The 72,089-nt window shown below is 39.4% G+C and overlaps 2 protein-coding genes across 2 annotated transcripts in view; both read right to left on the reverse strand.

The window, feature by feature from the left end:
* Nucleotides 1-11,277: 11,277 nt before the first annotated feature.
* LOC145998444 (facilitated trehalose transporter Tret1-like) lies at nt 11,278-40,788 on the reverse strand. The gene is made up of 4 exons (XM_083134856.1): nt 40,636-40,788; nt 34,065-34,198; nt 14,717-14,852; nt 11,278-13,870 (listed from the first exon to the last, which is right to left on the reverse strand). Exons 2-4 carry the CDS (start codon nt 34,122-34,124, stop codon nt 12,591-12,593), a joined length of 1,476 nt encoding a protein of 491 aa, XP_082990982.1. The 5' UTR covers nt 34,125-34,198; nt 40,636-40,788; the 3' UTR covers nt 11,278-12,590.
* A 31,168-nt stretch (nt 40,789-71,956) lies between these two features.
* LOC145998446 (uncharacterized) overlaps nt 71,957-72,089 on the reverse strand; it is a 1,711-nt gene continuing 1,578 nt past the window's right edge. Inside the window, exon 2 of the mRNA XM_083134857.1 lies at nt 71,957-72,089. This exon is cut by the window's right edge and continues 353 nt beyond it. Coding sequence (XP_082990983.1) covers nt 71,975-72,089 — 115 coding nt within the window. The 3' untranslated portion in view covers nt 71,957-71,974.

Raw genomic sequence — 72,089 nt, forward strand, 5'->3', positions numbered from 1 at the left:
TAAGGGGGCAGTCACTTTTCTACGGGGAATTTGTACCCCCTCCTAATATAAGCAGGATATAAGGGGGCAGTCACTTTTCTACGGGGAAATTGTACCCCCTTCTCATATTAGCAGGATTTAATAGGGCAGTCACTTTTCTACGGGGAAATTATACCCCCTCCTAATATAAGCAGGATTTAAGGGGGCAGTCACTTTTCTACGGGGAAATTGTACCCCCTCCAAATATAAGCAGAGTTTAAGGGGGCAGTCACTTTTCTACGGGGAATTTGTACCCCCTCCTAATATAAGCAGCATATAAGGGGGCAGTCACTTTTCTACGGGGAAATTAAACCCCCTTCTCATATTAGCAGGATTTAATAGGGCAATCACTTTTCTACGGGGAAATTGTACCCCCTTCTCATATTAGCAGCATTTAATAGGGCAGTCACTTTTCTACGGGGAAATTATACCCCCTCCTAATATAAGCAGGATTTAAGGGGGCAGTCACTTTTCTACGGGGAAATTGTACCCCCTCCTAATATAAACAGAGTTTAAGGGGGCAGTCACTTTTCTACGGGGAATTTGTACCCCCTCCTAATATAAGCAGGATATAAGGGGGCAGTCACTTTTCTACGGGGAAATTGTACCCCCTTCTCATATTAGCAGGATTTAATAGGGCAGTCATTTTTCTACGGGAAAATTATACCCCCTCCTAATATAAGCAGGATTTAAGGGGGCAGTCACTTTTCTACGGGGAAATTGTACCCCCTCCAAATATAAGCAGAGTTTAAGGGGGCAGTCACTTTTCTACGGGGAATTTGTACCCCCTCCTAATATAAGCAGGATATAAGGGGGCAGTCACTTTTCTACGGGGAAATTGTACCCCCTTCTCATATTAGCAGGATTTAATAGGGCAGTCACTTTTCTACGGGGAAATTATACCCCCTCCTAATATAAGCAGGATTTTAACAGGCAGTCACTTTTCTACGGGGAAATTATACCCCCTCCTAATATGAGCAGGATTTAAGGGGGCAGTCACTTTTCTACGGGGAATTTGTACCCCCTCCTAATATAAGCAGGATTTAAGGGGGCAGTCACTTTTCTACGGGGAAATTGTACCCCCTCCTAATATAAGCAGAGTTTAAGGGGGCAGTCACTTTTCTACGGGGAATTTGTACCCCCTCCTAATATAAGCAGGATATAAGGGGGCAGTCACTTTTCTACGGGGAAATTATACCCCCTCCTAATATAAGCAGGATTTAAGGGGGCAGTCACTTTTCTAAGGGGAAATTGTACCCCCTACAAATATGAGCAGAGTTTAAGGGGGCAGTCACTTTTCTACGGGGAATTTGTACCCCCTCCTAATATAAGCAGGATATAAGGGGGCAGTCAATTTTCTACGGGGAAATTGTACCCCCTTCTCATATTAGCAGGATTTAATAGGGCAGTCACTTTTCTACGGGGAAATTATACCCCCTCCTAATATAAGCAGGATTTTAACAGGCAGTCACTTTTCTACGGGGAAATTATACCCCCTCCTAATATGAGCAGGATTTAAGGGGGCAGTCACTTTTCTACGGGGAAATTGTACCCCCTCCTAATATAAGCAGGATATAAGGGGGCAGTCAGTTTTCTACGGGGTAATTGTACCCCTTTCTCATATTAGCAGGATTTAATAGGGCAGTCACTTTTCTACGGGGAAATTGTACCCCCTTCTCATATTAGCAAGATTTAATAGGGCAGTCATTTTTCTACGGGGAAATATACCCCCTCCTAATATAAGCAGGATTTAAGGGGGCAGTCACTTTTCTACGGGGAATTTGTACCCCCTCCTAATATAAGCAGGATATAAGGGGGCAGTCACTTTTCTACGGGGAAATTGTACCCCCTTCTCATATTAGCAGGATTTAATAGGGCAGTCACTTTTCTACGGGGAAATTATACCCCCTCCTAATATAAGCAGGATTTTAACAGGCAGTCACTTTTCTACGGGGAAATTATACCCCCTCCTAATATAAGCAGGATTTAAGGGGGCAGTCACTTTTCTACGGGGAATTTGTACCCCCTCCTAATATAAGCAGGATATAAGGGGGCAGTCAGTTTTCTACGGGGAAATTGTACCCCCTTCTCATATTAGCAGGATTTAATAGGGCAGTCACTTTTCTACGGGGAAATTGTACCCCCTTCTCATATTAGCAGGATTTAATATTGCAGTCATTTTTGTACGGGGAAATTTTACCCCCTCCTAATATAAGCAGGATTTAAGGGGGCAGTCACTTTTCTACGGGGAAATTGTACCCCCTCCAAATATAAGCAGAGTTTAAGGGGGCAGTCACTTTTCTACGGGGAATTTGTACCCCCTCCTAATATAAGCAGGATATAAGGGGGCAGTCACTTTTCTACGGGGAAATTGTACCCCCTTCTCATATTAGCAGGATTTAATAGGGCAGTCACTTTTCTACGGGGAAATTATACCCCCTCCTAATATAAGCAGGATTTTAACAGGCAGTCACTTTTCTACGGGGAAATTATACCCCCTCCTAATATAAGCAGGATTTAAGGGGGCAGTCACTTTTCTACGGGGAATTTGTACCCCCTCCTAATATAAGCAGGATATAAGGGGGCAGTCAGTTTTCTACGGGGAAATTGTACCCCCTTCTCATATTAGCAGGATTTAATAGGGCAGTCACTTTTCTACGGGGAAATTGTACCCTTTTCTCATATTAGCAGGATTTAATAGGGCAGTCACTTTTCTACGGGGAAATTATACCCCCCCTAATATAAGCAGGATTTAAAGGGGCAGTCACTTTTCTACGGGGAAATTATACCCCCTCCTAATATAAGCAGGAATAAAGGGGGCAGTCACTTTTCTACGGGGAATTTGTACCCCCTCCTAATATAAGCAGGATATAAGGGGGCAGTCACTTTTCTACGGGGAAATTGTACCCCCTTCTAATATTAGCAGGATTTAATAGGGCAGTCACTTTTCTACGGGGAAATTATACCCCCTCCTAATGTAAGCAGGATTTAAGAGGGCAGTCACTTTTCTACGGGGAAATTATACCCCCTCCTAATATAAGCAGGATTTAAGGGGGCAGTCACTTTTCTACGGGGAATTTGTACCCCCTCCTAATATAAGCAGGATATAAGGGGGCAGTCACTTTTCTACGGGGAAATTGTACCCCCTTCTAATATTAGCAGGATTTAATAGGGCAGTCACTTTTCTACGGGGAAATTGTACCCCCTCCTAATATAAGCAGGATATAAGGGGGCAGTCACTTTTCTACGGGGAAATTGTACCGCCTCCTAATATAAGCAGTATTTAAGCGGGCAGTCACTTTTCTACGGGGAATTTGTACCCCCTCCTAATATAAGCAGGATATAAGGGGGCAGTCACTTTTCTACGGGGAAATTGTACCCCCTCCTAATATAAGCAGGATTTAAAGGGGCAGTCATTTTTCTACGGGGATATTTTACCCCCTGCTTAATTGACGGGAACTGAAAAGGGCAGTCATTTTTCTCTGTAGAAAATTGACTGTACAGTCATTTTTCTACGGAGTCCAAATTCCCCGTCACGGTAACGGGGAATTTGGACTCCGTAGAAAATTGACTGTACAGTCACTTTTCTACGGAGTCCAAATTCCCCGTTACACCGGCTCACAGGCAAACGAGTGCACGAAAGAGTCAGATCTGGCTCCAAGGAAGCTAAGTTGGCAACACCGACTCGGAGGGAAAAGCCGAGTGGAGATTCTCCCGCATGTCCTTAAAGACAATTTTGGGGTACTTCAGGATTAGTTAGTGAAAATGATTCTACGTTAACATGGAATCTTAATTGGACATAATCCATTGATTAGTGCTTTAAAGTTATTCTAAAACTACGTTTCGAGAGAGCACTTCTTCCCTCGTTTCAGATAAACCTGCGGTAGACCTGTGAGTTTACTGCAAATCCCGTGCTCTAAACAACAGTAGCGTGCCCAGAATTTTCGAAAGGGCGAATTACATATACTTTTATTAGTAGTTAACCCTCATTTTGTCATCTTTTCCTACCTTTGATTTTTTTTATTTATTTGCTTTAGAAATACTGGGTCGCCAAAGGAGGGCGTTAGTTTCCAATTTTGTTGCCTGTCGTTCCTCGCTATTGTTTGGACATTTTGTACGGACCACTGCCCGTCTCTTGGTTCTGCCTTGGTGGTTCCAACGGACCCCGTCCGTTCCCTCTCAGTAGTCTGGGCGACTGCCACGGCGTCCTTGAATCCTTAGCCAGTTGCGTTACCACGGGCCACTACCTGTCCCTTTCCATTGCTTAGGAGTCTCGTGCAGGTTGCCGTCCGTCCCTTGCTTCTGCCTGGGCGATCCACACGGAGACCTTGTCCGTTCTCTCGCAGTTGCACGGATGTCCATAACGGACACTGCCCCCAATAGATACGAGGGTCACAATTTATATTTTGAGCCTAACAATGAAAAACAGGAATTTGGCATTGAAAAATGCTTTATTGTTTTTCGAAGTATTCTCCTTTATGGTCAATACACTTTTGCATTCGTTCGAACCATTTGTCAAAGCAGTTTTCCAAATTTCTTGAGACACCTCCATAATATGGTTTTTAAACGCATCAACGGCGTCTTCCGCCGACGAAAATCGTTGTCCACGCAATTTATTCTTGACATTCGATAACAAGAAGAAGTCATTGGGTGCCAAATCAGGACTGTACGGCGGATGACCCATCAATTCGATTTTTTGACTGTTCATAAAGTCGTTGTTAGACGATATGTGTGACAGCTGGCATTGTCTTGATGAAGAATGATCCGACGGCGTTTGTTTGTTTTCCGTATTTGACCGAAGACCTCTGGCAAACAAATTGTTGGGTACCATTCAGAGTTGACCGTTCTACGTTCCTCTAAAGGCACAGTTGCCACATGACCAGTTTTCCCGAAAAAAAAAGGCGACCATTTGTTTCGATGTGCTTCGAGCGCGAACAACTTTTGTTGGATTGGGTTCATCTTGAAACACCCATACAGTCGACTGCTGTTTACGTTCCGGCTCATATGCATATATCCATGATTCGTGACCTGTTACAATCTTATATACGTCTTTTGAAGCACCACGATTGTATTTATTGAGCATTTGTTTTCACCAATTGACGCGAGCGTCTTTTTGAGTTTTTGTCAAATTGTGTGGGATCCAACGAGAACATACCTTTCTCACAGCTAAATGATCATGTAATGTTTTATATATGCTGGTGGAACTAATGCCTATGGTTGCCTCAATCTCACAGTATGTCACATGACGATCTTGCAGTATTAGGTTTTGCACAGCATCAATGTTTTCTTGAACAACAACTGATTTTGGACGACCTTCGCGAATCTCGTCGGTGAGCGAATGGCGGCCACGATTAAATTCGTTATACCAGAGTTTCACAGTGGCAAAGGATGGGGCTTCATCGCCAAATGTGGAAGTAAGTTGATCGATGCACTCTTGTCTTGATAATCCACGTCGAAAATCGTAAAAAATCATCGCACGAAAATGTTCACGAGTTAATTCCATTTTATTGTTGTCGCGCAATCTCCAAGGCAACGTAAACAACACAAATCAAGCTATTGACAAAACATTTGAAGTACGTTATGGTCAATAATGCCAGACGATTCCGTGCAAACGTCAAATCGCCCTTAACTTCAATCAGTGTTGCCAAGGCTCAAAATAAATAGTGGCCCTCGTAGACACACATTCCTTCCTAACTTACAGGAGCCATTCGTAACCTTCCCCGTCACTCATTGGCACAGCACGTGACCTCTACCAAAGACTGCTATTGGTTAAATGGATAAATTGATGCATATAAAGGATATTTCCGACCGAAGCGAGCCTCTATAGCAGCAACGTTTCACACCGTATCGGCATGATAGGCCGTACAAGCCTGCGTTCGATTGGTGAAATCCTCATGCTTGTCGCTTCAGTGTGAATTCTCCCTAAAATAAACTAGGCCCCGAAACTCTCTTAGGCACCTAAGGCTGTGTCCAAAAGGTACAAAGTACAGACTTGAAGTACAGTCTTGACGGAAGTGACGACACTTATAGTGTGTGTCAACCTTAAAAGTCAGTATGGAAGTAAATGGAGTACTTCCCTCTCTCTCTAATTCATGAGATTTCCCAATAGCTCTGTCCTTCTCTACGACCGATGCGTTGCCAGATGTTACAAAATTTACAAAATGTAAAAGACTTAAATTTCAAACGGTGAAATCATTATTCTGTAGAGTTTTTTTATGCTCTATTTACTGACAGCATTATATAACCTGTCATAAATTCATGTGATCTGAAATTTCCATAATTATGCAATTTTGCAAAACGCTTCATTTTTTTCTAGTAAATACTTCAAAAGCCATAAATATCAAACCTCTTGAATAACTTTGCCAGCTTTTTTTCTATGGGATCTATGTTCTTTCTTCGCCTGAATGAATTAATTTACTTACGAAGAGAGTTATATATACAGTGTATATATATATACATTGGATATTTTGTATAAATCATCAGACCGTAACACGAAAAAGTTGGTTAGCGAGAAACTTTTCGGTTTGTCGCGATACACGTGCAGACCAAGCGAGAAAAGTGTTGACCAATGTTTGAAGTTATTTTTAGAATGCATTGTTATTCCACAGCACCTTTATTTTTTGTAAAATCGTACATTGTTTACGCGGGCTGTCTCGCGTATGAAATTCATTGCGCGCCACAGACGTTACAATTCAGTTGGAGGCAGGTGTCCCGGTTCGTAGGAAGTGCAGTGTGCTATGTGTGATAATTGTGGATTGCATGTAAATTACATATTTCGTTTAATAATGGATAGAGAAGCTGGGAAAAGACGCAGTATTGGTAAACTTCGAGGTAAAGAACGCATAATAGTTATGTGCGTGTTAAATCACTTTTCAAAGTCAATGAATATCAGCAAGGCGGTTAAGACAGCGGTTGATGTTACCGAGGGTTCTGAACGTCTTGTAATCAGAATACGAAAGGAAGAAACCGAAGGTTCTCTCAAAACGCCGGCAAAAAAGCAGTCTAAAAGAATGGGAAAACAGAATAATGCCAGAACGAGAAAATACGATGGGATAGTGCAAAGTGGAGTGCGTCGCATAGTTCATTCCTTGCTTTTCGAGAACATTCCCCTCACTTTGAATTCAATATTGAGGAGGGTAAATTATGACAGTTCGTTACCAAATATATCTTAATTTGTTTTTTTGCATTTATTTAATTCTGGTTATGTAAAGGATATAACATTCGACGAAAGAAGTAACAATAGTTTCGTGTATTACACATATAATGAAAATAGTAAATAGTTGCGTCAAAATATAAACTTTTACATGCTAATCTTGAGGTAACTATAGTTTTCTTCCAAAATGCATCAAATACATAGATTTTGAAGATTTCTTATACGATATTAAGGAAGTAAATTTGTCGCAATCATTAGCGATTAACAGCGACTCGATGCGCCTGCGCTTGTTGATCTGGCAATGCTGCGCTCCATTTAACCCATACTGACTTTTAAGGTTGAGACGCTCTGTAGGGTAGTTCGAAAGCGCCAAATAAACGAGCCTACAAGACCAGAGCACGCAGTACACAAGCGGTGCACACTTGCGATCTGTGCTTGCTTTTCACTTGTTAAAAAAATGGACGTCAGAAGTGTCCATTGTGTGAAATGTATGTATAACAAGTTTTTAAAAACTATGTAATTTTTTTTATTGATTTTATTCATATATGCATGGTTTCTTTCTTCTGTAGTGGGAAAACAATTTTTTTTCCGCAATCGTAAATCACGTTGCGGAATATGTGAAAATTAATTTGGAAGAGCAAAGTTCTTTCATATTTCTACAATTAATAACGTGCTGTGTTATATAAACTTCACGCCGAGCCATGTGTGTTGTTCACGGAAAACAAGTGGTGGTGGGTGTCTCATCTCGTGCAAGTTGGTGTCGTTTTTTTTCACATCATCGCACGCAAAACATTTAATAGCTAATGTTGAAATATCCGGGAACAAGCTCATTTATGTCACGTGATGATAAATTGAAACATTTGTGCATAAACAATGATATTTGGTGATCTTTATGCAACGAAAGCACATCAAGTCGATGTTTGATAATTTTAGTTTCGAAGCAACTTGTGTTAAGCGCTGCAGTCGAAGTGCAGTTCGAAAGCCTTCCGTTTCCAGGCTTCAAGACCGCACTGCGAGTATGCTCTCGAAGTATAGGCTACTCGCTTCAAGTAAGGTCTTGCAGCTTTCGGACACAGCCTGAGTGGAGGAATAAATGGATGGTTCCTGACCTCTCTGACATCGTCGGAGGAGTGACGTCATCCTTGTTAACCCACATAAGAGTAAGCGGTGTAACTCAACAGGTAGTTTAAATGTTTACGTATCAAGTTGATGCAAAAATTATGGCCGAATTGTTTCGTTTTGTGTTTTGCAAATAATTTTTCCTAGTATATATAATTGATAATAAAAAAAGGTAAAAAAAAGGTAAAGTGCTCCCCTGTGCATAGCACCACGCCATGAAGGCGTATAGGGGGTGTGGGGGTAACGCCCCACACTTTCTTGATCCGGTCGTGAGTGGGGATGATGTGATCAGCATCACGCCCCTGACCGCCTTTACCCCCCAGGGTTTCCCCCAGGTACCCATGTTATTTTTTTTTATTTGAAACTATTACATATTATTGTGCATGTTATACATTTTAAGTCATTACAAAGTTAACATTACATTTAGGAAATTTGCATATAACATATCTCTTTTACATCGAGGGATCATTTGGTATTCCTGGTGCAGGTGATTGATAAATTGGGTGTGAATATCTTGTTGCCTATATATGGTTACAAAAAGGGCATATTGGCCTAAGAGCCATTGTACACTGTGGCGTTTTGTTCTTGGATAATATGCAAAGGAAGGATACAAAAGAATATCTACTGAAATGTTACGTTCTGATGTACGACAAATTGTACTCACAAGTTTTTTGATATATAACCATGATTTTTGGATTATTTGACATTCACTAAGCTTATGCACTAAATTATCTTGTACATTACATGTAGCACATATTGGAGTATTTACTAATTTTATATCATAAAGTTTAACTCCAGTAATGAATATTTGGTGTACAATTATATACCACGCTGATCTGACTCTTAACGTAAGGTGGCGGGCCTGTATATTATTCCATACTTCCTGCCAATTGACTCTTGGATTCCGATCTACAATTTTACACTGGTTTTGTGATAGTGAACACAGTCTTCTATATATTTTTGACGTCTCTTGCGTTGGAAGGATAGGAGATTGTATTAACGCGTAACTGATATCCACTATTGTATTCTTAAAATACCATAATCTGTCTGGAAGTCTTGTAACATCAATGGGGGCCTCCAATTTAATGTTGTCCAAAGCGTGTCTCAGAACTTTACTAGTGAGGCTGTTTGGGTGTTGGATCAGTGTCGTTACATCAGCTTGAATACGTAGAGCCTGACTTTTATATTCCACGTTTACAAGGTTCATTCCCCCTTTGCATAGGGTAAACAAAGCGTTGCGTGATTTACACGCAAGATTTGACCGTTCCAGACAAACCAGTTCACAGCACTCTTGAGCTTAAAAATATCCAGTTGCCGCAACGGGAGGATTTTTGCTACATACCACACCTTGGAGAGAGCGTACACCTGTACGAACGTCACTCTTGACTGTATACTAAGTATTCGAAATTTATTCATTTGTAGAACTGCTTTAACACCATTTATCACTCTGTCATAGTTTAACTGGATCATTCGTTGAAGGGAGCGCGCGAAAATTATTCCAAGTATTTTTATCGATGGAACAACATGAAATTCTCCGCTCTGAGGGTAAGTTATATCCGGGTTTAAATGCATAAGAGTTGATCTTTTTCTGATTTACTGTGAGCCCTGAAAGGGGACCAAATTCCTGTAATACTTTAGACGTCGCAGCAATATCAGTCTGCGTATTTATTAATATATTGACATCATCAGCATAGGCCAACACCTTTGTGTTGATAGATTGTATGGTGATGCCTTGTACTTGCTTTTCTAATGCAGAAAGGAGGGGTCTCAATGAGATACAGAAAGCTATCATCGATAATGGGTCACCTTGTCTTACTCCCTTGTGAATAGGAAGTTCTCTTGTCATAAATCCATTTATTTGTAGTTTGGATATTGCGTTACTATAAAGGCTTTTAAATGCTGACAAAAAATGTCCACGTATACCGTACTTTTGAATTCGACGCTGGGTGGGCGCCGGGGCCGCTTCCATCGTTAGAAAAGTTCCCGGATTTGAACCGGCCGGGGATCGAACCCGGGACCTTTAGCATGGTAGTCAGACGCGTTACCGACTGAGCCACCGCGGCCACAGATAATTGATAATAATGCATGTTATATTTAAAGCTTAATCAATCTATCTTAAAATAATTTCCCTAACGCTTGATTTACCTCGATTCTAGGCTAGTTACCATGACACTGTCAAAGCCAGAAATACGCATCGTTTTGCTTCATGAGTTAAACTTGGTCGCAGACCTGCGGAAGCAACTCGAAACGCCACTAAAGTGTGAGGGTGGGGGAAGCGTTTTTTATCATACAGTGCGTAGGTGGTTCGAAAAATTCCGTACCGGCCATATGCGTCTCGAAGATGAGGAGGGTCGTGACGTCCATCGCACGTTCAAAACAAACAAATGAAGGCGATAATCGAAGCTGACCCGCTCAAATCAACAGGAGAGGTTGCAGAAGACCTCGATGTTAACCAATCCTCCATTGTTCGCCATTTGAAGCAAATTAGAAGGGTGAAAAAACTCGATTAGTGGCACGAGGTCGTTAGGCAGGTTTTGAATTAGAATAAAAAAGTTGCCATTTTAAAGTATGCTCTGTGCTCCTTTTTCTCAACAATAACGTCCAATTTCTCGAACGCATTGTGAAGTGCGACAAAATGTGTATCCTATTAGACAATCGACGACGTTCAGCACAATGGTTGGATCACGACGAAACTCCTAAACACTTCCCAAAGCCATAGAAGGTCATGGTGACTGTTTGGTGCTCTGCCGCCGGTGCCATCCACTACAACTATCTGAATCTCGGCGAAACCATCACAGCAGAGAAGTATTGTCAAGAAATCGATTAAATGCACCGGGAGATTCAATGTCCTAGGAAAACGCTTCAACAACCAGGATGCTGCGGAAAACCCATTACGTGAGTTCGTCGACTGCAGAATCCAGGAATTTTATGCTATCAGAATAAACGGACTTATTTCTCATTTACAAAAGTATAGTGATTATAATGGTTTTTATTTTGATTCATTACAGTAACTTTGAGCCCTGAGATACTTTGAAGTTTAATGTCTTGACTGATTATAGAATTACCACATCACCGGCTGAATATTGTATTGTCATATGTCCATCTGCACTATCTTTGGAGGAGAGCTTATTAAAGTTAGACCTATGTGGATTTTGAACACACTACAAGATTACGCAAACATTTTATTCATGTTGATAATTCACACCACTTGACAGTTAGCTTCGTCGCTTCGTAACGTAACGCATTAACCTGTAGGAAACACAATAACGTCGTCAACTCATCTCTGCCGAAAACCGGAGATACGACAAGACAGCTTTCGGCCGGCGATATATGGCTTCTTTCTTTACTACCAGATGTAATGTGGAGCGTGCAGTGTAGTGCGCGGCAGCGGAGAACGTTCCACATTTTGTAAATAACGTTATTAGACACAATCTCTACGAAACATATTGTATCACAATAATTTTCTTCTTTCAATACTGTTAATGCTATGCACATGATATCACAACACTGCTGTATAAAATACTATAACTTAAATAACTTTCAAGTTCATGGTTACTGCCTTACGTTGGCACACTGAAGTTACTTGGGAGGATTGTTGGCGGAGCATTGATTATACCCCATTCACGACATGACGGAACTCATGTAGAAGGAAAATTAAATGAGTGGCGTTGCATAATGGCATTGCACCAGCAACTGAATTTTCCTGTTCAGTTGACCTCAAAAGATTACGATTTTAAACTTGGTTCATGTCACTGTCGTTGAGCGAACACCGACTCAACTGTCTTATATCGTTACAGCGCTTCTATTGGTGTAGTTTACGGTAAAAACACAAGTTCTACTCATATCCACCTGAGTACCAGTACCATGATATTAGCCCAGTCTAGTTGGTTGCACTTTTTGACTCTCTCTGCACTCACGCGTTCTAGTTCGTTACACGGTGCAACATTGACTCGACTACTTCGTTGATTTGATGTTTGCACTACGTTCCGGAGCTGTGTAATGTGTGGTGTATGGTCACGTGGTGCGTGCTAACTAATCAAATGAACCTTTAAAGCAGTAGACATATATTTGTTGAATCTTCTCAATTTCAACACCCGCAATCTGTCTACTTGGTTAAACGTGAGTTCCTTACATCAGCCTGACACCGGGATACACCTCCAATACACCAAGTGTCAAGAAGTTCAGCGAACTTGACAGGGCTATTAGGATACTGTGATAATGCATTGCCCGTGATAATGGTGAAACCTCTTAGAGGTTCCGATCTTGTTTAAACTTCAACACATTTTGAGTTCAGAAATTTTCACACACAATTATTCTCACATTTTTCTTCCATAAGACCACGCTTCGGATAATTACCACCAGGAATGACTTCCACTTTACGACCTCCTGAAAAGTAATCTTCAATCTCTTGAAGAGTCTTGCCTTTGGTTTCCGGAAGAAAGAACACCACGAAAAGAGTCCCCAACAAAGAGAGGATTCCGTAGAAGAGGAACACGCCGTAGTTCCCCATCGAATGTATCATGTCCGGGTACAACTTAACGACGACGAAACTGAATATGTAGGCAATGCAGGTCGTGGCACCGCTGGCAACGCCGCGTATCTCTGCCGGGAAAACTTCGCCAATCATCGCCCAGGGGAGCGTGAGGAAGCCGATGGTGCTCGTGAAGATGTACAGGATGATGGCAGTCACGGGGATCCACTTGATGTTCTCCGTTGATATGGATCCGTTGCTCTCCAGGTACGTGAAAGTTGCTAGAATTCCCATGCACAGGGTCATCCCGGCGCCGGATATGATGGCAGGAGGTCGTCTGCCGATCTTCTTCAGCGCGAAGCTCACGAAAATTGTCACCAGCAGCCTGGAGACGCCGATCAGGATGGTGGCGAGGTACTCGTTGATGTCGTCGCTCGCCTCTCGAACGACGTTCACAGCGTAGAAGATGACGACGAAGATGCCGGAGAACTGCTGGAAGAAGAAGAAGACGTTCATGATGACGAACGGTTTGTAACTCTCCGGTCGGAGGAACGTACTCATCACCTCGCCGAAGCTTCTGGATTCCCTCGTGGGAGCACCGTGGGAGACCAGGTTCTGGATCTCCACGTTCGCACGAGGACTCTCTGCCCTAAGCCAGAGCAGAGCCCTTTCGCCGTCCTCCACGCGCCCTTTGGACATCAACCAGCTCGGGCTCTCGGGGAAAAGGGACATCACCACGTACGCGATCAGGGGAAACAGGGTGCTGACGCCAGCCACCAACCTCCAGTCCAGGAAGGAGCCCATAACGTACACGATCAGGATCCCGAATGCCATAGATATGGAGTTCCAGCAGACTAGCATTCCTCTCAGGTGAGGCTGTGCAACTTCGCCCACGTACACGGGTGCAGGGGTGCTGGACATCCCCGTGCCCAGCCCCGTGAGCGCTCTTCCGACGTAGATCATTGGAAGGTTTTGAGCTACGGCGATCAGAAGCCATCCAATCACGCAGGGGACGTTGATCGCTAAAATCGCCATCTTCCTTCCGAACCGGTCCATAACGGACCCAATCAGAAGGCATCCCATAGGCGTTGTCATGGCAGCTATGCTTGCTGAAATAAGGAAAGTTCAATATTAGTTCATTTGCCTTCGCAACATGTGTTTATCATCTCCGTAGAATGAATTACAATTTTGGCGAAATTGTCATTATGCAAAATGTTTTCAAGAGATAATAAAGAAAATAAATATAGCAAACAAAGAAAAAATCAGAGTAAAACTATGGGTCATTCAACTCTAGTACGCAGAAGCACAAAATAAATCGAAGATATAAACAAGCGCAAGATTAAGCGATATACACCAAAGAACATATCCAATAGGATTGAGAAATTTGATTAGCATTTTCAATAAGTAAAATGTTACGAGAAAGATTTATGAAAATTTTAACATGATACTCGTACAAGGAGTGCAGCAGGACCCAGAATTTGAGAACAGACTAATATAGACAAGGAAGTAAAGCACATTCAAGATACTGAAGAAAGTGTGAAACGTATGAAACTCGAAGGGGAAAATCAATGTCTTCAACTCTGTGCTATATAACTTGCTCATTTCATTACCATTCGTTATGTGCTAATAAGTACTTATTATTTTTAAAGTGTGCTAAGATCTCGAACATCGAAGAGATAGGAACTGATCCAATCCCAACAGATGTCTTTCGCAAAGAATGTTTGCACGAAATAATTGCAATTTTTTGCAAAGCTTGATTTAGCTAAAGTCTACTTCAAAGACGACGGCTGACTGGTGGAGATGAGCTCCCATGATAAAAATGAACAACCGACAAGTAGCTCTTTAGAGACTTAAACCTCATATTTAAACCCTATCTAAAACGAGAAAAGTCTTGTCAACGTATTTTGAAATATCCGAGTGCTATTTCCGATGGCATCTGCCAATAACTCACTCACCTATCCAGGAGCCCTCCTCCTCGTTGACTGGGATGGTGCTGTTGGGTGACTGTAGCTGAGGAAGAGCAACTGCGGAGAATCCCAGACTCATTCCTGGCGACACAGTTGCCAGGTTCGCCGCAGCAGTTGCCAGCAGCTGCAAGGTAAGCACAAGGACGTGTACAGTGTGGTTCAGATGAAGAAGATAAAAAAAAAATAATGTGCGCAAAGAATCAAATATAACTAAGTTATGAAACTTAATACTACTCTCCGATTTGGTCCATAGCACCCCCCTCAAATTTAGATAGACGAAATTCCGTTTTGAATTTCTTCTTGGCCATTGTTCCTCACTTAATATTATCTACAAACCACCTAGGAAAGCTCATCTCTCTGAAAATATTAAATATCCACACTCCTCACGAGAGACTCAAACTGCCAGACCACATATTAATGCATAAAATAGCCAATGACAATAGTACATTCCGCTACATTATACAGTGCGTACATAGTGCGCATTTAGTAGCTTACAACAAATGTTTGTTTGTGTATATTGTTGTACTTTGTTGTTCAATTCTTGCTTACTTATACTCCCCTCCCCTCCTTCCCTCCTCTTCTTCCCCATCCCTTTCCCTACCGCATTGCGTGTTTGTCTGAGGGAATTTTTTTGGCGACAGGGTTATTTCACAAGGACTGGCCCGCCAGATCTCCTGATCTCTCAAGTCCGGACTACTTCCTAAGTTTCTTTTTTGAAAGAGCTGAACCATCACATCACTGTTGCCATTGTTTGACTATACTGTGTTCTTTGGTTGTACAGGAAGTCCCGGGTTGTCTCTAGGGCTTCCTCCTGCTCTGAGGTCAAGTCATCTCTGGTTGGTGACTGCCTTCTAGGATGTAAAGAGTAACCATAAAATTATACAGGGTGTCATTTTAATGGCGCCCACGGACCACAGATTCGTGTAGAGGACATCAAAACAAACAACTTTTCTCAGTAACATTTTTCACGTTGGTGCGTCAATTCGGCGCTACAGCCGTTCAAAAAAGACCGTTTTGCCGCCTGGATGCTGGCAACCCAACACAACATTTGATCGTATCTGTGACGTCATTTCCTGCTGCGAAACAGCTCACGGTACGGTTGCAAGGAACACACATATTTTGTGAAAAATGACAAACTATCAACCACATTATTAGCTGTAAAACGAAGCGAGAAACGCGTCCAGTAACCCGAACATCATAGCCTACCAGCCAGAAGATCAGCAGTCATCTCAGGGGAAGGGGGAAATGAACCAACGATATGAGAAATGGTAAAAACGTATTCAAAATGAAGAGTCAATATCGGATTTTGTCTCAGCCTACATGTCAAATATCAACAACAATAACATTTATTGTACTTACAACTTACATGTGGCTGTTTACGCCCAGCTACATGTCAATTATATTTGCAAATCTCGTTGCAAGGTTGATATCTACAGGTTTGTGTCCAGATGCCTTGTGGTACTTTGTGCTGATAACAGAAGTATCCGAGGTTCACGTTGTTACATTACGGCTAAAACACGAACAGCAACAGTAACAACGTAATGACGAATGAGTAATGAATATACTGCCCTGTTCACAGTTGCAAACTATTACATGTGTATCCGGTGCGTAGATAAACACAGTCGTCGGAGAGTTTGTTTTACTACTAGTTATATCCCTGTATTTTCAACCATTTTTGTCACTTGCCTCATAATGCCCTGAATATACACTATATTACGTGTTGATAACCTTTGGAATTTTGAGTTCTTTCATTTCTATTTTGTCATCTGTTCAGTGTGTCACAGACAACTAGTATCAGGACGAAGTGGATAGACTAAATTGTAGATGCCAACTTGGTAACTAGATTTGCAAATATTTGACATGCAAGCTGATACAAAATTCGATATGACCACTTCCACTTGAATTCTATTTTCTTTCTACCATTTTTCGTATCGTTTGTTTACTTCCTGTTAGGTTACAGAACGTGTTTTCTCGTTTTGTTTTACGGTACATAATGTGGTTGATTGTAGCTATGTCATTTTTCACAGAATATGTGTGTTCCTGGCAACCCTGTAACGCATCGCTTCACGACCGGATAGGACGTCACAAATGCAATCAAATGTTGTGTATGGTTGCCAGCATTCAGGCGGCAAAACGGGCTTTTTTGAACGACTGTAGCGCCGAAACGACGCTCCAACGAGAAAAATGTTACTGAAAAAAGTTGTTTGTTTTGATGTCCTCTATACGTTTCCGTGGTCCGTGGGCGCCATTAATATGACACCCTGTATAACGCTAGCCATAAACACAGTACTTGCCTTTCAAATACGATTCATATTTCACCCCGCATTGAAAAAATCGCGCCACCTTAACCACCGAAGAAACTGTATGAAGGTATGTTATGTTCTCTCACAATTAATACATAAACAATGGCACACACACGCACAACACATTCACACACACACACACCCATACGCAACGCATTAATTCACTAAACGAAACTTCATTTGAAAATATACAATAATACAATTAAAAATGTTAAACATCGGGTTATTTTCATGCACGCAGAATTCGCATCGCTTCACGCTTGCTATGGCTTGCCGGACTGAGTGCCGGACCAATCGGTTTTGGCCAGATTTCCCATCATGCCCTGCGTCGCTGACGTCACATTGAATATCATCCATTGTTATCTCGTCCTTCTTCCTGACCTTTCCTGCGTGCGTTTTTTCGTTCACCAGTTGCAAAATCCTCTTCTTTCTTGGCGCCACCGTCCAACTCGGGAACGATTGACAGATTGCACAAAAGACAGATATATACTTTATATGTGTGTGAGTAGTTGTATTTACAATATAACCAGGACGAGAAAGGAAGAGGCTATTTGATTGAACAATCCGATTTGCCTACACTTAAAACAATGGCAAGAGGGGCTTATACCCCAATTCTTCAGGTGTGATATGCCCTGATTTTTTAAGAATTTTGAATTCTAGTGTAGAAAAGGTGAAGCCTCTCAGACAGATTTGCCTACACTTAAAACAATGGCAAGAGGGGCTTATACCCCAATTCTTCAGGTGTGATATGCCCTGATTTTTTAAGAATTTTGAATTCTAGTGTAGAAAAGGTGAAGCCTCTCAGACAGATTTGCCTACACTTAAAACAATGGCAAGAGGGGCTTATACCCCAATTCTTCAGGTGTGATATGCCCTGATTTTTTAAGAATTTTGAATTCTAGTGTAGAAAAGGTGAAGCCTCTCAGACAGATTTGCCTACACTTAAGACTATGCCAAGTTCCATATGATCTTATTGTTTTAAGTGTGTTTTTCTGTCAAAATCCCAGGAGACCCAGTAGAGTGTGGTGCATAGCCCCATGGTTTTTATTGCCTTGCAATCAGGAGGCCTCTGGGTTTGAGTCCTCATAAAATGTGAAGCCTCCCCTGATGGCAAAATGTTAATATTGTTGCCTTGTAAACAAAAGGCTCGGGTTTGAGTCCTGACAAAATATGAGATTGAAATACATGTTGCAAAATAATATCTCCATACGTGAGATTTTGAGAATAATTATTGTTAGTTGATATATAATTGATAGCTCCCAGATCTGAAAACCTGGTACAAAGTGTTATTCAACAGCATAAAAAGAGCAAAATTATTTTATATTGGGGATCACCCGGGCCAAGTTATTGTTTTGGCATAATTCTGTTTTTTTTTGGGACCAAGAAATTTTATATAAATAAACAACAAAAATGCCAAAACAAAAATATTGCAATCAGTGTAATAAAAATATATCTAGTTCTCATTGGGCCAGGCACCGGCATAATTGTGATCGTAAGAAATGCAGAAAGGCCACAAAAATGTGTCCAAGATGCCATAAAATATTAAGCAAGGCATATTACAAATGGCATAAGTGTAATTCTTATGTACAGTCATCAACATTGCCCTCACAACCATCTACATCTGGTCTGAAAAGGAAGCATGAAGCACCTGTTAATGCTGGAGCAGCAAAGCAGCCACGCTATGCAGCACCTATCCGTAGCAGTTTTAACGGCCAATTAAGGGATCACTGTTTTAAATCAGAGCCAAGATGTGGAATTAAGACTTTTTTGAACAGTATAAATCCTAATGTGCAGGCAATTCTAAATGCACAAAATGGGTCTTATAAGCTGTCCCTCAAATTGTTTGCACAATATAAGAAGCCAAATGGCACAAAATTTACACAGCCCCACATAACAGAAACTGTACCGGTATATTCAAATACAAATTCAGACAAAATAATAGGCAATTTGATAGATCAATTGAATATTAAACACTCTGAATTTGCAGCAAAAGAGTCAGGATGGAGCCTATGCGGATCTCCACACAAGTTATATGTTAATATTTCTGAATTCAACCCATTACAAGGTTCCACTTATGTGCCATTACCTGCCAATATCAAAAACAAAACAGCCGTGGTTAATATAAAAAATAATGATGATAAATGCTTTTTGTGGTGTATTTTAGCTGCTTTGTATCCAGTTTCAAGGCATCCTGAGAGAATAACTTATTATAAACAACATGAAAATGATTTTGATGAGGCAATGGAGGGTTTAGAATATCCAATGTCTGTCCAGAATATTGACAAATTTGAAAAAAAGGCCAGGCACATCAATGGCAAACAATTATCTATTAATGTATTTACTTGTTCCACTGGCCGTGACAATTGCTTGATAGATCCTCTCAGAATCAGCACACTTGATGATGAATCTGCAATTCCGATTGATCTGCTCTTAATTAATGGGGAAGGCACATATCATTACACTCTGATACATAATCTTGAAGCTTTAGTGAGAACACAACTAGACAAATCCAATACAATATTCAAGTTGTGTAGAAGATGTTTAAGTGTATTTGATGGTCAAAAAATGGTGAAGGGGGTTCGGGAAGTGAATGCAGAAATTGCCAAAAACAAGTTAATTGAGCATCTGAAATACTGTGGCAATTATAAACCTGTTCATATGGTGATGCCTAATCCAAGTGAAAAAGCAAAATTCAAAAAGTTTGAAGCCTTGTTGGAACACCCAGCATATATTGTCTGTGATTTTGAATCAAACCTCAAACCTCTTGCATTCTGCAATCCAGATCCTGAAGAATCTTCAATTACACCATACCAGCTACATGAACCTTACAGTTTTTATTATGTGGTTGTACAGGGTGGTGTGGTTAGTAAAGAATATTTATACATGGGAGCAGATGCCATCAAAGAATTTGCACATAGAATAGAAAATGAGTGCCATGACATAGCATATAATGTTCTATTAAAATCAAAACCCATGTTGCCTTTAACAGAGAAACAGATTGAAGATTTCAACAATGCAGAAAAATGCCCGGTATGTGATTCTGAATTTTCAGATATAAATATCAAGGTGAAACACCATTCTCATACAGATGGTAAATTCTTAATGGCCCTGTGTAATAGCTGTAATATTAAGATCAAGAGACCAAAATTTATCCCTATATTTTGCCATGGAGCATCCAATTATGATTTTCATCATTTGATCAGATACGAGGGGTTTGACAAGCAGAATTTAAATATTTTAGCTGAAAATGATGAGAAATATATTGCTATTAGCAAAATAATTAAAGTTAATGGTGTTCCTATTCACATAAGATTTCTTGATTCTTACAGAATTTTATCTGCTAGCCTGGCTACACTGGCCACTCAATTATCTGATGATCAATTCAAAATCACATGTGCTTTGTTTCCAAATCAGGACCTGAAATTAATTAGGCGGAAGGGTGTATATCCATATGATTATGTTACAGATTTTTCTAAATTTGATGAGTGTTCTCTGCCACCACAACAAGAGTTTTACAGCAAAATCAGAGCATCTGGAATCACTGATGATGATTATCACCATGCCCAGTTGATGCGGAACAATTTAAAATGCAAGACATTTGGTGATTATCACAAGGCATATTTAAAACTTGATGTGACCCTCTTAGCTGATATATTGCAGGCATTTAGAAAATCTTCCATGCAAAATTATGAACTAGATCCAATATATTTTTACAGTGCCCCGGGCCTAGCATGGTCTGCAATGTTTTTAAACACTAAAATGCAATTGGATCTGATCCAGGATCAAGATATGTATCTGTTTATGGAACAATGTATAAGAGGGGGCATGGTGCAATGTTCTCAGAGATATGTCAGAGCAAATAACAAATATATGCCTGATTATGATCCAGCACGGCCATCAAATTATATACTGTATGGGGATGCAAACAGCCTGTATGGTTATGCCATGATGCAAAAACTGCCATATGCAGGGCTTGAGTGGGTTGAAGATTTCAATATTGAAGATCTTAAGGATTTTGATGACAGTAACTATGGCCTCTTCTTAGAGGTTGATCTGACAATTCCTGATGATTTACACAACACATTTTCTGATCTGCCCCCAATTCCCGAGGTTAAGTGCTCACCTGGCTCTAAACAGAAGAAATTGATGATGACACTGGAGCCAAAACAGGGATATGTCATATATTACAAAAACCTCTAGTTCCTGATGAATCATGGTGTTCAAGTGACCAAAATTGGCAAAGTTTTGAGGTTCAGGCACTTAAAATGGTTGAATCCATATATTGATACAAATACAGAGCTTCGAACATCTGCAAAGAGCCAATTTGATAAGGCCTTGTTTAAATTGATGGTCAATTCTGTATATGGCAAAACTATTGAAAATGTCAGAAAACATACCGATGTTAAAATAATTACTGACCCCAGCCTGAGCAAAAAATTGGTTGCAAAGCCTAATTTCAATTATAGAAGAATTTATGATGAAAATATGGCACTTTTCAACATGAAAAAAACAAAGATTAAGTTTGATAAACCTATTTATGTAGGGGCTGTGATATTGGAATTGGCCAAATTACACATGTTAAAATTGTATTATGATGTGTTGAAACCTTTTTATGGTGATTGTGTAAAATTGATGTACATGGACACTGATAGTTTTGTTCTTGATATTCAAACAGAAGATGTTTATCAAGATATTGCACAGCCTGAATTGTTTCAATACTTTGATACCAGTGAACATACAGAGATTCAACACCACAACAAAAAGGTGCCTGGCAAGTTAAAAGATGAGACACTTGGTGATGTTATTGTGGCATTTGCTGGGTTAAGGGCCAAGATGTACAGTTTTGAAACATGTAGTGGTGTTGTTGCCAAAAGAGCCAAGGGCATTGGCAGAGTAACTGTTGAAAATGAGCTCCAATTTGAAGATTATAAAAATTGTCTCAAATCATGTAGCACAATCAGAACATCAGAAAATAGAATTCAGAGTGTGGATCACTTATTGACTACAAATATTGTAAGAAAAGTGGCTCTGGACCCACATGATGATAAGAGATGCATTTTATCATGTGGCATACATACTTTACCTTGGGGGCATTGTGATTTGAAAAATGGAAATCAATGCCCAATTACAGAGCATGATTTGAAATAAATAAACATGCCTATGAACTTATTTGGGTTCAAAAAACAAGGTATTATGGACCTGCCGACACCACAACCCTCTTCTGATATAATATCTATACTAAGTGGTTTCTTAATTATTCATCTGAACAGCATACTTACAGATGTTGATGATGAAACAGGCAAAACATTGTACATATTTAACAATAATTTAAATCATTACCAATTACCTGTAGGTGGGCATTTACAATTTATTACAACCCCTGAGGGTGATGTCAAGATTTCAGTAGGGAGAAATATTTATAGAATTAAGCACTCAAACATGATTTCTGGCACTGTATATACTGTTTCTGCTGGTGACTGCTTATATATTGAGGTCCCTGGATCATATGACAAGCTTATACCCTTTTTTATAGAATTAAGAATCAGATACTCTATAATAAATAACCACTAAAACAAAAATGCCTAATGATATATTTGGCCATACAAGGCATGAAGATCACAGTGATGAGATTTTGATGCTTGATGTCAGAGTCAAGAAATTAAGAAGTGATTTACAAGCTTTACAAACCACACTCAATGCCAGTCTTCAATTAGAAATTACAAATTTGCAATCACAATGCATGGACCCTCTTCTTAAAATTGATTCTGAACTCAAATTGTTGCTTCAAAAATATACTGATCTGGCAACATTAGATAATTTTCAAAGTTTAGAAGAAGCCGTAGCAGCTCTTCAAGCCAAATTTAAGACCCAGGCCACCAATTCTGAGCAATTGAAACAACAATTGGAAGAGCAAATAAATAATGTCCAGGCACAGCTCCAAACAATTGTCAAAAGCATAAAATCACAAGAAGATTTTGATCTAGTGATTTCCACTCTAAAAGAACAGATTCAATCACTCCAAATACCTAATCTGGATCCTCTGCACAATGCCATAGCCGAGGTTAAAGAAAAAATTGAGACACTTGAAAATTTTATGAACAATTTGCCATCTTCTGATGCTTTGAGTGCAATAACTCGGAGTGTAGCAAATATTAAGCTGCAACTTGAAACATATGAAGATTTTGGAAAAATTCAAAGTACCATAACCCATCTTGAAGGTACAATAGCAGCAGTGCAAAGTGATTTGGCAAATGTACAAGAAACTCGCCTGCCCGGTATTGTAGATACTCTTGTTAGTGTCCAGCACCAAATCACAAAGCTTGAAAACCTCAACACTGAATCTGAACTATCTCATTTTCATCATTTGATCGATGATATTCAAACAAAACTTGAAATTTTACAACAATCAACACCCACTCAGGCAGATATAGCTCTGCTCCAAAATGCTATGCAAAATGTGGCTGATGCTTCTGAATTAAACAATGTAAAATTGGCACTTGAATCTTTGCAAAATACAGTATCAAATCTTCCTACATCACAGGAACTTAAAAATATTAAGAGGGCAGTGAATAGGATATTGAAATCAGAAGATATCAAGAATATCCAAGCAGAGATCAAACATCTCACTCAGACAGTGGCCACTCTACCAACCAATCAACATATTAATGAACTGCATGCCCTGTTTGAGGATATCAGAAGACAGGTCCATGATCTTACTGCTCAAAATTCAAAATTGGCAGTTGTTGAAAATTTGCAACAAATTGTAGCTAATATAAAGCAACAGCTAGGAACCATGGAATCCAATCAAGCAAATGCTCTGTCTGTTTTTGCCACCCAGCTTCAAGAGATTGTGCAACAATACAAGAAACTTATTGTGGACATAAAAATCAAGCCAGGCCATGATGATGTTGTTAGGACCATCAATGAGCATCTTGAATCTGTAACAAGCAGATTGCTTACAGCAGAAAAGGAAATAACAGGCATAATCGAGAATCCAAAACATACAGTAATTCTTGAATTGTACAGCATCCCCAACAAAGAATATGATTCACCATTTACACCAGGTGGCAAAATATATATGCTGTCCCCTGCACAATTTTATTACCAGTTTTTTGTTGGGGGCACATTGAGACCAATCAAGATCAAATATTGGCTACAACCACAGGCACACCACTACCCCACCTTATCAATAACAAATGCTGATAACAAAGCAAAAATCACCAGTGTAGAGTTAGAGGATTTTACAGATCCCAATACATTAGAAACAGCCTATGCTGAAGATGATGGCTCTCTGGAATCTAAAATACAAATAGGGGACAAATTATGTTTAGAAAATCCTGTAGTATCAGCTGCTGAACACCCCATAGTTGCAATATTCTTGTTTTCATATTATGTCTAGAGAAATTATTGTTGATGAATTACACAGACAAGCCAGGCATAATTTTAAGAGACTGCCAGTAGTCACAAAGGGCATAGATGATTTATGGCAGAGCGACTTGATTGAAATGGCAAGTGGACAGTTGAAAAACTTAGACAAAATCAACAAGGGCTACAAGTATCTACTCACTGTAATAGACACATTTTCAAAATTTGCCTGGGCTGTGCCACTCAAATCCAAAACTGGAAAATGTGTTACAGAAGCCATCAGAACAATCATCAATCAGAGTGGAAGATCACCGCGCTATTTGCAAACAGATAATGGCAAAGAATTTTATAATTCAGTGTTTCAACAATTTATTAAAAGCCAGGCAATACAACATTATTCGAGTTACAGTGATCTCAAAGCCTCAATTGTAGAGAGATTCAACAAAACCCTAAAAAATCTTATGTATAAACAATTTACACTTCAAGGTAATTATAAATGGCTTAATATTCTTCCAGAACTTCTACATAAATATAACAACTCGGTCCATTCCACAATCAACATGAAACCCTCTGAAGTAACTTCATCTGATGAGCAAAAATTGATCAGGACTGTTCATTATCCTAGATACCAGCCAACAACAAGAAAGGCCAAATACAAGGTGGGTGATCAAGTAAGAATCAGCAAATATAAGCACTTATTCAAAAGAGGCTTTACAAGAAACTGGAGCACTGAATTATTTACAGTGGTTCAAATTAAACCTGGGACCCTTAACACATATATAATAAAAGACCACAGAGGAGAAATTCTCAAAGGCAGATTCTATGAAGAAGAGCTCAGCAAAACTAAACAGCCTGACACATATCTCATAGAAAAAATAATCCGCAGAAAAGGCAACAAGTTATTTGTCAAATGGCTAGGACTTCCAGAACACAGCTGGATCGATGCAAACAAAATAATAATATGAGCACCTGGGATGTTATAAAAAGGCTGCCAGAACCTGAACAACAGAATAAGAGAAATGGCAACTTGCTGCCTGATAATATTAGGTGTCTTATTGTTGGGCCATCTGCTTGTGGTAAAACTACACTAATGGTTGATAATTTTTTATTGGCACCCAACTGGTTAGACTGGAAAAACAGGCACTTGTATGTCTTCTCTAAGAGCTTGGAACAATTAAAATATCAGCAGCTGATGAAGCTATATGATGGATTGGATATTGCCACTTTTGAACCAGATGTTAAGCCACTCCATGAATGTCTCGATAATTCTGTTGTTGTGTTTGATGACATTATATTGGATAATCAAAACAAGGTTAGAAATTTTTTTACACAGGGGCGGCACAAAAACATTGATTGTTTCTACCTGGCACAGACTTTTCAAAAATACCGAAGCAGCTGATCCGAGACAACAGCAATTTTATATGTGTGTTTCATCAAGATCATACCAACCTCAAACACATACATGATGAATATGTAGGTGGGGACTTGAGCTACAATGACTTTTCCAAGTTTTGCAGTAGGTGCTGGAACCAGGACAGTTATGGGTTTGTCACAATTGATATGACAAGAAAACCCAATAGTGGCAAATACAGAAATAAAATCAACAATTTTCTAGACATTGAAACATATATAAATAACCATGAAAAGGCCAATCATTGATGATCTTAAATTAAAAGATTATCTTGTAAAAAGATTTAAGGGATGGAAATCACAGAACCGAGGAATTTATGAACAACACAAACAAACAGAACAGCCTATCATTGATGCTATTAGTGAATTAGGTAAAAATATCAAAACTGTTACAGAGCAAAATCAAAATTTGATCACAGAGCTTGTACCTGTAGCTGCAAGGAACATATTAGATTATCCAATCACCCCACTTTCCAGTATTCATACACCTAGTCCTGTTGCTCCTCGAAGAATTGAAGCTACACAGGATCCTATTGAATTGGGTCTTCTTGCTCAAAAATATTTAAGCACACCTAAAGACAACAAAGATGAGGTCTTTGGCTTATATGCTGACACAGAGCGTGATGGTAGCATCATACATAGAATTGGCAATTTCAGAGTAACATTTATGGGAGATGATATAATTGTATATTCAGAATCTCATCTTGGACAAAGAGGTGGTTTTGTTAAATATCCTGGCACACCTGGGTTGTGGGAACTGATGACTAGGAAAAGGCCTGGCAGCTATACAGATCAAGATTATGAATATTACAAAGAAATATTAATAAAATCAGATGCTCTATACCAGAACAATGATCCCACACAAAAAAGAGTCAAGTCTAGCAGTGGAGCAAAATACAACAATTTAATCAAGCCCATATGGTCACAGATCAAGACTGGCAGTGGAATCAAACAATACAACACCCTGCCTAAAGAATTTGTGTGGGTTGATGATGTCAGGAAACTTGTAGATAGGTTATTGGTGATAGCTAGGGAGGAAAATGCTGGGAACCACAATTTTTACAATGAAAAGGTTGGAATTATGGACATGATAAGCACCAAATTATCTAATTTTATAGTGAATGACACTAAGGGGATTGGATATCTCATAAAAATTATTAATACTCTACCACCTAAATTTTGGAATATTTCTGAGGGTCGGGGCCTGGTTAATGACATTATAAACAAGCTGCCATTTGAACTACATATTCCAGGCTATCAGTATTGTGGTCCAGGCACAAAATTGGATCATAGATTAAACAGAGGGGATCCTGGTGTAAATCCCCTAGATGCTGCTTGTAGAGACCATGACATAGCATACAACACACATACTGATCTTGACAAGAGACATGTTGCAGACAAAAAATTAGAAGAGGCTGCATTTGGTAGATTTGTAAGCAAAGATGCTTCTTTAAGTGAAAAAATAGCAGCATTGGGAACCACCATAGCTATGAACACCAAACAAAAACTGGGGTGGGGGTTGTGAATATGTATATAATAAACCTACAATGAAGGCCAAGGGTGTTATGTATCAAATACCTTATGCAGGTCTCAAATCTCTTAAAACTATTGATAGCCTTTTGACCAAAAAGCAGCGCAAGAAAAAAAATTCTTATATTGCAAAGGGACATGGTATGAAATTGTTGCTTAGTACCCCCCAATTAAAAAAATTACAGCAATCCAGGAAAAAATCACATGTGGGGGGTTTCATATTTACTATCCCTGCCATCTTAGCAGAACTCGGGGCTGTTGGGAGCTTGGCTGGGGGATCAGCTGCCATAGCAAAAACAGTAATAGATGCCAGGAAAAATAGGGCAGAATTAGATGAGCAGAGGCGCCATAACCTGGCCATGGAGAAACAAGGCAAAGGTGTTAAGAGAGCCATGAATAAGTTTAAAAAAAACAAGAGCCGCTTACAAACCAAGATATTGAAGCTTTAATCAAGCCACTGGGCATCAAAAATTTTAGAGGTGTGTACATGTCTGATTCTTTACCAGAACAACCACTCAACAAAGAGTGTGGCATTGTTAATTTGGATAAGTACAAAAATCAGGGCACTCACTGGATTTGTTATCTTAAATATTTAGACAATAAGGCATTTGTGTTTGATTCATTTGGAGGTGTTCCACCTGAAAATTTAATAAAATATCTAAAATCAGCTAATCTTTATTACAATAATGCCCGTGTTCAAAACTTCAAAGATGTTAATTGTGGACATTTGTGCTTATCTGTTCTTAGATATATGTCTCAAATAAATAAACCATCAATTGAAAATTTTCAAAAAGCCTTGTGGTATTTAAAACATCATGGGGGTATTCCATCTCACCAGCCAAAATTCAATATTGAAACTCAAATTGCATGATGATATAGTGTATCCCAAAACAATAGCTCTCAGAGCATTTTATGGCATGTACTTGATCCCTAATATTACACACCACAACAACACAATTGCAGTAGGGGATCAAAAAATTGTCATCACTCCAGGGCAAAGAATCTATCCACTCTAAATGCTCAATTACCCAGAGGTGTAGTGTTAAGTCAAAATTCTGTCACTCACAGAGTAGAGATTGTATCTGCTACAGAAATAGTGGATCTGGGTACTATAGGAGAGCTATTAGGATTCGAGATCAACACAAAACTTGAACCAGCCATCAAACACACTGCTATTAATATACCTAAATTCTTAGCCATAGAGACTCTAAATATTCACTGTAATGTAGCTGAGGGTATGATCACCAAATCAAATGGTATAGGCACTCACAAACAAACTGGCATCATTGCAACATTCAAACCTAATTCTGAATTTATGGAGCCAATCATCTACACTCCATCCCCAACATTATATTTTCCTGTGTGCCATAATAGAATAGATAATATTGAATTGATGGTCACTAATGAAAAAGAAGAATTAGTTGATTTTGCTGGAGCCACAACAACTGCAATCATAGAGATTAATATTTAAATAAAAATACATACAAAAAAATGGAAAATATTGAGAGTTATGAGCTACAATCATTCCCCCCAAACAGGAGGACATTTGCAAATTTAAATCAACCCAACACAGAAATTGAGGTTGATCTTGATGTAGGGGATGGCTTTATACACCCCCACAGAGCAGATCTATACATCAAATTTGATGTTGTAAAGCTCGATGGAACAGATTATCCGGCAAATTCAAATATAAGATTGGTGGACAATTTTGTGCCGCATCTGTTCTCTGAAATTGAGATCAGAAAGCATGGTGTTGTTATAAACAGAGTGGATTATACCGGCATTACCTCCACAGCTTTGGCCACACTAAAATTATCCAAAACCGAGGCTTCTTACTACAAAATAGGTGGATTTGAGGCTGGTGATAAAATATTAACCAAGAGCCACACAGTGCTGTTCCCTATGCGCCTGTTGCCAGGATTCTTCTCAGATTACAAAGATATTATGTGGAAGGGTGGTTTAAGAATCACATTTAGAAGAGCTGCCAATGATAATAATGCTTTGATGAGGTACAGCACATTAAACTCTACAGGGGAAGCTCTGCCCAATACCCTACCTGATGAAGGCAAATGCATTATTCAGACTATGGAGCTAAGAATCCCAGTTGTTGAATATGAGGCCAGTTATGCTCTTAAATACAAAGCAGATATAATAAAAAATCCACAAGTACCTTTACAATTTTATACATATCAATGTGTACAGAAGCCCGCAACTGGTACTTATTATGAGTTTGATGCTACAAATTCATTCTCCAGTATACAATATGACATGCCGGATTTTGTGGTGGTATTGTTTCAGAATGGAAGACACAATAATCAGGAAAAAAATTCAAGTAGATTTGATAACTGCAACATCAAGAACATATATCTTAAAAATGGCAGAAATGAGGTATTTCCTAGAGAAAATTATAATTTAGACATTTCCAAGGATGATTTCCTTAAATTATATGAAGCATTTACAGCATACAAAAGGGTCACTACTGGCAATACTGACATGTATTACACACCAGATGAATTCAAAGCACAGAGACCCATGTTTGTAATCAATGCTTCAAAAAGGAAACAAGTTGTGGTGAATGACAGGACAAACATTAAAATTATCTGTGAATTCAATGAGGCATTACCTGATGACACCATATGTAGTGTTATTCTCATACGTCAAAAATCATATGTTTATGATGTAAGAAATGAGAGAGTCACAGAACAATTCTAGAGGGCCGATTCAAACACAGAATCCCCTTGATTATAAAACAATAATACCAACACTTTGCCGTCAGGGAGGCTCAGACACTCTGCCAGGTTTCGAACCTGTGGCCTTTTGATTATAGAACATATAGGCCAAGAAATTATGTCTACACCACATCTGCATATTGCAGAGAAGCTCAAATAACACAGTACTTCTGCCTATTCTGCAGAAAAGCTAAAATACAATTCAAAATGGGATTTTGAAATGTGCAGTAAATATTCAGAGTCCCTCTCAGGTACATATAAATACAACTGAATTCTTTCAGGCAAACATGCAAGCGGGCAACTAAGAATTCACCTTGGAGTTAATGACACTGATGGAAGGCATGCAAGAGATATATTCTACACTGTGTCCTTTCAGGGAAAATTATATGTCAGCAGATATAATCTCCCAGGCGTGCAATTAATTGCCCTGGCCGGGGCATGTGACTGATCAAAAGATTAGAAGAACATGCAGGCACATGCACATGTCTTATTGTATTGATCGGGGATGTTTTGCAATGAGAATATATAGTATTTGGCTGAGCTTGTGTTTTTATACCCAACAGCAATAACTAGGCTCGGGTGATCCCCAATATAAAATAATTTTGCTCTTTTTATGCTGTTGTATAACACTTTGTACCAGGTTTTCAGATCTGGGAGCTATCAATTATATATCAACTAACAATAATTATTCTCAAAATCTCACGTATGGAGATATTATTTTGCAACATGTATTTCAATCTCATATTTTGTCAGGACTCAAACCCGAGCCTTTTGTTTACAAGGCAACAATATTAACATTTTGCCATCAGGGGAGGCTTCACATTTTATGAGGACTCAAACCCAGAGGCCTCCTGATTGCAAGGCAATAAAAACCATGGGGCTATGCACCACACTCTACTGGGTCTCCTGGGATTTTGACAGAAAAACACACTTAAAACAATAAGATCATATGGAACTTGGCATAGTCTTAAGTGTAGGCAAATCTGTCTGAGAGGCTTCACCTTTTCTACACTAGAATTCAAAATTCTTAAAAAATCAGGGCATATCACACCTGAAGAATTGGGGTATAAGCCCCTCTTGCCATTGTTTTAAGTGTAGGCAAATCTGTCTGAGAGGCTTCACCTTTTCTACACTAGAATTCAAAATTCTTAAAAAATCAGGGCATATCACACCTGAAGAATTGGGGTATAAGCCCCTCTTGCCATTGTTTTAAGTGTAGGCAAATCTGTCTGAGAGGCTTCACCTTTTCTACACTAGAATTCAAAATTCTTAAAAAATCAGGGCATATCACACCTGAAGAATTGGGGTATAAGCCCCTCTTGCCATTGTTTTAAGTGTAGGCAAATCGGATTGTTCAATCAAATAGCCTCTTCCTTTCTCGTCCTGGTTATATTGTAAATACAACTACTTGTGTGTGTATGTATCTATGCTTCGTTTATAACTTTTATTACTTTATTGTTAGATAAACCCAATAAAAGGCGTAGATAAGCGGATGCGTTTTCTAGGGGTGTGCGGGATCCCGAAAAGTCGGGACCGGGATCGGGAAACAAATTTCCCGTCCCGGTCCCGAAATTGGGAAATGACTTCCCGACTTTTCGGAATCCCGAATGGTCATTTTAAAAAGTTGTTAATTCTCGACGTTTTCAGCATTTCAAGTGTCTGGAACTTATAGGAAATTGTTTGTTTTTATTCCAGAAATGCAAAAACAATCACTTAAGTTGCCCGACCCTGTTGCCGAGTGGTTAGCACATCGCGCTGCGACGCCAAGGGTCCCGGGTTCGAATCCCGGTCGGGCTTGGTTGTTTGTGAATGTCCATTCATCAATTTCATCATTTCATCACTCATCCCCATCTTCGCAAATTAGCCAAGAGGCACAAAACGCGAAGTAAAATAAACTAAATCAAATCAAATCAATCACTTAAGTTGAAAATGACGCGTAGAATTCGAGATTTTCAGAGGTTCGGGAAATTTCGAACATTTCCCGACATTGTCGGGAAATGGCGAATTTTTCCCGTACCGAATGTCAGGATTAAAAAAATTTCCCGTCCCGACCAAAAAAATTCTGTCCCGCACACTCCTAGCATTTTCCATGCACTTGCCACATGGTTTTTTGAACACAACCAAGCCATTGGGATCAGTTAAAATGTCTCTTACTACACGTTAATATATTAGATTAATCGTACTGATTAGAAAACAACAGATATACTACTTTCAAGTCTACAGGGTGGCTCAATAAGTCACTTAACACCCTCAGTACAAGGCCACTGCGGCATGGAATGTGAAAATGGCGATGACCAATCATTGCCTGGCCAAGGGGGAACCACATTGACGCCACCCACACGGTCGGCGGCCATCTTGATGTCCGCCATCTTGAATTCAACTTCAGAATTTTAAATGGGAAGGGGGTCTTGCGACATATCAAAATGGGCTAGAATTTCACGAGAAATGCAACGGCGAAGGTTTTTTCGACGTATCTTTAACCAGTAAAAAGTTATGATTGAATTCTTGTACCAATTTGCTCCTTTTCGAGGTGTTAGAAAAATGCCCTAAAATTTGTTTAGCGCATCGGTAATGCATCGAGATCAAAGTGACGTCTAGGGAGAGAAGTTCGCATGCCATTGCACACGATTTTAATCGGATACATCCATGAAGAGCTGCGCATTATGAATGGTTGTCGCGAACAATTTACAGTGTGACGCTTCCATTGAATTAAAAGTCCTTCACAGTGACAAGGCTAATTTTTATGTTCAGAAGGAAGTTCATAAACAGAATATTCGACCCTTGTCATCTGATAACTAACTTTGGACAAAAACAGGTTCATAACGTTCCCATAAGTGTTCTGGTGTTCTTCCCTATTGAAAAAACTCTGTAAAAAGTACCTTCTTCCATAAGCAAGGATGAAAAAAACCTGTTTATTTAACAAATCCAAGTAGCCCTAAGCATTTAAGGTTCCGTTGATGGAAAATTGACTAACCAATCGTGTTCCACACAGCACGCCACACGATTAACTTACCAACACTAACCATTCAGCTTTGATCTGTCGAAAATGGGTTATCAGATAAAAAGCATCGAATATTCTGTTTATAAACTTCCTTATGAACATAAACATTAGCCTTGTCACTGTGAAGGACTTTTAGTTCAATGGAAGCGTCACACTGTAAATTGTTCGCGACAACCATTCATAATGCACAGCTCTTCATGGATGTATCCGATTAAAATAATGTGCAATGGCATGCGAACGTCTCTCCATAGACGTCACTTTGATCTCGATGCATTACCGATGCGCTAAACAAATTTTAAGGCAATTTTCTAACACCTCGAAAAGGAGCAAATTGGTACAAGAATTCAGTCACAACTTTTTACTGGTTAAAGATACGTCGAAAAAACCTTCACCATTGCATTTCCCGTGAAATTCTAGCCCATTTTGATATGTCGCACAACCCCCTTCCCATTTAAAATTCTGAAGTTGAATTCAAGATGGCGGACATCAAGATGGCCGCCGACCGTGTGGGTGGCGTCAATGTGGTATCCCCTTGGCCAGGCAATGATTGGTCATCGCCATTTTCACATTCCATGCCGCAGTGGCCTTGTACTGAGGGTGTTAAGTGACTTATTGAGCCACCCTGTACTACGAATGAATTGAGAAGTTAATAAATTAATACAATAATTTCAACTTATAAATGAATGAAGATTTCCTTCTTTCTTTGTGTTCACTAAAGCAGTGACATCTAGCGTGTAAATTTTAAACAGTAAATTTGTGAAACCGGGTGTGCTTGTAAGCTATAGTCCCTTAACTTTCTCAATTACGTGCATTTATACAACGAACGAGCAAACCGTTCACCAACAATTACAATTTACTTTGATTACTAAATGCTTCAACATTAAAAGAATTTCTCCTCTCGGGAGTGCAATTATGACACAAATTCGTCATAATGTCCTCAGTCCAAGTTCCAAAATTAATAATTCTTCCTTCGTAAATGTAAAATGTAGCTGTCTCACCTGGAGCATGGTTATTTTCCACGTGGATTTATCTAGATTCGATGTCCTGCAACTGTCCATCCTGATGTTTCTCTATGAACCCATCCACTATCTCATAACGTTTGGTTCTGTGTACAGTGACAGGTATTTTCCACCTAGAACAAACATTAAACAAACAGATAAGTTGCTTCATTTGAACCGAATGAGTAAACAAACAAGTTGGAGCTAAATTTACTGCGTAAGTGCTCTATGCTCCATCAATAATTACTAATCAGAATCTAACATATCCATTATCCATATTCTGAAGAATAGACTATCATAATGTTAATTATGCCAGTAACTACTTACATATGAGTAACATGTGTTGAATTATCTTACTAAGGCATTAATTGAAAAAACAACTTTAGAATTTTCATTTTGTTTAAATTTATGAGGTCTAACCTATTTAACACAAAAATTCAAAAATTTACTTTGAAAATTAGCCATCTTCATCAGGTTAAAGATATACCAAGGATAATATAGATAATCCTTGGATATACCTTTACTTTAATAGCTTGTGAATGTAGTTCACACTTACAATTAACAAACATACAAGCTTTTTTTTAAAAAAAAAAATCGATAAGCTTGGAAATACGTGATTGTAAGGAAAAGAATGAAGACTTAATTTCTCTTAAGATACAGTAAGTTATTTTTGATACATGTAGAACGTGTTTTACCCAATTCCAAATAAGGCTAACATACGTATTATAAAAATCTAGCATTTGAATCTGATTGCATTAATCAAAATTTTATGTTCGTATTTCTTACAGTTTTAAATATCCAAATTGAGATAATTAATGTATTAGGAAATATTTTATCTGCATTTTCTCACTCCACAATATATAATATTTCTGTGTTTAGTTGATAGCAATATATCACAATCAGCATTAGAAATTAGCGGAAGCAAGTTATTTTACAAGGTTATTAGGTCATTTTACGCCGACGTAAAATGTCCATGTCACCATTTTTAGCGACTAAACAGCGGATTCTATAGACGGTCAGAGCTGTTCCCAAAACGGTTCACTAATTTCTTGCTGGGCGTGTTCTTTGTTTTTTCCGCCAATCATAAATAGAGGTTGTATTCTTTTGCAACTTTAACCTTTTAAAATATGTATATAAATATCTGGCAAAATATGGTGAAATATGTAAAAATTTGTCAGATATGAAACTTCCGAAGGTAATATTTGTTTCAAATTCACGTTCTGTTTATTTTGTACAACAAATTGCACTTCTTTAACACCGAACGAATAGTATTGAGTAGCGATTTCACAATTCCTTCCACAACCAAAATTATATTGCATTCAACATTAAAAAAATGGAATCTGAGATTGTTTTTGTGATGAAGTAGTTTTCTGACTGCTATGGTTTGTAATAAACTGCAAATTCTATTAATTTTATATTTAAAAAAAAATAATCACTGCGGAAGTTAAAAAAACAATATTTTATAACTTTCATACACTGAGCCATAATTTGGCAAATAGATTTTCAGTTTCAACTGTGGCGACTAGTTGTAACACATTAGGCGCCAAGTGACGTTTAAATATTAAGGTTCAGTTTTCATTATAATAATAATAATAATAATAATAATATCGTCTTTATTGAGAAGGCGTGTTTCGGCCTCGCGGGGCGTTCTTACAACAAACCCTTTAAAAAAACATATTACAATTGACACTTTCCACTTCTTGAATATCATTGTTGCAGTAGAAAGAATAAAAATAAAAAAAATAAAAAAATAAAAATAATAAAAAAAACATTCCTACTTATGTACTGAAGGTACAGAGTTAAAACTAAAACCACAATTAGAATACAATTATTACAGCTAAAATTACAACCAATACCTCATTCACATTCATTACAGAAAAGACAAAGCCAGGCACTATTGTTTGGACAGCAGATGCTTCTTTAGGTTTATTTTGTATGTTGCAGGGTGGAGCTCCCCTGAGGTCAGTGGGGGGGGAGGTCATTCCATTCTTTTATTGCGGTGACTACGAAAGAATTCCCATAGAATGTTGTTCTGTGTACAGGAATCGTGAAGTGTGTTTTTTGACGAAGGTTAATTTGTTTTCCTTTCTTCCTGTACGGAGCAATTTGATCATATGAATATCTTGGTTCCTTATTGTTCAGGATCCTGTACAATAACGACAATGCCAAAAATGTTCTCCTATTCTTCTAACGTTTAACCAATTAAGTTCCTGTAAGTACGGGGATATGTTCTCTTCTTTTGACATTCAGTATAAATCTTATGCAACTGTTTTGAAGTTTTTGTATCTTGTAATTTAGAGCACTGTGGATGTTTATAAATACGGGGGAAGCATAATCAATTTTTGGCATTACAAGTGTGTTGACTAGGTGAGTTTTCGTTTCTTTGCTTAGCATATGTTTTAATGGAAAAAGTGATTTCAGTTTGGCTATCGAGTTTTTAATTATATGTGTGACATGAGAACCCCATTGTAGATTCTCGTCCAATATTATGCCAAGGTTGCGTGCTGTTTCTACTTTCTGTATTTTGGAATTATTCAGTGTAGGGAGGGGGAGTTTTAATTCTTCTAAACTTTTTGAGGTTACTCGTTGTGAATAAAGTTAAAATGTAAGACTTGGATGAATTCAATTTGAGTGCATTACATTCAGACCATTTAGCAGCTCTTTGGTGGTAGGTCTACAAGACCTACGCAAGCATTGTGGCACCACCCAAATCTTCAATGCGTGTATGTTGTGGAGGTTAAGAAATTAGGTTCACCCTCAAATGATTGATTCCCTACCACACTCGTTAAGGAACCTTAGTTCTGTCCAATGTATATATTTTTTAAATATTTGATTTTCTCAAATAATAGAATTGAAAAGTTATTAAGGGTCACTTATTCAGTTCTTTAAGAGACCGAAAGGCCGATATCGCCGCCACTGGTACCATATATGCAGAAGATGAGCTCTTGTGTTTGTTTCGTTTAAACCACACTCAGCTGGTTTAATTTGTTCCCTTTACTCTCAATCAAGGCCAATTATGGCGCTAATCTCAGTACATAAACTTTTGACTTCAAAATTTACCATTTAATGCCCTTTCAACCTCTGCAATTTTCTAAATCAGAGCATAGAAAACTAACAAGGGCGTTTCCATTTCATTGCCAATGTTGTATGCGCATGATGTGAACCAACAATTTTATACATTCCATTAACTCGCGTCCATAATATTGAGCTCTTGAGTTACGTTATTGTGGATTTACATTCACTAAAGATAGGCATTTGGAATAATCGCGCTGAAATTCTAAATTCTTGAAGAAAGTGCTTTTAGAAAAAGTGAGTTTTATTCCTACAAAACTTATAAGATTTTGGTAAAATTACATTTTCCATTGTGTAGATATGTGTAATATTTTTGGAACTCGATCCACTGCCGGATCTACAAATATCGCCTCCCCCCCCTGCAAAATATTACCAAAGGCCCCTCTACCTACCTACCTACCTTTACACACACGCACACACATATATACGTATATGTGTGTGTGTGTGTGTGTGTGTGTGTGTGTGTGTGTGTGTGTGTGTGTGTGTATATATATATACACACACACACACACACACACACACATACATACATACATACATACATACATAATGTATGTGTATGTGTGTAATTCTTGATCTCATGTTGACTAAGTCACATAAACACATAAAAAGTAAAGGAGTTAGACTGGGTACAATTGGTCATGGTAGAAACAGCTTAAACTTTGGTGTGTTCCAAGCGGACGTCCGCCATATTGGTGGCCGCCATATTTGAATTCAATTCAAAATTTTTAAATTGGAAGCGAGTGATGTGATATATACGACACTGTTTTCTCACACCTGGAACATGATACATTTGTTACAATCATGCAGTCATAACTGCTTCCTGATTAAAGATAGGTTGAAGAAACCTTCACCAATGCATTTCTCATTAAATTCTAGCCTGATTTGATTCAGTCTGACTGCCACGCGGGGCACTCGGGGTGGGTGATCTAAGATCGGAATTTTTCTGGCTTTGTCCCCGCATAAAGCAGCTTTAACTTATCTTTACCTGTATATATTGTATACATTGCTGTACCCCTGAGTACCTATGTTTATTTTTTACATACGCATATACGAACCCTCTACTATGTCAGTGGCTGAGATACCCCTAAAGGATTAAATGTCTCCGCACTGCGGTGTTTTCCGGCTTGTAGATCCGACACTGGATTTTTTTTTATCCAGCCCTCCCCCAAAAATTTCCTCAACACCCCATAAACGTTTTCACAATGGCCCAATTTATGTACGTTTTGGCTCTAAATATACCCTTACACCTCCTAAATACAACACAACCCCCCTCCTCCTCCCAGTTGGAAAATTCTGTTTCATTGAGTTTTGCTTTAAGTCTAGTTTTATGCACAGATAGGCTAATTGTGACTAGACCTACAACTAGGATCCAAACCACTATGTGCCTCTGCCGGGTATCGAACCCGTGACCCCTTCATTACAAGGTGACGACTTTACCACCGCGCCGTGGGAGGCTCCAAATCTTTTAAAAAACCCTGACTCGGTTACATTAATATAAATTTAAAAAGAAAACACCTTGATGATATATTTTATGCTCTCTCTTCTCTGGAGGCGTATCAAGTTGGAAACCCTGTTTTAAAAATTTCATGTTCTTCTTGTCCCGCCATTTCTAATTTCATCCATATTTAAAGTGATTGATTGATTCATTTGGTGTTTTAAGTCCACTTTATGCACGTTAAGGCTAATCAGGACTGGACCTACAGTTTAAAGTGTGATCCGAACCACTATGTGCCTCCACCGGGTATCGAACCCGGGACCCCTTGATTTCCATATTTAGAGGTGGTTTGTAGACAAATAAGCTGATTCCATTACCCAGTGACATGCTTATGGAGAAGGGCTAGCCATTGCATAACTTTTATTTATACATGGAGTAAACACTAATATTTGATCCTCGTGAGCAATTTGGTTGGGGAAGGAGTTCCATGCTTCCTTAAAAAAAAAAAGCCGGGCTGGCTGAAGTAATGACTGAGAATCGAACCCAGGACCACCTGATTACAAGGTTATATTCTTAACCTTAAGAATATCGTCCTCTTGTAATCAAGGGTTGCCGGGTTGGATACCCGGTACTTCGAATCCGACTTTCAGCTCTAGGTGCAGTCCCGATTAGCCCTTCTGTGCATAAAAAGCACTTAAAAAACAAACTCAAATTAAAGTAAACTCATACTCTCGGCATCTGAACTCGAATCCTAGAATGGTTGTTACTTTTTGTTTGACTTTTCATGAATTGCATCTATCTTTCAACATAATCATCTCAAATTACGTAGAGAAATAGAGAGTTAGAAAAGCAACGTAAAATACACAATTTACAATATGAAGTACACAGGCACGTATCTAGAAATACATTTCGGGGGGGGGGGGTCCGAATCATATGTCTCATAACAATAATAATATAATATAATAACAATAATAATGTTCAAAATAAAATAATTATAAGTATATTTAATTAATTAAAATATTCAAATTAATTAATATTATATTTTCATTACATGAATAAGTAAAAAGACGGTATAAGGATAGTGCGTATTCATTCTAGCTTACGTGCAGTTAAGGTCGGCAAAATTTGTAAACAATCAACTGCCGTAGCAAGGAAATTAATGTCAAATAGATAAAAATTGAATATTTATTGAGTATCAAAAAACATGTTAGATCCAGTTGTCGAAAAGCAAAGTTCCTGGTAATATTTTATGCATGTTATTGTTGTTGTTGAGTTGGTGTTTTAAGTCCACTTTATGTACAGTAAGGCTAATCAGGACTGGCCCTACAGTTTAAAGTGGGATCCAATATGCATGTTATTATATGTAGTAATAAATATTTCCTATAAATCTTCTTTGGTACTGTCAGTCAAAATCGTATGATTCTAATACATATAATCCTTGCCTTCCAATAAGTTTGGCGGACATTAAAGAACAAGTATATTTTCATTATTTACTTTTAGTTATTTTATTATATCATTACTTTTATTGTTGTACTTTATAAGTCTTTGGGGGGTCCGGATCCCCGGAACCCCCCTTAAATACGTTCTTGGAAGTACACTATGTATTCGGGAAAGTGTCAAGTCCTCCGCAGTGAGTGTGAAGGAGTAAATCATGCAAGGGAAAATAAAGTAAAGCAGATTATTATTCTTGCAGTCGTCGCACTTACTTTAAAACATTTGAGACCACAATGTAAGAATTGTATTTGCGAGAATTTATTAAAAGTCATGTGCTGATCGGAATTCAATTCGGCGAACTGCATCGTTTATTCTTAGTTATTTTTGTCAAAGACTTTGCCGTGTTATGCTCACTCTGCAAGTGAATGTAATGAAGCCTTTGTCACAATAAGTGTCCAAGTTTCCGTCTATGTCATATCTGTAGTTTTAAGTTTTCAACTGTACACAAGAATAAACAAATAAACCCGTGCTTTCCTGTCTACCCTCCCCTCGCACCTTAAATGCTCGACCCTCATTTTAAATACACTTTCTTTACCATGTTGACAAGTAAAAATGAAAATCACTTACCAAGATTCCATGACTATTAAATACAGCGACTTCAATTTTTAAAATCAGAATTCGGTTTGTCTAGATTCTATCTTGTCTAACCATTCCTGATGTTTTAACTTGACTGAGCAACCTAGTCCAATACTCAGACGTGTGTATGTGAATATTCAATGTACACAAGCAAGAATCAGATGGCAAGTAAACAACCCACAGTGGAATCTTCCTCAATACGATGTGGGAATCGTGACTCTGAATCCAGTTCTTGTGGGTGACAGGCAGTTCTACAAATAGCTGTTTCTTTTCCTTTCTGACCTTTCGATTCAAGCTTATCTCGGTTTTATCTATTTTTAACCACTACGCTTGACCTTTCGTGTAATCTGAGGGTTTGCGAATAACTTCTAAAATAGCGTATTTATGTATATAGTTTTTAAACTCATATATGACGTACTGTCTAATTGATTACAAAGTAGGCACAGTCAAATTGTCCGCGAAAGGTTTTTTACATTCAAATTGTAAGTAAACTGAAAGTTTAACCTGTCATTGTATCTTGGACTTTTGAATGATTCCCTCAATTCGATAATTCTTAAATTTCAGTTTCGTGTGTCTATGCATAGCTATAGCAAACAATAAAACCTCGAGACTTTTTTTTTAATCTAGATTTCCCACCCAATCACTTTTCTGTAAATATGGATATTTGTTCTTTGGTGTGTCAAAATAAAATATAGCAGAATAAACTTAGACCCTCGATCCACCCAACCCTTTCTGCACAATATTCTGGACACACTAATATTCCTCTCGCATGTTTAACTTACAATTGGCGAGTAATTTGCAACACTCCCCAAAATTTTCTTAAGGTCAGGAGGGACAGTTTCAAAGTCGATGAGGTTCTCTGGACACGCGCAGTGGCAGTGTGAAGCACGTATTGTAGCCTGATTGTCATCTGTGCGTTATTAGCCTTTTCTCGTGGTCTGAGGAAGGGTGGGGTGTGCGAGTCACATGTTCACGTTTTATACTTGTTTACTTTGCGTGTAACCAGGGACGTAGCTAGGTTGATCAGTTTGGGGGGGGCCCAAACGTAAGATTTTTTCTATCAAAGTATTATAAATTAACAAACTATTTATGCACCATATAATATATATGTATATGTATGTGTGGGGGGGGGGTGGCACATGGTAGCATCGTCGCCTTGTAATCAAGGGGTTCCGGGTTCGATACCCGGTGGATGCTCAGAGTGGTTCGGATCCCACTTTACACTGTAGAACCAGTCCCGATTAGCCTTACTTTGTATAAAGTGGACTTAAAACACCAACTCAATCACTCAATAAATTGGAAAGGAACATCATTTTCTTCTGTAGCCCCCAACAGTCTACGGATATACACTCGCGAAATCCACAGCCCTTATTCGGGAAACTAAATGCAGAATGAACTCATTAGCTTAATGACTGATACACCAAGAAGAATGTTATTAGTCTTTAGATTTGTAAATTTGCTGGAAGAAAATTGAGAAGTAGATAAAATCATTTTCCGTGGTTTTAGATATAAAGTCCTGGAACCAGGTTTACAAGTATTGGCAACAGTGCAAATATGAAATGTGTGCGTAATGAGTTGAAGCTAGGCATCTCATGTATACAGTTCATACCGGAATCAAATCCGGTATCACTTAGTTCAAGGCGACCGCGTTAAGCAATATTCTAAAGGGCGGGCCCAAGTCTTCTACGGCATCTGATTGTTCACTTGGGAAATGATGACGATAAGAAATTATACGCTCTCGTCTTTCTGCAGGTTCAACAACCTGCCCGGGTTCGATTCCCGATTGAGGCACATAGTTGTTCGGATCTCACTTTAAACTGTAGGTCCAGTCCCGATTAGCCTTACTGGGCATAAAGTGGACTTAAAACACCAGTTCAATTAATCAATCAATAGAAAGGTTCAAGGTTCGATCGCTGCTGGTCAGGCCGGTAGCCAGAATTTGATTTCGGAAGGGGCTTATCCCTTATCGGCAGCCGCCATCTAAAGACGAAAAGGTTGGGGGAGGAGTAAATGCGCTGAAGATGAATTTCTTGGTATATTGCAACTTACCATATACAAGATGTTTAATCCTGTTAATGAAGTAAATTTAATTACTACTACACATTACTAAAAGCAGATATTTGTAGGATTTCGGGAAAGGACTTCAGCTCCCGAGCCCCTTCCCTGTGTATGTGCCTGCTTGTATTCGTTCCAAAATTTCTGTGCTGTTCCAACATCGTGAGGACAATTTGGGAAGTACTTGAAAGCGATATGGAAGCAAATTCTGCTCTTGAAACTATGGGACTTGATGAGATGACCACACGCAACCGAATGAAAGAACTCTTCGCAGGCCTTGTCCCTCAATATTAATTTTACTGACTAATTGTAAGTTTTTCTCGGCCTCCTCGATGACGCAGTGATAGCGTCGCCGCCTTCTAATTCAAGGGGTCCCAGGTTCGATACCCGGTGGAGGCACATAGTGGTTCGGATCCCCGATTAGCCTTACTGTGCATACAGTGGACTTAAAACACGAACTCGATAATTGGAAGGTTTTAGAAGAACTAAACATGGCTTTTTATGCATCGTACAACTTTGCTTCTTTTCACCCTACTTTTACAGTTTTTCGTCCTAAGAATTCCACTGAGTATAACACGCTACGAAACCAGAGCTCCAAGGTTCGGACATTGGACAGGTGTGATTGTATCATGTCTGTCCCATCGCCATTCCTTCGGCTCATCATTCATCCTCATCGTCGCATTTAACCCAAGAGGTAGAAAAGCGGCGTAATATGAAAATATATAAATGATTGATTTCGTTTATTTTACTTCGCTTTTCTGACACTTATTGGCTAATCGTGAAGATGAAAATGAGTGATGTGAAATTGATGAGAGGACCATCATAAAGAACACACACGCAAAGTCCAGGATTCGAACCCAGGACCCCTGGCATCGTATTGCACCTTGCTAACCACTGCACAACAAATAGAAACAGAAAATGTTTGATAAGTTATTTGCTTCTCCATAACTCATGATTATATTATAAGTATTATTCGCCGTATGACTAGGGATTTATTATATTTGTATGTCTAGCCAACCTAGCCACCTAGGCAGCAGCAGCTTTCGCATTTGCAGGTGGAGGTTAAATGAAGAAAAATCACAGAAAGTCAGAAAGATATACAAATTTTGAAATATAATTCTTCTAGAGCATGCAGACGGCTGTAAAAACAATTGCTACGAGGGGCGTATCATAAAGAATTACACTTTATTGTATTCGATACATACAGACATACCTAGGTAGATACATTTAATCGTCTATATGCACTTTCTCAACATAGTCCCCCTGGAGCTGTAGACACTTACGCCAGCGGTGTGGAAGTCGTTCGAGACCATTTTGAAACCAGTTCTTTGGAGTTGTGTGCACCCATCGCTGGACAGCCTCATGGAGTTCCTCACAATTGTTGAAATGGTGACCACGGAGGGGCTTCTTCATGGCGCCAAACAAGTGAAAATCGGACGGTGCCAAATCGGGAGAGTATTCTGGATGTGGTAACACCTTGAAACCCAGTCGGTCAATAGCAGCTGGTTCACGACTGGTGTGCGGCCGGGCATTGTCATGTTGGAGAAGCACACCTTTGCCCCATTTGCCTTGCCTCTTCTTTTGAATTGCACGACGCAACCGCGTCAGTGTTGCCACGTAGACTGCACTGTTAACGGTGGTTCCCCTCGGTAGCCAATCAATGAGGATGATGCCATCACTATCCCAAAACACAGTGACCATTTGTTTCCCAGCCGTGGGCGCTGTTTTGAATTTCTTGGGTGGGGGGCTACCCTTATGTTTCCACTGCATGGATTGGGATTTGGTTTCCGGTTCGTGGTAATGCAGCCACAATTCATCACCTGTCACAAGCTTCCCCATGAAATCAGCTGGATTCTGGTCGTAAAGTTCCAAAAGCTCCCTGGAAATGTCTACGCGTTGTTGTTTGTGGCATGCGTTACGACATTTCGGTACCCACCGAGCTGACACTTTACCCATTTTCAAGTCACTGTGCACAATGCGTTCGTCTGCTTAATCCCGTAATCCTCTCCAGTTCCGTAAACGTCACACGCCTGTTCTTCAGTATGACATTTTCCACACGCGCGATGTTTGCGTCTGTTTTCACACTCACATGTCGCCCTGGACTCTTTCCCTTCTCCGTCGACGTTTGACCGTTTTTCCAGCCAGTTACCCAATTATACACCGTTTTCCGTGACACTGCATACTCGCCACACACAGCCACTAACCGTCTATGGATACGTGCCGTTGTTTCCCCTTCCTACCACAAAAACCAACTCGTCCATCGTTGACCACGTTCATCTTGTTCCATGTTGTCCGCAACAGCACTCGTGACGTTGTGCTTCGACGGCTGCACAGGCCACAGACTACGCACTGTCACACGGTGCTGCCACCTGGCGGTAGACAAGGTACCTATGCGCCCATCCTGCGCAGTGCGTGGAATTACGCCATTTCATTTTGCATTAAAACAATAAAGTGTAATTCTTTATCATACGCCCCTCGTACATACCTAGTTTCCTTCCTTAATTGAAACGTAGTTTATTCTTCATTATACTACATGAGATCAACCAGCCTGGGAGTCGAACCCAGGATCTTGTGTGGTAATCAGACTCTCTTTTAGAATGCCAATATATTGGATATTTGGTCGATCCTGATCCATTGTCTCCAGAGGAAGACGATATGGCAGCATCTCATTTGTCATTTTACTCGCGATGTAGGAAAACGAGATCACAAACACTTCGTGATGCTATCTTCTCGCGTTTACAAAAGTTTACCACCGCTCGGACCACAAATCCTACTTCAAACTATCTGACAGATATCAACTGTCCACCAAATCAACAGATGAAACGACCGCTTCGGTGTTTCTCCGAATTTTCAGAAAATGGTCTTTCCCCTCCTTCGCAGGGCAGGTCATTAGCAGGAGGGTTGAGTGCATGTGAGAAGAAACGCAATGTCATTCATTCCCGCGCCGAAAAAGGGACAAGCAATAGCATTCTGTTCTTGGAATTTGAAAAGCATGGGGATATCTTTTCTGAACTATAAAATAATTAACCCAGAAAGTTCTAGCCACCCGTAGCTAAATCTTCCTGTTTGTGTCGTCCTTTCGGCGCCCATGATGCCAGTGTAGGGTCAGATCAAGAGAAAGTGCGGGTTTTGGGGGGATCCTGGATCTGGTGTGCAGCAGGGAGGAAAAGTGCATTTTCAACAGGTCTCAGACTTCCCTGACCGGGGCGGACTACAAAACCATTAACTGCATCCCTCCCAATACATCTCTTTGTGTTCGATCAACAAGCAAGAAACAGGGAAATAAGAAGGAAATGCCTTGCTTGGGTTCGTGCTACTGAAAATTGAAGAAGTGTTTCAAACTGCAAGCAAAATTTACTGAAGAATTATTTTGCAATATTTGTCATCAAAGTAACATTTCCAGCAAATACAGAACAGTTTCCAGGGGCCACGTGGACGTTTGCCGGGGCCAGTGCCCTGCGTGCCCCTCCTAACAACGTCCCTGCATGTAACTATTGTCATAGCTTCTTAATTTACCCAGTACTGAATGATATTGCAATGGCATGCAGTATTCTGTGCCAAGCATGTGGCATTTTCGGCTACCAATAAGGCTCATACCAGTGTACAGCCTACGTTGAAAATTTATGCATTTTAGACTGAGAATCACGTATTTCCAACAACTTTTCCCTCCTTCCATTTTTCGGTATGTGCACTAACAACGGAGTTGCTGCCTATGGTACCAGACTTTTGAATCACCCTGTATTTCTAATAACTGTTAATGTAAACATCAGTTTTATGTACGTTAATTCAAACAATATTTTGTTTATATTGTATTTTATTTCTACTAGACTTTTTTTTTTTTGCATTATAGGAATTTGTCTATCAGAATATGTTATCATGTATTACCTAATCCACCATACCCTACCCTACCCTAACCTAACCTAAATCTAAGATAACTTCGGATCCCATTGGCATCCCATTTTAAAATTTTGTACAGTGATTGAGTAATAGTGTAACTGTTCCAAACTTCCTTCTTAGGAACAAATAAGGACAACAATATAATTTGCCACTGGAGGAATATCCAGTTAATCATTTTATAGAGTTGTAGTAACACGTTTCAAAATGTATTGTGTACAATTTCGTTCTAGTTTTTAATTCAGTTAGGATAGGTGTTGACTTGCTGTATTTTCTTCAACATTCAATGAACTAAAAGCTTTCGTCTCAAGCCGGTCGATCATACAACACTCGCAACATTCTCTTTCTTGCCCTACCGCTGCGTGCGTTGAAACTTCGGTCTTTGGGCTGGTGGAACAGGTGGATGGGAGCTGTTCCCTTGGCAAGCTTATTTCGCAGCATTTAGAAGGCGCTTAGACTGTAGGAGATTTTTCCAGTTCGTTATGAAAGTCACACGCAATTTCGCAACGAGATTAGGGCATTATAGACTTAATACACTCAAAAGTATCACTACGATGCAATTCAACTTCAGCACATAGCAAAGACTCGAAGAAAATCGAATCCGCTATAGTATCTCTCGTAGATTTGGATTGATTTGTTGTTTTAAGTCCACTTTATGCACAGTAAGGCTAATCGGGATTGGACCTACGGTTTAAAGTGGGATCCGAACCACTATGTGCCTCCACCGGGAATCGAACCCGGGACCTCTTCATTACAAGGCGACGACGCTTCCACTGCGCCATCGGGGAGGCCAGTATCTCTCCTAGAGTCGTAGCAAGGAATAGGCTATAAACACTAGACAGTCGTACAAAGAGAATGGGATGTTACTCGATTCGTAGGGGAACAGCTAGGGAGTTCAGCTTCCGTGGGACCTTGGGGATCGTATACCTTCGCGCGTCTCACTGATCGCACAACAGCTCTGACGTCACGGGAGAAAGGTTTTTAATTTTAGGATAAATGCCTGCGTTGTTAGGTTAGGCTAGCTAGATTAAGTTGTCTTAGATTAAATAATAATTTTTAATTGTATTTATGCTATTGGAACCTAACCTAACAGGCCTAACCTAACCTCGTAGGCATTCCTCGTCTGACGTCAGAACACAAGGTTGCAGAAGTGAAGTGAAACAAGGCAGACCCGCAGTAGAGGGTGGAACCACGGACAAGGGTATATAGTATATACCCTTATCTGTGGTGGAACGACGAGGGTAGGAAAACTAAACAAACATGCAGAGAATGGATGATATTCAATGTGACGTCAACGGCGCAGAGCATGATGGGAAATCTGGCCAAAACGCATGCTGTCCGGCGCACAGTCCTGCAAGCGTGAATCGAGGCAAATGCTGCCTGTATGAAAATGACCCGGTGTTTAACACTTTTAATTGCATTATTGTATATTTTCAAATGAAGTTTCCTTTTGGTTAATTAATGTGTTTTGTGTAGGCGCGCGCGCGTGTGTGTGTATGCCATTGTTTATGAATTAGCTGTGAGAGAACATCATACCTTCATACAGCTTCATCTGTGGTTAAGATGGCGTGATTTTTCCATTCCGGGTGAAATAAGAATCGTATTTGAATGGCAAGTACTGTGTTTATGGCTAGCATTTTATGCATTTTATGCTACTTTTTACATCTTGATGCGTTTCAACGCCTGCGTTCCTTGATATCTAATACTAATCTTCACAAAACAAAATATGAAAAAAGTTGAAACTTTGTTTATCAATCAGTGTATGCGTTCGCAGTACGCATATATTTGTAAACACTTTTCAGTATATTTTCTATGCGTCTCAATTCACATACAAAAATTGATAATTGTATGTTAATGCCTTTAAAAAAATGTACACGATTTTGCACTTCGCAACATACCTATAAATTATCATTTTCACGAGACAGATTTTTCTTAAAATTCAAATGGACTAGTATCGTTAAAAATGTGCTTCCACCTGAAATCTAATATTAGGTGCTTCGATTACAAGGGGACAGTAATAGGCGCTACGCTATCAGATAGACCCGATTATTTCCATGGGAAACAGCCAGGGTTGGCAAAATTTGTTTTTTTCTCTCGAAAAAACAACAGTTTTTTGTTTTAAACATGTTTTTCATGTTTTAAACAGTGTTTCAAACAAAAACCGAAAAAAATATATTTTAAGCAAATAAAACGTTTAAAACATAATGCCAAGGAGACTTATATTCTAAGAATAATGATAATAAGGAATTTGTTAATAATCCAAGGAAGGACTATGTTCCTAGTTTTAAAGTAAACGCTTGACTGACTTCTTAAAATACTTAGTTTTGTTAATCTTAAATCTCGCATGTAGGCTGTTCAAGAAGCTTCAAGTAATGCACAGTTGCCAGGTCCCTCTCTATCCACGTGGTAGCTACTCTGTTTTTCGGTTATACGACAATTTCTTGTGAATGCAACAAAACATTGAAATTAACAACTGTGTGCAGTGTATTAAGTGAGAAACAAAACTGTTTGATTCATATAGTATTCTTTTAATTTTTTTTAAAACACTTGTTAAAAACCACAGCCAGGCTTTCTAAAGAGGCTCACGGATATTCATCACGATATGTTTTTCTTTGTTAACTGATTATACATTTTCAGGCACTCTACAGATTTCTGTGCAGAATAGACAAAATGACACGGAATGAATGAAAAGATAAAGTTACAACACACGCAAATAACCATAAACTATCAAATATCAAGAGTAGTAGTATTTGTGATATTACTGGGACGAGAAATGATGAACCCCCTCAGGCAGATTTGGCTACACTTAAACATAGCTCAACATACCCATATGAGCTTTTTGCTCAAGTGTGGAACCCTGTCTAATCCAATATTTTTGTAAAAATGCCCTCGGGAATTTCCCGTGAAATGATGAGCCCCCTCAGATTGATTTGCCTACACTTACAAAAGCTACATCTGTGAGATTGTTGTCCATAAGCTTGTCAAAAATATGCCCCTCTTGATATATTTTTTGGCTACACCTAAAACTAAGCCAAGATGCTCATAAGAGCTACCCACATACACCCACACCCACCCACATACACCCACATACACAAAGTATACAAAGCACACTGCTGAACCCAACTGATATTTTTTATTAAGCATAGAGTTTTGAATTGAACCCCAATAAATTTTATATAAATACCAAAGCCAAAAATATTAACACACATACACACACACACACACACACACTAAGTATACAAAGCACACTGCTGAACCCAACTGATATTTTTTATTAAGCATATAATTTTGATTTGAATCCCAAGAAATATATATAATAAACCAACAACAAAAATGCCAAATCAAAAATAATCTAATCAATGCAATAAGAATATATCCAGCCCCAATTGGGCTAGGCACCAAAAGAATTGTGATCCAGACAAATGCAGAACTCCCACAAAAATATGCCCAAAATGCCATAGAAAATATAGCATGGAATATTTCACATATAAACATATGGGCACTTGTTCTGCACAGTCATCAACATTGCCCCCACAACCATCTACATCTGGTCTGAAAAGGAAGCATGAAACACCTGTTAATGCTAGACCGGCAAAGCAGCCACGCTATGAACCCATTCATAGCAGTTTTGCTGGCCAACTTAGGGATCACCGGTTTGTATCAGAGCAAAAATGTGATATTAAGAATTTTTTGAACAGTATAAATCCTGATGTGCAGGCAATTCTAAATGCACAAAATGGCTCTTATAAGCTGTCCCTCAAATTGTTTACACAATATAAGAAACCAAATGGCACAAAATTTACACAGCCCCACATAACAGAAACTGTAGCTATATATTCAAATACAAATTCAGACAAAATAATAAGCAGCTTGATAGATCAATTGAATATTAAACACTCTGAATTTGCAGCAAAGGAGTCAGGATGGAGCCTATGCGGATCTCCACACAAGCTCTATGTTAATATTTCTGAATTCAGCCCATTACAAGGTTCCACATATGTGTTTTTACCTGATAATATTAAAAACAAAAAAGCCGTGGTTAACATAAAAAATAATGATGAGAAATGCTTTCTGTGGTGTATTTTAGCTGCTTTGTTTCCAGTTTTAGATCATCCTGAGAGAATAAGTTATTATAAACAATATGAACACAATTTTGATGAAGCAATGGAGGGCTTAGAATATCCAATGTCTGTTCAGAATATTGATAAATTTGAAAAAAAGGCCAGGGATATCAATGGTAAACAATTATCTACTAATGTATTTATTTGTTCTACTGGCCGTGGCAATTGCTTGATAGATCCTCTCAGAATCAGTACACTTGATGATGATTCTGCCGTTCCGATTGATCTGCTCTTAATTGAAGGGGATAACACATACCATTACACTCTGATACACAGTCTTGAAGCTTTAGTCAGAAAACAACAAGGCAAATCCAATACAATATTCAAGTTGTGCAGAAGATGTTTGACTGTATTTGATGGTAGAAAAATGATGAATGGTGTTTGTGAACAGAATGCAGAAATTGCTAAAAACAAGTTAATTGAGCATCTGAAATACTGTGACAACCATAAACCTGTTCATATGGTGATGCCTAAGCCAAGTGAAAATGCCAAATTCAAAAAATTTGAAGCCTTGTTGGAACACCCAGCATATATAGTCTGTGATTTTGAATCAAACCTCAAACCCCTTGCATTCTGCAGCCCAGATCCTGATGAATCTTCAATTACATCATACCAGTTACATGAACCATCTAGTTTTTATTATGTTGTTGTACAGGATGGTGTAGTTAGTAAAGAATATTTATACATGGGAGCAGATGCCATCAAAGAATTTGCACATAGAATAGAAAATGAGTGCCATGACATAGCATCTAATATCTTATTAAAATCAAAACCTATGTTGCCTTTAACAGAGGATCAGATTGAAGATTTCAATAATGCAGAAAAATGCCCGGTTTGTGATTCTGAATTTTCAGATACAAATATCAAGGTGCATCACCATTCCCATACAGATGGTAAATTCTTAATGGCCCTGTGTAATAGCTGTAATATTAAGATCCAGAGACCAAAATTTGTCCCTATATTTTGCCATGGTGCATCCAATTATGATTTCCATCATCTGATCAGGTACGAGGGGTTTGACAAGCAGAATTTAAATATTTTAGCAGAAAATAATGAGAAATATATTGCTATTAGCAAGAAAATTAAAGTAAATGGTGTTCCCTTTCACTTAAGATTTCTTGATTCATACAGAATTTTATCGGCTAGCCTGGCTACACTGGCCAGTCAATTATCTGATGATCAATTCAAAATCACATGTGCTTTGTTTCCAAATCAGGACCTAAAATTAATTAGGCGGAAGGGTGTATATCCATATGATTATGTTACAGATTTTTCTAAATTTGATGAGTGTTCTCTGCCACCACAACAAGAGTTTTACAGCAAAATCAGAGGATCTGGAATCACTGATGATGATTATCACCATGCCCAGTTGATGTGGAACAATTTAAAATGCCAGACATTTGGTGATTATCACAAGGCTTATTTAAAACTTGATGTGGCTCTCTTAGTCGATATACTGCAGGCATTCAGAAAATCTTCCATGCAAAATTATAAACTGGATCCAATGTATTTTTACAGTGATCCAGGCCTAGCATGGTCTGCAATGTTTTTAAACACTAAAATGCAGTTGGATCTCATTCAGGATCAGGACATGTATCTGTTTATGGAACAATGTATAAGAGGAGGCATGGTGCAATGTTCTCAGAGATATGCCAGAGCAAATAACAAGTATATTCCCGATTATGACCCAGCACTGCCATCAAATTATATACTTTATGTGGATGCAAACAGCCTGTATGGTTATGCTATGATGGATAAATTGCCATATGCAGGGCTTGAGTGGGTTGAAGATTTTGGAAAAATTCAAAGTACCATAACCCATCTTGAGGGTACAATAGCAGCAGTGCAAAGTGATTTGACAAATGTACAAGAATATCTAGAATCCCGCTTGCCTGGTATTGTAGACACCCTTGTCAGTGTCCAGCAACAGATCACAAAACTTGAAAACCTCAACACTGAATCTGAGCTATCTCATTTTCATCACTTGATCGATGATATCCAAACAAAGCTTGAAATTTTACAACAATCAACACCTACTCAGGCAGATATAGCCCTGCTTCAAGATGCTATGCGTGGTGTGGCTGATGCTCCTGAATTAAATGATGTAAAATTGGCACTTCAATCTTTGCAAAATACTGTATCAAATCTGCCTACATCACAGGAACTTAAAAATATTAAGAGAGCTGTGAATCGCATATTGAAATCAGAAGATATCAAGAATATCCAAACAGAGATCAAACAGTGGCCACTCTACCAACTAATCAACATATTAATGAACTGCATGCCCTGTTTGAGGATATCAGAAGACAAGTCCATGATCTTACTGCTCAAAATTCAAAATTGGCAGTTGTTGAAAATTTACAGCAAATTGTAGCTAATATCAAGCAACAGCTAGGGACAATGGAATCCAATCAAGCAAATGCTTTGTCTGTTTTTGCAACCCAGCTACAAGAAATTGTGCAACAATACAAGAAACTTGTTGTGGACATAAAGATCAAGCCAGGTCATGATGATGTTGTTAGGACTATCAATGAGCACCTTGAATCTGTAATAAGCAGATTGCTTACAGCAGAAAAAGAAATAACTGGCCTAATCGAAAATCCTAAACATACAGTAATTCTTGAATTGTACAGTATCCCCAACAAAGAATATGATTCACCATTTACACCAGGAGGCAAAATATATATGCTGTCCCCTGCACAATTTTATTACCAGTTTTTTGTTGGGGGCACATTGAGACCAATCAAGATCAAATATTGGCTACAACCACAGGCACACCACTACCCCACCTTATCAATAACAAATGCTGATAACAAAGCAAAAATCACCAGTGTAGAGTTAGAGGATTTTACAGATCCCAATACATTAGAAACAGCCTATGCTGAAGATGATGGCTCTCTGGAATTTAAAATACAAATAGGGGACAAATTATGTTTAGAAAATCCTGTAGTATCAGCTGCTGAACACCCCATAGTTGCAATATTCTTGTTTACATATTATGTCTAGACAAATTATTGTTGATGAATTACACAGACAAGCCAGACATAATTATAAGAGATTGCCAGTGGTTACAAAAGGCATAGATGATTTATGGCAGTGCGACTTGGTGGAAATGGCAAGTGGACAGTTGAAAAACTTAGACAAAATCAACAAGGGCTACAAGTATCTACTCACTGTCATAGATACATTTTCAAAATTTGCCTGGGCTGTGCCACTCAAATCCAAGACTGGAGCATGTGTTACAGAAGCCTTCAGGACAATCATCAATCAGAGTGGAAGATCACCGCGCTATTTGCAAACAGATAATGGCAAAGAATTCTATAATTCTGTGTTCCAACAATTTATTAAAAGCCAGTCAATACAACATTACTCGAGTTACAGTGATCTCAAGGCCTCAATTGTAGAAAGATTCAACAAAACCCTAAAAAATCATATGTATAAACAATTCACACTTCAAGGTAATTATAAATGGCTTACAATCCTACCAGAACTTCTACATAAATATAACAACTCGGTCCATTCCACAATCAACATGAAACCCTCTGAGGTAACTTCATCTGATGAGCAAAAATTGATCAGTAATGTTTATTATCCTAGATACCAGCCAACAAGAAGAAAAGCCAAAAACAAGGTGGGTGATCAAGTAAGAATCAGCAAATATAAGCACTTATTCAAAAGAGGCTTTACCAGAAACTGGAGCACTGAATTATTTACAGTGGTTCAAGTTAAACCTGGGACCCTTAACACATATACAGGGTGTTTCTAAAGGTCGTTTACAACGCTTGGGAGGTGATTCCTCACACGAAAACAAGCAAAAAGTCTAAGTTCCATTTTTACGACTGAGGCTTCGTTTCCGAGATAGGAGCCTCGCAAAAGGTGACAAAGTGAACGTCACACCTAACTGGGACGAATACTATCACAGATAGAGAAGCGGTTCCAAGGGAATCATAAAGGAATCGTATGTGCTCAGTCCGGAAGTCACTATGAAAAGTTCACTGCACGCATGCGCAATGGAGTCCTCAAAGGAATTGGGGATTTCCAGCAACAACAATGCATGGAAAAGGTATGTAACGCAGCAAGAAGGACCGTGACAATGAGAAATGCGTTCAAGACAACACATCCCGACCTCAAACATCAAAACATGACCACCGAACACAAAATCCGAAAAGTTGAGCACGGTTGCATACCCCAGTTACACGCGAGGAATGAACGAATCATGTCATGTGGCATACGAGAGACAGGAGGAGGGAAAGAAAAACACAATATCAGATGATTGCGACAACGTGTATTTTTACACGCGACAACTACGTAATATCCCCCCCCCCACACACACACAACAAACAACAAATGCTACAATATCTTACGCACAGACAGTCAGTGTCACTGTACACCAACTGAAGATGTCACTTTCACCACACAAAGGGGGTGGGGAGCAATACCAAAAGTGTTCTCACTGGTATTTGCAGAGGGCAATAATCACAGACGGTTTTCAAAATGTCTGCCGTTTACTTCTACGCAGAGATGACAGCGACGAATCAAGGATTGTCGAGTACGAGCAAACAAGCCAGGTGTATCTGCTACCGTCGCGGCGGCGACGTTGATGCGAGCAACGAGGTCCTCAGCTGATGTGACAGGTGTGTCGTATACGAGGGTTTTCATTTCTCCCCAGAAGAAAAAATCGAGAGGGTTGAGATCTGGCGACCTCGGTGGCCAAGGCACAGGCTCATCCCTACCAATGAACCTATTGCGAAACACGTCATGCAGGAAATGTCGTACATTACGATCGAAATGAGCTGGTGCACCATCGTGTTGGTACCACATTTCTTGCCGCAGTGCCAAAGGTACGGTCTCCAACAGTTCAGGCAGAACCTCACTAAGAAATGCATGATACGTGCGACCATTCAGGCGAACAGGGAGAATGTATGGTCCAATTAAATGATCATGTACTATCCCGCACCACACATTCACTGAAAACCTGTGCTGGTGATGGGCCACAAAAAGTGCATGTGGGTTGTCAAAGTCCCATACATGACTGTTTCTACTATTGAAGACATCCATCCTAGTAGTTATGTACCCCCGTTGAAGTCGATAAATCAATTGATTGGAAAAGATCGATCAAAGATCAATTGATGACCAAGCCGTGTGGGCAAGCAAGGGTGGGTGTTTTGAGCGTTTTGATTGGTTGATGAGGGAAAAGGGGCGGGGCTTAATGATATGGATTTCCTGTTGTTAATGAGGAGAGTGATAAGTGTTTCCGGGGGGCGTTTTCGGTTTGGAGGGTTTGATAAGTTTGGCGGGAAGTGTTTTCTGTTGTTAATGAGGACTTGATAAGGGTTTCCGGTGTTGATAAGATAGGTGGCTATTTTTGGGGGGCGTTTCCCGTTTGAGACCGTTGATAAGTCTGAGATTCCTGGAAATGTGTGTAACGGTTTTCTGTCTGAATAGAACATGTCCGAACATGTTTTGGGCGTAGGTTTGAATGAATTTGCAATTTCTGAGAGTCACGTGACTGTGACGTCACAAAATGGAAGTCACGTGACCAGATTATATTATTAAATTATTATTAATTTAAATATTATTATATTATTATTATGAATTGTTTTAATTTCTGTGACGCCATTTTGTTTTTGTTATGTTATTTTGGCGTGTGACGTTATATATAAATTGGAGTACGTGTTTCCGGTGTTTGAAAACAGATGGCGTTGATGAGTCAGAAATTCTCCCGTTTTGAGACCGTTGATGAGTCTGAGATTCCTGGAAATGGCTGTAACGGTTTTCTGTCTGAATAGAACATGTCCGAACATGTTTCGGGCGTAGGTTTGGATGAATTCGCAATTTCTGGGTGGTGTAACGGTTCTGTGTGAACATGCCCGAACATGTTTTGGGCGTAGCCTTGTAGTTTGAAGTCTGTTTAACGGAAATGGTGACGTAGGAGGGAAAAGGGTATAAATAGAAAGGAAAGAGGATCTTAGTGTCATGTGAGGATGGATGTAAGCGGTACACGTTTGTCTGATAATGGTGTGAATTTCTACGAGATCAGCTACGAAGAGTTCTGGGAACTTGTTCGGTCTTGCGGCGATCTGGACAGCGATCGAACGGCCCTGGATCGGTTGCTGAGTTATTTCCCGTTTATGTATGTAGCGATACCTGAATCTCCCTGGTGTGGATGTCACGTGGTCAACGGATCAGGAAAAACAATTCACCGTCGCTGCGAGACTTTGAAGGAGATAGAAGAGAGGAAAAGAAGAGGTGACGAGAGAACAGGATTTCCGAGTCACGGGTGTATCTGCGAACTACGTCGCAGGAAGGAAGAGTTGGGCGAAGCTTTGAAGAAGAGAGTGAAAGAGTGGCTTTCTTTGTTGGCAGACAGAAATTCCGTGTGGTGTTCTGGCTGTGATCGTCCATTGTTACTTAACTTAGAAGGTCATCCTTGTTTCCCTGTGGTTCCTCCCGAAGGTTTCGATTTTCGCAGACGGCTGTTCCCCGACGATCCTGAGGATAATCTGGCTGAACCTTTATCGCCGATACCAAGGACCCCGTCACCTACAGTATCTGATTTTGAGACTATTCTGGCTGAACCTTCATACCCGATGCCTAGGAACCTGTCACCTACAGAACCCGATTTAATTCGTTTTTACCTCGTATGAGAGTGTTTACTCACCACGAGTGCTGGACTCGCACCGAGCCGTATGTTACATATGAGAGTGTATACTTACCATACTCGTCTGATAGCAGGCGGTCCTTTTACCACCGATTATATGTCGGTGAATGCGAGATACAAGACTTACAGAAAGTGGCCAATAGGATTACGTCAGACTGCTGAAGAATTAGTCACTGCAGGTTTTTATTATTCAGGATTCAGTGATAGGGTAATATGTTTCCATTGTGGGTACGGAGTGTGTGATTGGACATCCGAAGATTGCCCGATTCTAGAACATTACCGGGCAATACCAGCCTGTAGTTACATACAGAGTGTTGCAGCGTTACACAGTGATTCGAAAAGTTGCAAATATTGCGACAGTGTGGAAACTACTGAAAAAACATCCGATAATCAGAGTGTGGATTCTGTGCTACTCTGTAAAATATGTTTTGAAAACTCTTGCAGTGTGGTAATTCTTCCGTGTCGACATTTTGTAGCCTGTGGTCTCTGTGCCTCTCAATTGGACAAGTGTGCCGTATGCCGGGGCAGCATTGAAGATACCTTAACTGTTTTCACCTGTTGAACAAAATGGATGCCTGTTTTTTGGACATTCAAGGTTTTCGAGGAGTCGAAGGAGAATTTGTGTGTAAAGAAGTAGGAATTTTAAAATTTCCTTTCGACAGTGCATTTGACTGTTTAGTGAAACCTCCATATGGTTTACACTTGTTGAGTGAAAAGTATCGCCGAGTGAATTACTGGCTCCGTACCAACAAACATGGTCTCGATTGGAATGATGGATGGCTACCGTACGAGAAATTAGAAGATCTTCTGTATTTAGTGCTTATGAATCAGCAAGTTTATGTTAAAGGTACGGAGAAAATGGAATGGGTGAAAACATTAGTGGGGAAAAAAGGTGAGGGTAAGATGACTGTATGCAATATCGAAGAACTTGAATGTCCAAAGTTAAGCAGTGTCAAAAACAGTTCAGAAAGTTTAAAATGTAAAGAACATGGTAAAGGTGAAAAAACCTGTGCAGTTGAAAATGTCTGGAAAATGTACACTTTTTATTGTAATAAATAAAAGAAATGTTCAAAATATACAAATGTTTTATTTATAATTGATAGTATGGATATAGAATAACACAAATGTTTTATTTACAATTGATGATATAGAAGGTTTACAATACCTGAAGGGTTATATTACAATACATAAAATAACAAAGACTGAATTACAATACATAAAAATAACAATGGTTCATTTACAATATGGAATAGATTTACAATGGATACTTTACAGCATCAGATACATAACGTAAGTTATTTACAATATCAATGTGTGTCCAAGATTGTTCTGAAGATATATTTCAATCATCAGTTCGTTGTACCAAAGTACATAAAAATAGTTCAATACATCGGGTACTTCTTTTTTTTCTGAAACCATATTCTTTTTTATACAATATACAAAAGCCTCCATTTCGGGTTGTAATTTATGATAACGTTCGTTCATCAATTTTTGCAGAGGTCTGAAAAGATTACACATAAATAAATGTAGTTCAGAGGCTGTGAAAATGAAAGCATCCGGTGAATGATGTTGATACATCGAGATGCAACGTTTCCCGAAAAAATTTACACCACTAACGGTGATATTTCCAGTAACCAAATAATTGAATCGTCGACCAGTGTCGACGTAATTCAGTAAGTCAGATTTTAAAGCACACAGTTCTCTAATCTGTTTAGAATCGATGCGTACGGGTGATCTCCCCTGTTGCGAAAACTCCCACACCAAATTGAAAGGGGATTCCTTTTCGAATCCTATGGCTACGTACTTGTTTTTTTCCTTGTTCAGAAAATATGTGTTTGCAAGATAGAGATCTAAACATGCATCTACGTCATGTAGTTTAGGACACTCGATTTTGTCTGTGGAAAAACCAATTTCCCTACGTCTCTTTATGAAATCACAGTCCGTAGTCACATCCATTCCCTCGTCAGCCGTCTCGTTCTTGATAGTAACGGTTTCTAATTTAATAGGTTGCACACGTTTGCGAGGTTTACGTTTGGAAACATCATCCTTATGGGCCATACGTGTCACAAGTTTGTCGTGTTTCTCCATTATAGAAGCCGCAGTAGGTTCCATGGTGTGTTCACTAGAACTGTCTCGATGGCACTGAGAGAAAAATACGGCAGCACATATTTTAATTAGATTTCTTCATGACGCGAGCCTGGATCGTGTGGATAGAACAACACGTTTGTTCCCCTCTGGAACACTTGGAATGTGGTAAACATTTGAAGATCTGACGAAAACGGTGTAGGATATATCCATCTTTACTGATACCTGGTGGAAATGTGTGGATGAAATCCTTGGTTGTAACGTGACGTGCTTTGTAATAAGCATACACGCAACAGTAATGACCGCATGTTGTGGCCAATACCCCCTGTAAGGGAATGTTGTTGTAAGTCCAGACCGAGGAATGGCTATTCAGGAAAGTTACGAATTCTTGATAGAAAGGATGAAATCCGTATGAATCGAAATACTCGGCCACATTGTTTTTGTCGAAATAGAAGGCCACCCAGTGTGTACCCCGGGAGTCGGACTTGTCAGTGTTTGCAATGACCAAGGCCGGCTTAGGAAACGTCCGAGGTAAAAGATCTCTCGGGTAAACACCGTAAAAAATGTTTCTGGTGGAACAGTTTCGAGATAGAATCTGTCTGATCTGCGACGTGTTCATGCTGCTTATGTTTTCAATAATGTATAATAATGTGTCTGTTTTTGGTCATTTCTATGCTTCCTGGGCTGTTGTCAAATAGTTCGGGAAACAATTGTATGTTCACAGGTTTTGAAGTTGTCACTTTCGAAGAAACACTACTATGCTTAATAGTACGGGTTATCACTTTGGTGGGTTTTTCCATCACAAGCAGTATAATGTTTACATAAGAGCTATTTCGGTAACACTGTGAGTCAGAAACACAGGCACACATATTTATGGAAAATTCGGTCTCACTGATGGAGGATGACACTTCTATCTTTAGGTATATCTACTGCAGATTCAAATTCAGCATACAAAAGGCATGTTATATTTTCCGACAGCTGAGGAGAAAACTGCATCTCGGCTCCGATGATGCCTTGTTCCTGGAGACTGGTGTGCGTGTCGTTTCCTGAAGAGTCTGGCGTTATGTCGTAAATCAGGAAAAAGAATCCGTTCTCGAACATTTTCCGTGTGATCTGGTGTCCGTAATTGGCGTGGTGAATGCCTGTACCGGAAAATAGAGTTTGATAGGCACGTGTTATCAATCCGCTGTTTCCTCCTGTGGTGATTTGTAAAGGTTCGGAAGGTACGAGTTCTCCATTTTTCACAAGATGGAAAGAAGATAGGTTAAAACTTCTAAAGTCGAACGGATTTTTCTTACTGTCTCCGAGAAAGCTGGCGGTGGATACCATAGCAAAAAGAACAACATTCGGAAAAGGACCTTGAAAAGCATTATCGATCGAAATCTGTTGCGTTCCGGCGACGTAAGAATAAGCTTTGATGACGCTTCTGGTGAACGGATAATGAGCAGGAGCGTAAGTGAGTGCTCTGTCTATGGCCAAACTGGTGGTAGGAGTAGGAATGATGTGATTTATTTCGAGAACAGCCTTTAAAATTTTTATTCTTACTGTAGGTGATGTCTGGTCTCCCCAGATGTAAAAAGCGTCACGTGATCTAGCTAGATCTATGCGTACTTCAACACCGTTGAGCAGGTATTTAGACTGGTGGAAGAAATCTATGTGAAGTTTTCCCATAAGGTCGACCACGGCTGTCACTTCCGTAGGATTTCCGGTCGTCGGAACATACTGGAAAAATTTTTTTCTTGTGGTGAAACCTGTGTTGTCGGCAGTGATTTGATCTTGATGTTCAGGTGTGTCCAAATACCACAGGGCATTCGTGAGATGCGTGTTTGCGGCATCGCTTCCGTAATTGATAGCTGCTTCGAAGATTGCTTTATATGCGTAATTGTTATCGGCGGTTGTTACAGCAATGCCGTTGAGAGTCACTGTACATTGGGAAAAGAGTGAATGGAGAAGATAATTCACGACCCCGCAGTTTTTTGTGAGGGCATTTTCTGTTTCGGAAGCACTCATGGGACTTCCATCCTGTTTAACCATTTGCGTTTGCAGACGAAGATAGGCAGATGAAAGATCGAGAAAATCAGTTCCTGCCGCCGGTATGACAAACTGAATTATATTCTGATTATCGATGGAAGCGATAGGTTTGTAGGTGGCTGTGTACGTTTTTTCCACATTTTGCTGAATAGGTTTTTTCCGGAAGAGGTCGAACTGCGAGATCATGCACATGTTATCCTCCATCATTATCCAAAAATATCTTTCCCTGAGACCTTCTGTTTGATTTTTCTTTTACGTGTTCTCCTAGATTTTGCAGATGTTTTTCTTCGTTTTTTGGATGCTCGTTTTTTACGGATCGTAGATGTTCTAATACGGGTGGCTGAACGTTTTAACATCAACTGAGCAATTCTTGTTGCAGGTTTGGTTCTTATACCTGAACCTACCAGAGAGTCGATTTTCCGTTGTGCTTTACTTTGAAGATTTTGACCTGCTTCACGTACCCGTTGACGAACAATAGTTTTCGGAGTTTGTTGGGTTGTTGCAATGTCGGTGATAATGTTAGCTCCTGTTTTTAAAGCTTCTCTTCCGATCGTCTTTGCACCGCTCCAGAGTAGAGGTTTCACCATTCTAAACAGTCCTGCGAAAAGTGACCCCAATCCTCTCCCTTTCTGATTTCTAGTTGAACGGTAGATGGGCCCAATTCCTCCACGGATTTGGTTACTATAATATTCGGTCTGCGAATTCATGGTGATTCATTCGCTTTTCGACAAAGACTGAGAGAAATAGCTGTCTACTGTTTTTTAAAAGGACTTTGCTTTTCTACGAAAATGTAAAACAGCGATTGTGGGTACGGACCCAGTTCTCAAAGGTAAGAAATTTCCTTTTCTATCGTACAAAGCAATTTCTATTGTTTCGAAAGAGGCTTTATCCAGAGGAACGTAATGAATCGGGTCGAATGTTTGATGGGCTACGGGTACTGTGCAAGACGTATTTGTGTCCGAACACTGTTTTCGGGTAAGACGCAAGAGACGTACCATTTCTCCCCCGACCAATTGCTGTTTCACCAGATCAGAGTAGATAAATATGTATGGGTTTTTATCCACAACACTATTGGACATTGCGTGCGTAGAATAAATAGATTTCAATATGTCATATCGAAATTTAGCATAGTCATCAGTTTCGTCTATGGGTGTAACGGTATTTGTTGGAGCATCGTCAGGTTCAGGCTTCGGAACCCCTATCACGGATAGATGTTTGTACACGGCCTGTTTGAAGAAAAACCTGAGATGAGTAGGAACAGCTACATTAGCAGGGTCTGTTTTCAGGAAATAAATCAGATCCTCTATCGTATATGTTGTTGCAGGAAAATAAAATGGTTGTTCGTTAATATAGAGAGTGTTATCCGTACAGGTAGTAGATCCAAATGTTCCCCATTGCGGTTCCGTCAAAAAATGCCAGAATTTCTCGAGAACGGATCTCCTTATTTCCAGGTCGTCTGGGAGAGATTCGATGATGGTAGAGACTAGGTCCTCAGCACTTGCATATGTCCGAACAGGAAGAGTTAACATTCCAGAATCAGTTTCCAAAACATTGTCGTATAGAGTTGAATAATGTAGTTCTGCCAATCCGACTTCCCACAATTCTGGAGACAGATCGATCCGTTTAGCAAGTTTTACGGTGAAATGGGTGAGTGTGTTGTCTGGAAAATATTTCTCCGATGCAGATGATAGGAGGTAAACGTAGAAATTATCGTCCATTCTCGCCGAACACAGAGGACTCACTGGATCGCAGTAACGTCATATTTTGATATAAATATGTTTTGGAAATTATTTTCCCGACAACTGTTTTACGGAAGATGCCTTGATCCATGAATCGAAACTAGGCGGATATCCGAGCCAACGAACCAGGTATTCCAATTTTTTTCCTTTTCCCCGGCTGTTCAAAATTTTATCAATTTTATACTCTTCGTCAGGATCCGAATAAACTTTCTGCAGTTCATGTTTGTAAAATGTACCTTTTACTGGTTCTTCATTTAAGTCGTCTAATATGTATACAGGTACAGGTGTTCGCTGAACAAGGGAATGGATTTTGAAAAGTTCTCGTGACCACGTTTGTTCGTATCCTTTCTCAAAATGTCCTTTGACGACAGAAATTCGTACAATATCACCTACATTAAGATCTGAAGACGGTTGTGAAACATGTTTGTCAGGTTTGTTAAGACGTTTCCACACAATGTAAACGTTTGTTTCGTTGACATCTCGAGGGGCCATTCCTATGGAACTGTGGATTGCTGTATTGTAACCTTCGAGAAGTTGCGGTAAAATATCTACATAACGTCTTGTCTGTTTTGAGGTGAAATATTTCCACATCCGTTCTTTTAATGTTCTGTTGAAACGTTCCACTACACTTGCTTTCACAGGATAATTTGTTGCTGTCGAGAACTGTACATGTTCATTTTTTAAAAATTTCTGGAATGTAGAATTTGTAAATTCCGTTCCTTGGTCGGTCTGTAGTGTAACAGGTTTCCGTCTGTTTTCTTCGAAAATTGTTTTGAAAGCTTCGGTTACCGAATTGCTTGTTTTATTTTTTAGCGGTAATGCAAAGGCATATTTTGAAAATACGTCGATCACTGTCAGAAGATATTTGTATCCGTCGTTATGTTTTTGTATCGATGTCATGTCGTTGAGATCGGCTTCCCAAAGCATGTCTATGTTCCATACGTTGTAATGATTTCGAGGAAACCTTTTTCTCGCAGGTTTGTGGAGAGTGTAGGTTTCCTGATGCATCAACCATTTTTTCACCGTATCGCGGGATATATTTTTATCCCGTACCGCTTTCCACAGACGATCTACAGATGAGAATGAAGCATGGTGTCGGGGATCGTAATATATTTTGGTGAGAATTTTATTATGTTTCAACTTAGAGACTCCCATGACCGATCTCTCTGTCTACGGCTTTTTCTCAGAGGAACCAGTTTGTAAGCGTCAGGTGTTCTCAGAAAAGGTGTAGTTTTCCTGGAAACACGGACGGTCACTTTCTTCTTCTTCTTCTTCTGTCGATGAGACGGTCCAGGGCTTTCCGTTGGCGACGATGAGAAGTTCAATGTTTTCGGATCCGGAAGTGTTTTTTCCTGACGTTCGTCTATCAAATGTTGTGCCGTGGATTGGTACTCATCGATGATATTCTGTAACTGATGACGTGTATTACGGGGTAATGTCTCTGCCAGATTCTGAGGAAAATACGTCGATTCTGGTGAAATAGTAGAAGAACCGTCGTTATCTTGCACAATAGGAATCTGTAATGGTTCTTTGGATTTTCGACTCAACCATAAATACTCGTCCAGTTCTTTTCTGTAAAGACGCCATTTTTGATCGTCTGATATATTTTTCATTTTTAGAATATCATTCATCTTCTTATCTAGAACGGATAATTTTTGAGTCACAGACAATTCGGAACCACGAATACGTGCTAACTGTTCCGGTGAAAGTACGATCATTTTTTTGTAAGAAGATGTCATTTCTCAATGAGGAATGAGAGTACCGAGAAGACCCGATAACAAGGAGCCTAGAAGTAAAGGTAGAAATCCTCCTTTCTGAACAAGAAGCTTTCTGCGTTTCTCGATGTTCACTTTCGGTTTCACTAGATTGCGTATGACCGACTTGTAAGGTGTCAGACGACGTTTTGCGGACGCTTTAATTTTCACGTTTCCTTTTAAAACGTTCAGGCAGCATTCGCTGATGAAACGTATCGTTTTTTTCGGAGCACTTTTCAATAATGATTTACGGATTTTGGGCGGCGAATTTTTCAACACGTGCAAGAAAGGTGAATGTTTCTTGAAAGAAGTGGAATGTCTATTCCTGTTAGAACGTGAGTTGGTACGTGTCTTCCTCGTTTTCCTCATCTCGATGTTTTAAACATTCCTGAGGAAGATATACAGTTGAGTAATTCTGGTTGAAAACGTCTGTTTGATAACGTAAAGGATCCGGTGTTGACTGTGAGAGATCAATATACAAATAACTGTAAGGTTGCGTGGTAGCATCTATATATACTTTTTCGAGTTCCTTCATGCGATGAGGATGAAGTTGTCTTGCAAAAACAGTGAATTGGTTCATATCTCGAGGATTTTTAAAAATAACAAAGTGCTTCACGTTCAACGAAATGTCCCTGCAATTTTTTCCTTGGTGGAAAAGATTCTGTGTTATGAACACCACGGAAATGTTTTTGTGATGGCTGCCTTTTGTGAAAAGGTCGGCGACTTTTTCCCCTTGTGCAACCATCATAAGATCATCCAGGATTATGAGTGTAGGAGTTTTTCCGTTCCACGACTGCCAATCGACGATACCTTTATGATATTGCACATCTCGAAGACTTTGTGGAATACTGTTCTCCTGATCGTAACACCATATGATTTTCTTGACGGATCCTTCTACAAGATGAACGATGGAATCGACCATGTTTGTCACAAAAGTAGTTTTTCCGCTTCCTGATGCTCCGCAAACCATCATGGTGAAAGGATGAGAAAGTTTAGGAATCATGCTGAAGAAACGTCTTACAGATTCTGAAGAAAAATGAAGGTCTGGCAGTCTGCGAACACGTTTTATATCAGCCCCGAAGGGTTCGAACTCTGGACCGTTACAGACATATTTTAGTCTGCACAGTATCCGAAAGGAAACGATAAATGTTCATGGTCGAATTGTCGTTTCAACAATACTGGCTGAAACAGCTTTTTTTCATTTGTACTGATGACTTGGAACTGTTTTGTTCTTCTGATTCTGAAAATATTTTCGACCATAACTTCAGGTTTCTCATTGTTTATCATGTCGCACATGGTATCGAAATTAATCAATTCTGATGTGGAGGTATTCAATGTAATCCCTTTCACTTTACAGATATACTGTGCTTCGGAGAACGGTTTTGTTATTTTCATGCTGTAACTTTTCGGTCCCGTTGAAACAAACTGTTCACAAACAGCATCGGTGCCGAAATCTGCCAATTCATCGGTGAGTTCTCCTAGTGCGTCACCTGTCTGGGGATGGTATTCCATTTCAGGACTATCTATGTAAATTACTGAATCGGTATCACAATAACATACCCTGTCACCCAATTTTTCTAGAAGTTCATAAAGTTTCAGACGAGCATGACATGTTGTGAAGGCAGCGATAGGAACGTTTACTTTCCTGTTCTGACTGACTGCTTCTTCAACATATTTCCAGTTTACTAAAACGGTGTCCTGATTGATGAATACGACTCCTCCGATTACGATATTTGGGTCAGTCATTTTATCGAGGAAATCCTTCGATTCCTTGATGATGGCTGTCTGGGAAAGATTGTCCCGTTGGCAGAACTTGCCCCATAAGGAATTAAGGCAGAGTTTAGCCAGAGTACGTTTTCCAGGATTAACTTCTATTCTGTTTTCTTCCAATAGAATACCCTCCCTATCGAAATATTCCTGTATGTACTTCTTCTTATCCTCGTCGTTTTTACACCATGAAGGCCAACCGCTCGCTTCCTGTTTTATTTTCAAGAAGGTGTTGACATAACCAGAAAAAAGTCCTCCAGTTTGTGTGACAGGGTTGTACATGGATGTTTCATATTTCCACACTTCCGACATCGACAACACTTCGTAACCTAAACTGCATGCTTTACGTACCTCGGCAATGACCCAAGTTCCCGAAAGTGCGCGTTGTTCATCGGAATGCTGGCATGTACCTTCACATTTTAATTTAAAAGCACATTCCTTGCACAATACAAACATCAGTTTTCCGTGCATTTTTGTAGGTAAAACAGGATGTAAAAGGGTTTTCGGTGGCAGAATAGTACATTTGATGAGTCCCTCCATGTTCAAAACCTCATTTACCGGAGGAATAGAATTTCCTAGAAATATTGTAGGATGTCCGACAGGATAGGCACAGTATTTGTTAACATAAGGGTACAAACTTGTAAAATCGTTGTACTGCAATTTCTCGTTTTCCTTGATTTTGTAATAAGTCCTGACTGTTTCAACTCTTCCTCCATATAAGGCGTCTCGTGGATTCAAAGGAATGCAGCAAACAATAGGATGTGTCGATAGATATCTATTCAGTTCAGGATCTGCTTTCAATATTTTGTTGAAATCGCATTCCCACATAGTGACGACATGGTATCCTTCAGAACGTAAAGCCGCAAGTTTACGACATGTTGTCTCGTATCTGAAGGCTGCAGTGTTCAACATGTCACTGTGTTTCTGACTGTTACTATCCTGATCGGTTTCATCGTCATCTTTCGGATACATATCCCTGTTAACGGATATGCAACGTTGACAACCATGCCAGTAACAGCCCAGGGCCTCATACACTGTTTTCGTCTCCTCGTGATAACCGTCCACTCTGTAACGTCCTCCTATGACATATTTTTCACGAGTACGTCCGCCGTGAAGAAGTATTACATCATTCTGTTCTTCAACGTAGGTTAGCCATTTCAATGCAAACTTCGACATCTGATCTGCATGATGGTAACCTCCTTTAGGAATTATTCCTATAGTGTTAGCAGGCATAAATTTCTGTCTGTAAATTAGTGAACAGGCAGATGCTATTGTGAGGCAATCCTTGAAAATGTCTATTTTGCATATGTCTAGGAAATTCTGTCTCAGCTTCAGACATCCTTGTCTCAATAGGGTAACATCCTTGATGCAGTATTGGAGAAGCTGGTTTCTGTTGTTGAAAGGTACGTTTCGCATGCATTCGACGTCATACCAAGACATGAAACGGTGTTGATCTTCAACTGTTTTCATGTATTCATAACCGTATGCAGAAGGAGGAGGCATCGGTCCAATGTAATTTCTGTTCTTGTAGGTGTTCCACAAATGCGGATAATATCCTTTCTGAACAGGCAAACCGAAAAGTTTCGAAAAGCCTGCAAGATTTGTCTGAACGTAGTTGAGACTGTCCACAAAATGAAGATTTTGATATGTCATGCTGATGATTTTGGTACCATCTAAGATGACACGAGGTTTCATTTCTCTCTCCAACATTCTCCGTAATAAAAATGTACAATCGTAACCTCGTGCATTATGTGCACAGATGATTATGTCGGAAAACTTATGCTGCAATTCCAAATAGGACAGAAATGTGTCTACAGGGTCATCCCAGAATATAAACTCTCTTGTTCCACAAACAGAACACGGAACTGTTAAATCCTCTTTTTTGTAACATGCGTGACAGGCTGTCTGCACCACGATAAGATTCGGAACATGCAGAAAAGTTTTTTCTTTCTCATAGTAAGGAATATCTGTATAACATTCAAAATCGTAAAATATATAGAGAAATTTTGAATTCAATTTAGGTTTCGGTATAGCCATGTGACAGAAATGATTGATAGGCTTCACACAGTTACATACAGTACAGTACTTCATGTTACATTTATGCACTTTTTCATATGTATTGTGAGTTAGAATAATTCTGAAACATCGGGGACACTGTTGTATTTCACTACAGACTGTACCGTTTCGGAATGGTGTAGAAACGTGATTCGTGAAGCAGTTTTCATTTTTGAAAATTCTGTGACATGTCTGGCATATTCTGCGAACCCCCTGTTCAGGTACACACGGTGGAGTTGAACGGCACATACAACACAATTGTTTACACAGATGGTTATGAGCTTTTTGAAATATGAGTTCGTTACACCCGCGACATTCTTGTTTTGCCGCAAATGCTCCAACACGGTTCACTATTACATCATAATGCTGTCTGGTATTATCATAGAGAAGGTATATAAATTTGGAAGCGTTTTCAACCAGTCCTTCAAACAAAACATCTTTAACATCACGAAGATTGTTGTATACAATAATCTTATATTCAGGGAGAACTTGCTGAAATTTTCTCAGTTCCGGAATTCCACTTCCAGTACACGTATTGTCTGTCAGATCTACATCTGCTTTTCGCATCAGTTCGAAAACAGGTTTAAGAAGATTTCTGTTTCTTCTATATTGAGTATAGGACGGGTCTTTATCAGCATGGGCTTTCCCTATGACCAGAGCTTCAGCTAAACAGAGTGGTTTTTTTCTATTCGGCACACCGACGATACTTCTTTTTTGAGTGCTTAACATATAATTAGGTAAACAATATGTTCGATTACCCCCACCTCCAACAGGTATATTGACATGGTCTGCTCGTAAAATTAAGCGATCTGTAGCAGTGAAGGTTTTTGCACTTTGTAGTATTTTGTACATAATGTTCCACACCATATCACTATGCAACTGATCACATCTATGCCACCCGATGTAAATATCTTTCACAGTTGGGTCAGATATGTTAGACAAAGTTAAACCTATTTTGTCTTCATCCTTGCTGTCTTTTTTAACGTAGGTGAGAAGATTTTCAACACCTTCGCGAATCCAAGTGTGAGGATCGACATTTTCTGGCGGGTGTGCGAAACTGAATTCAACACGTCGTCCCTTGGAACGGAATTTAGGATATTCGCGTTCTTGAATGTTGTGTAATATTATATTCCCTATCTGTTCACGAGACACTGAAGCACGTTTTCTTTTCTTACCTTTCCCATTTGATGGCTGTTCTGCTGGGGGGTCCGGTCTCCATGACGGTCCTGGCAAAGGCTCCGGGTGTGATCTGGATGCAGTGTTAGTTCCTGTGTCGGATGCCTGCGTCTCCTTGGTGACTCGGGATACAGGATCAGGTGTCGATGGGGGGCCTGGGGACTCTTCGGGAATATCTGTCCATCCTCCTCCTGAAAGATCGGGTGCGTATGTTGTCACTGTCCGTAGTAAGTGGTCATACTCCTCGACCAAAGAGATACTTTCTCCCGCGATAATTTTCTGCGCAATAATCGCCAACACTTCCCGTAATTGTGCAGATGTTGTGTAATATCCGTCACGATATAGCACTAACAGATCGTCAGCGGATAACTGTACGTCCATGATCGTACAATGATTATTTCACGAAGACTGTTTTGTGGAGAGGACGCCGTTCTTTATATACGCAAACATGACGCAACAGTTATCTCCGATCCTAACGGTTCTACTGACCCTATGTGGTTATCCCGGAAATGATTAACAGTCTTCACCACATGTTTTCCTCGTTGATATCACTATGTAACGGTTTTCTTGTTTATCTGTAAACAGAGGAAACAGGATGTAGATAAATTCTTAACGAAGGAACGTGTGAAATGTTTATCTATCGACAAAGGAAGAAGGACGTAGATAAGGAAATAGCTCGGCTCCTAATTGAGCTAGACCGGAAGTGATGACAATTTCGTAATCTGCACGTCGAGACCTTTCATTAGAGTGGTCGGAAGGAGGGGTCTACGATTGAAAATAAAGAAAGTAGGAAACGGCCGGTCCTAGAACAATGAAACCTGGTTCACCGGAAAGAGGCCTTCACTCCGAGTCCAACAAGCTATCAATCATCCTCCTAGGTCAATTAGGAGTCGAGATATAGCGATTTTAAGTTTGAAGGTCATTTCAAGGTCAAGTTGTCCAATCGATAGATCTCGAGGCGTAGAATCCGAATATGGTGTCATTTCCGGTCTAGCACTTCCGGTTACCGAGATATCCGGGTTTGAAGTTTCAAGGTCAACGTCAAGGTCAAGGTCAAGGTCAGGGTCAAGGTCAAGGTCAAGGTCAGGGTCAAGGTCAAGGTCAAGGTCAAGGTCAAGGTCATCTCAAGGTCAAGGTCAAGGTCAAGGTCAAGGTCAAGGTCAAGGTCATTTCAAGGTCAAGGTCAAGGTCAAGGTCAAGGTCATCTCAAGGTCAAGGTCAAGGTCAAGGTCAAGGTCATCTCAAGGTCAAGGTCAAGGTCAAGGTCAAGGTCAAGGTCAAGGTCAAGGTCAAGGTCATTTCAAGGTCAAGGTCAAGGTCAAGGTCAAGGTCAAGGTCAAGGTCAAGGTCAAGGTCATCTCAAGGTCAAGGTCAAGGTCAAGGTCAAGGTCAAGGTGTATATGTATATGTAATATATATATATATACTCTGACATATGTGTGTGTGTGTGTGTGTGATATATGTATATATATATATATATATATACTGTTATTAGTGGTCATTAACTTACGGTTACAAAGGTATACGGTTTTACACTAACCATGAGTTATGTGTGTTAGCGGGTTCTGTGACATACTGCGAATGGTTTGTCATTCTCGTTAGCAGAATATGATACCGCTATCCACCCACTTCCGTACAGAGATATCAACATCCACCCATTTCCTTACAGAGATATCAACATCCACCCATTTCCTTTTGATATTGCGAATGGAAAATGAATCTTGTCGAATACACTGACAGTGTTTGTTCTGACATCTTATAGAAGCCATCAAGAATATGGAGAGAGAGAACTTTGTAAGTATTCCAAGTAAATAATTAACATAATCATTTTTTATATATATTCAATATATGTTTATTATTTACATTTATTCAAAATACATATATGGATCAGAAAAACAGTGTTACTCTGCACACATGTCAAGTTATATACATTACATATATAGAAATAACGAAAATTGAATAAGATGATTAGTGTGTTAGCATTGTTAGTTTTTAGTTATCCAATTTGCGTTTTTTCAAAATCTCTAGCATCCTCTTCTCCATTTCACCTTCTGTACCCCCCATTTTATCTATACCTCTCTGCTTCCGCACACCTTTGAAAACTTCC

The sequence above is a fragment of the Lepisma saccharinum genome, chromosome 14 (assembly GCF_977018435.1).
Source record: "Lepisma saccharinum chromosome 14, izLepSacc3.1, whole genome shotgun sequence".
In the NCBI taxonomy this organism is placed as follows: Eukaryota; Metazoa; Arthropoda; class Insecta; order Zygentoma; family Lepismatidae; genus Lepisma; species Lepisma saccharinum.

What these genes read in the sequence shown, in the direction of transcription:
- LOC145998444 (XM_083134856.1), bottom strand. Translation starts at nt 34,124, where the DNA reads ATGGACAGTTGCAGGACATCGAATCTAGATAAATCCACGTGGAAAATA. An exon ending in GGAAAATAACCATGCTCCAG is followed by an intron (nt 14,853 to 34,064) that starts GTGAGACAGCTA and finishes CTTACCTTGCAG; the next exon opens with CTGCTGGCAACTGCTGCGGC. An exon ending in GGAGGAGGGCTCCTGGATAG is followed by an intron (nt 13,871 to 14,716) that starts GTGAGTGAGTTA and finishes TCCTTATTTCAG; the next exon opens with CAAGCATAGCTGCCATGACA.